The sequence below is a fragment of the Rhinopithecus bieti genome, unplaced genomic scaffold, assembly GCF_001698545.2.
Source record: "Rhinopithecus bieti isolate Rb0 unplaced genomic scaffold, ASM169854v2 scaffold_13112, whole genome shotgun sequence".
Lineage (NCBI taxonomy): Eukaryota > Metazoa > Chordata > Mammalia > Primates > Cercopithecidae > Rhinopithecus > Rhinopithecus bieti.
This window is the reverse complement of record NW_016807891.1, coordinates 1,285,204-1,351,715: the sequence shown is the minus strand read 5'-3', so window position 1 is coordinate 1,351,715 and position 66,512 is coordinate 1,285,204. Positions and strand designations below refer to the sequence as shown.

At 40.3% G+C, this 66,512-nt stretch overlaps 3 protein-coding genes across 8 annotated transcripts in view; 1 reads left to right on the top strand and 2 right to left on the bottom strand.

Moving 5' to 3' along the window:
* Window positions 1-1,011, bottom strand: part of CFAP90 (cilia and flagella associated protein 90) — a 21,752-nt gene extending 20,741 nt beyond the window's left edge. The window contains exon 1 of the mRNA XM_017884066.1: window positions 189-1,011. Within this exon, the coding sequence (XP_017739555.1) occupies window positions 189-695 (507 nt within the window). The 5' untranslated portion in view covers window positions 696-1,011. The remainder of the gene's footprint in view (window positions 1-188) is intronic.
* Window positions 1,012-13,556: 12,545 nt separating this feature from the next.
* Window positions 13,557-23,163, bottom strand: FASTKD3 (FAST kinase domains 3). Its single transcript, XM_017884053.1, is given in 8 exon segments — window positions 13,557-13,688; window positions 15,319-15,433; window positions 15,753-15,822; window positions 16,976-17,150; window positions 20,067-20,152; window positions 20,814-21,433; window positions 21,435-22,273; window positions 23,105-23,163. Coding segments are annotated over 7 exon segments (2,013 nt in total). The 5' UTR covers window positions 22,250-22,273; window positions 23,105-23,163.
* A 76-nt stretch (window positions 23,164-23,239) lies between these two features.
* MTRR (5-methyltetrahydrofolate-homocysteine methyltransferase reductase) lies at window positions 23,240-55,565 on the top strand. 6 transcript variants are annotated; one of them, XR_001887675.1, is made up of 15 exons: window positions 23,240-23,351; window positions 24,903-25,056; window positions 27,520-27,659; window positions 29,407-29,524; window positions 32,441-32,819; window positions 37,558-37,680; window positions 39,308-39,461; window positions 40,551-40,639; window positions 43,285-43,465; window positions 45,765-45,807; window positions 47,123-47,309; window positions 50,132-50,250; window positions 51,284-51,376; window positions 51,485-51,667; window positions 54,347-55,565. XR_001887675.1 is itself a non-coding variant. In XM_017884059.1 (15 exons), the coding sequence occupies exons 2-15, from the start codon at window positions 24,928-24,930 to the stop codon at window positions 54,489-54,491; spliced, it is 2,097 nt and encodes a 698-aa protein (XP_017739548.1). In that variant the 5' UTR covers window positions 23,246-23,351; window positions 24,903-24,927; the 3' UTR covers window positions 54,492-55,565. The 6 variants fall into 6 exon arrangements, 5 of the variants coding, with proteins under 5 accessions (XP_017739548.1, XP_017739552.1, XP_017739551.1 ...); XM_017884059.1 differs by having other exon boundaries at window positions 23,246-23,351; window positions 27,520-27,673; XM_017884063.1 differs by having other exon boundaries at window positions 23,270-23,325; window positions 27,520-27,673.
* The last annotated feature ends 10,947 nt before the right edge of the window (window positions 55,566-66,512 follow it).

Here is a 66,512-nt window from a genome sequence, read left to right as displayed (position 1 = left end):
GAGCCCCCGCCCCAGGCCTCCTCCCTTGAGGTGAGCCCCACCTCCCACTCCCTCTCCCCGAGGGAGACCCCTGCCCCAAGACCCTTCTGCTGGGGTGATCCCCTCTCCCCCACCCCTCCGCGGCCGGCCGCCCGCCTCTGCCCAGTCGCCCACCCTTCCCGCCTCCGTGCCCCGCCCGCGGTCCTCACCCGCGCCTGGCGGTAGTAGTAGCTGTGCTCTTTGGGGTCTAGGCGCCGCGGCGGGATGTAGCTGAAGGCGGACTGCGCCGAGACGGGCGGCGGCCTGGGCTTGCCCCGCAGCGTGGACGCGGTGGTCTCGTCCTCGTCGTCCTCCATGCCGCCCCCGTCCAGCGCCCCGCCTTGGCCGCGGTCCGTCCCGCCCGCCCAGGGGCCCAGTCGGAGTCTGCCGGCCTCAGGTTGCTCAGCGCCGGCCTCCAGCCCGCGTCTGTGTTCAGCCGTTGCCTGGAAACCGCCGCCTGGCGACCCGGAGCTGCCCTGGAGCATTCCCGCTCCAGGGTGAGGCGACCCTCCTCTCCTCCTTCCGGGCCCTTCGACTACATCCGGGATCTCTCCTTCCTTCCGCCTCGGGAGGAGCCCGGCTGGGAAACGCCGCGGGGACCTCCCATTTCCAGCCTGCTCACCTTTCCCAGGCAGCAGTCCCTGCTTCACCCACTGATCACTCGTTCGCCTGACCATTAATGACTGAGCACCTAGCGTGTGGTGTGTCAGGAGCTGGAGATCGAGCCTTGAACGGAGCAGGCCTTGTCTACAGGGAGCTTACAGTCGGCTGGAGAAGACAGATGAAAGACATGAAGAAGCCAAATGACTTGCTGAGGCCTCAGGCAGCGCTGTCCAATAGAAACATGATGAGAGCCATGTGTGTCATTTCTTATTTGACTCAATATGTCCAAAACGTTATCATTTCAACAAATGACACCAGCTGCCTTTCAAGCGCTCAGTGGCCACGTGTGGCTAGCAATTACGGTATTGGCCAGTGCAGGTGTAAAGCTGCATGAATTTACAGATTCTGGCAAACTCAGTTGCTGTGGACAGGGTTCTTGCAAATCCTTTGTCAATGTGGTTATGTTGGCCCTTGATCTGAATGCTGGGTCAATACCTGCGTTCCGTTTGTTGAAAATGTATTGAGCTGTATACTCGTGATTAGTGGGTGTATAGCCAAGAAAAGTTAAAAAAAAAAAAAAAAAGTTACATGATGGCCAAGTCTTGGGAAATGCTTTAGCCGGGGTGCCTGGGAAGGCCAGCCTCGCTGAGGAGGTGGTGTTTGAGATGAAGCATAGCAATAATGAGAAGCCAGTTCTGGGAGTCTGGAAATCCCTTCCAGGCCGACTTGGTCCTCTGAGGCAGAAGCAATCTTGTGTTTGAATGGCAGCAGGAAGTGGGGTGGTGTGGCCTCATGAAGCCAGAAACTGGTAGGAAGTGAAGGTGAACAGATAAGCAGGGGCCTGATGGAGAGGTCTTGCCGACCATGGAAGGAGCAGTGCCCTGCCTTCTTCCCCACCACTGCAACTAGGTAGGAATCTCTTGTCTGCCATTCTGTGATGCAGGCTGGTGGCTTAAGATGCCTCTCTCATTCCAAGGCACCTGGTGATTCACTCTGTAGAGGTCTCCAGAGTCCTAGAGATCCTTCTGGGCAGGATTTAAGACACCCTGGTGCCACCATGCTTTTTTTTTCTCTCTCTCTCTTTTATTTTTTTTGTCTCTCTCTATCGTGGGTCCCCATGAGCTTCCTGAGAAACTCATGTGCCTTTTTTTCCCATTAACACATCTTCTTGCTCCATGGGCAGGCAGAACATGAGGCAGCCCTGAGTCAAGGGTCAGACCCCTGCCCACCGTGTCTCTAAGCCCCGGGGGACCTATCACCCTCATTGGAGCCACTTGGTGCGGATGACATATCCCTGGTGCTTGGAGATGGAGCACCATCTCTCCTACATGTGAAGTGAAGAAAAGAGGGCTCTTATTTTTCTCCCATGGGCTGAAGTCACAAAAGGCATGACTCATACTTAAAGCATCAGCCAAATATGGTTTTTTTTTAAGCCCTTATAATCTATTACCTCTCTCAACCTCTCGCGATGTCTCCAAAGACACAAAAAAGGTCAACTAACGGTCACAAGACTTTGTAAGCTTTGCATCGGTGACCCGGTATCATACTTTGGAAAGTGAATGTAGTTGAAACCAATTATCTTGGGAATTCAGCTGAAACTGAGACTGAGATAATTGCTTAATAAAAGAAACTAGTAAAGTTTACGCAGTTATACAGATGTGAATCAGCTAACTTCAATTTCAGTAGGTGACATTTTGTCATGTCCTAGACCAAGAGCTCTTGAGGGAAAGGTTACCTGCATCTTTTTCTTGCATGGTGATATGGTTAGGCTTTGTGTCCCCACCTTAATCTCATCTTGAATTGTAATTCCCATAATCCCCACGTCAAAGGAGTGATCAAGTGGAGATACTTGAATCATGGGGGCCGTTCCCCCATGCTGTTCTTGTGTTAATGAGCTCTCACAGGATCTGATGGTTTTATAAGGGGCTCCTCCCCCTTTACTCGGCGTGTCTCCTTCCTGCCACCTTGTGAAGAAGATGCCTTGCTTCCCCTTTGCTTTCTGCCATGATTGTAAGTTTCCTGAGGCCACATCAGCCATGCTGAACTGTGAGTCAATTAATGAATTACCCAGTCTCAGGTATTTCTTTATAGCAGCATGAGAACATTACACAGGTGGCTCAAGTCTGGTGTATAGTAGGAACTCAAATATTTGAGTCTGAGACAAGGGCCTGAGTTTATTTGGGAAGTAATTCCAGGAAACAGGAGAGAGGGACCAAGAGGAGCGAGAAGCAGGAGAGACACCAAGGATGCACTACCCAGGTCACTGCTGAGGGCAACTGGTGCATGGCCATGAACCTTTCTGAGGGGCCTGGAAAGGCCTTGAAGAATTGTCCCAGAGGATCAACATGGAGGCTTGTTCCATCGCTTGCTCCTGTCTGCTTAGTGGAGGCTTGCTCCTTTAATTGTTGACTCCTGAACTTTTACGACCCCTGCCCCAGGGCCTCACAGGCTCCCCTGCAGTATCTTGCCTCCTTGGTGTCCGAGGAGCCCTGGGGCTGACAGCAAAAGACAGGGGCATGTACTGGAGGTGAGATGCTACTTTCATGAGGTGAGTCATAGCCCCACGGAATGGTCCACCAGAGATGAGGATGGAATGAGATGTGAGACCCTGAGGATACAGGGCAGGGTACCAGAGACAGATGAAACCATGGGCAAGACAGACTTTGGTAATTTTGATTATTAAAATAATCAAAATTTTTAAAAATGTATTTTCCTATATGATCTTATTATGTATTCCCAGGTACATGAGTGGAATACAAGGTCACAGAGTCTGATACATTTGGGCTCTTCATGTCTGTACTTGTACTCAAAAGTTCTGTGCAGGAGAAGGGGAGGATGAAAGAAGCATGAAAACCCTCCTCTCAAAGGAGGCAAATTAATAGGGTAAGGACACACACTGGAGCTGGGTTAAACATACTGTATTAGTTAGGGTTCCCTCAAGGGACAGAACTAATAGGATGTATATATATCTATATAACGATATATTTTTTTATATGGGAGTTTATTGAGGAGTATTAACTCACATGATCACAAGTTACCTGTCCGTTTTCACTCTGTTGATAAAGACATACCCAAGACTGGGATGAAAAGAGGTTTAATTGGACTTACAGTTCCACATGGCTAGGGAGGTCTCAGAATCACAGCAGGAGGTGAAAGGCATTTCTTACATGGCAGCAGCAAGAGAAAATGAGAAAGATGCAAAAGCAGAAACCCCTGATAAAACTATCAGCTCTCATGAGACTTATTCACTACCACGGGAACAATATGGGGGAAACTACCCCCATGATTCAAGCTGTCTTCCTCCAGGTCCCTCCCCAACACATGGGAATTATGGAGATTTGGGTGGGAACATAGAGCCAAACCGTATCAGTCCCACAATCGGCCATCTGCAAGCTGAGGAGCAAGGAGGCCAGTCTGAGTCCCAAAGCTGAAGAACTTGGAGTTTGATATTCAAGGGCAGGAAGCATCCAGCACGGGAGAAAGATGTAGGCTGGGAGGCTAAGCCAGTCTAGTCTTTTCACGTTTTTCTGCCTGCTTTTATATTGTGGCCATGCTGGCAGCTGATTAGATGGTGTCCACCCAGATTGAGGGTGGGTCTGCCTTTTCCAACCCACTGACTCAAACATTAATCTCCTTTGGCAACACCCTCACAGACACACCCGGGAACAATACTTTGTATCCTTCAGTACAAACAAGCTGACATTCAGCATTAACCATCACACATACAGAGGATCAGCTCCACCTCAGTGTTTCTTTTCTTTTTCTTTTCTTTTCTTTTTTTTTTTTTTTTTTTTTTTTTTTTTTTTTTTTTTTTTTTTTTTTGAGGCAGAGTCTCATTCTGCTGCCCAGGCTGGAGTACAGTGGCATGGTCTTGGCTCACTGCAACCTCTGCCTCCCAGGTTCAATCAATCCTCCTGCTTCAGCCTCCCAAGTAGCTGGGATTACAGGTGCGTGCCACCAGGCCTGGCTAATATTGTATTTTTAGTAGAGACAGGGTTTCAGCATGTTGGCCAGGCTGGTTTGGAACTCGTGACCTCAAGTGATCCACCCAGCTCGGCCTCCCAAAGTGCTGGGATTATAGGCATAAGCCATTGCACCCGGTCTCACCTCAGTGTTTCTAATGACAACCTTAGGATTATGGGTTGTGCAACCTCCAAATCCCATTCCAGATCCCATTCCAGCATCACAAATTTACAGAGGGTCTCAGAGCTGACAATCTCTGCACCATTTGGCGCTGCTCTGGCCTAGGCTGATTGAGTGCACCCTGACTGTGTACACAGCACGGTGATACCCGCCTGCCGGAACTGCTGCTGCCTGCATCTCCCCAAAAGGTCTTGTGAGCAAATCCCTTGAAGGGACCCTAGCCTATCAGTGAAGGAAAATAGGCAGTTCACAAGAGTTCAGGAGCTGCAGAGGCCACCCTGCGACTGAAATCCCCTGCCATTTCTCTTGACATCGGAACAAAACGGAAGATTTTGAAGTGCTTTTTCTATGAATGTGAGGCAGGGAAGAAGAAACCAGTGAAGGCAGCTGTCATGTCCCATTAGATGTGGCTTCACTACACCTTGCATGGCATGTATGTTATGTTCATCTTGAGTTGATCTAAACCTATGGACTTTTTAAGCTGGGAAGACCTATCTAGTTCTTTATGCTGTTGAGAAAACCGACATGAAGGGAGGTTAAGTGACTTGGCACAGGTAACATGGGTGCTCTTCCTGAAAGATGTACAAATATCTCGAAAGAAAGGGCTGGTATGAGGCTCTCAACCACTCTGAGGCGGAACCATGGCCTGGACGACAGGATGCTTTAGCCAATGACTCTCAGCCAGGCACCTAGCTAGCTGGGAAACACAGCGACATCCAGGTTTCCTCCAACCCACCTTGTAAACCTCTGTTAGCTGTGGTGGAATCGGGAGGGAAAGTAACCCGTGAACACATTAAAACACCACCATCTCACTCCCTCCCCTCCTCTCTCTTTAACTCTTCTGTTGATAATGCAGAGGTTTTAAACATAGGGTCAATGTCTCATTTTACACTTAAAAGCTTTTACAATTATTCCATTTTAAAATTGCACTGTAAACTCATTTAAGGGGTCCAACGTGATTGGACTTTAAATCATAGGATCTAAAATATCTTAAAATTAATTGGAGTAAGAATTCCTCTACATCTGGTATGTTACATGATGGCGCGGAGGAAGAGAGACACATAAACACAGGTTTGTAACTAACTAGGAGGATGACTGTCCATCTATATGTCTGTGATGGTTAATACTGAGTGTCAACTTGATTGAAGGACACAAAGTATTGATCCTGGGTGTGTCTGTGAGGGTGTTGCCAAAGGAGATCAACATTTGAGTCAGTGGGCTGGGGAAGGCAGACCCATCCTTAATCTGGCGGGCACCATCTAATCAGCTGCCAGCGAATATAAAACAGGCAGAAAAATGTGAAAAGGTGAGACTGGCCTACTTCCAGCCTACATCTTTCTCCTGTGCTGGATGTTTCCTGCCCTTGAACATCAGACTCAGTTTTGAGATTCCAACTAGCTTTCCTTGCTCCTCAAGCTTGCAGACAGCCTATTGTGGGACCTTGTGATCCTGTAAGTTAATACTTAATAAACTCCCCTTTATAGATATATATCTAGATATATTTATATATTATATATTATAGATAGATACATAGATATCTATAAAGGGGAGTTTATTGTATATATATATAAACTATGTATGTATATATTTTTTATATATACATATATATAATATTCATTCTGTCCCTCTAGAGAACCCTGACTAATACAGTATCCCAGAAAATTTTACACATTATGGACTCAAAGGCACAAGCCCAAATAACCTGCTGGCATTAGTCTCCAAACTCTGTCGGTACTATTTAACAGTGAGACTAATAGCATGACCTTAGCTCCTACAGCAAGGAAGCCGTTGTCCATCCTGCAAAACTGTCTTTTGTTTTTTTTTTCTTTTTGAGATGGAGTCTCGCTCTGTCGCCCAGGCTGGAGTGCAGTGGCGTGATCTCGGCTCACTGCAAGCTCCAACTCCCGGGTTCACGCCATTCTCCTGCCTCAGCCTCCCGAGTAGCTGGGACTACAGGCGCCCACCATCACACCCAGCTAATTTTTCGTATTTTTTAGTAGAGACGGGGTTTCACTGTGTTAGTGGTCTGTGGTGGGATTAAACAAGGCCTTTATTTCATGCCTCCTCCCTGGTAAAAAGACATACATATTGTTAGGAGACTTAGAAAGCATGTTTAGCATCGAGTTTGTCCTAGAGGCCAACTCAGTCAATTGATAAAGTCCCTATGGTTAGTAACTTTAACGATCAAGTTTATGAATTGAGACTTATAAATAAAAATTTAATTTTTTTACTTTGTTGATTTTGAAATAAAAATGACCAAAATTATAAATCAAAAAATACTGACATCTCTAGCAATGAGCACCACTGGCCTGCAGGAACCAGGGTTCCTTAGAGAGAGGCCTGATCCCAAGTCTGAGACCAGAAATGGATAATGTGAGCTGGGACATCCTGTTCCGCAAAGAAAATACCAAAAACTAAGATGACAAGGTCAAAAGGACACAGGGGCCAACCTGAAGTGGATCCCACTCTCCTAAAACGGAATAATCTAAGCGTCAGTTAGAAGACTGCCAAGGATTGGGGCATGACAAATACACAGACATCCCTGAGTTCATAAACATCCTAGAACAAACACAAAGCTGACTAGACCACCAACCCTTTATTCTAAAAATTGATACAAGGAAGGAATTTTTTTTCTGAATAAACTTTTATTTGAGGGCATGCAAATAGTTAACAGGAGAAATTCCTTCTTTATAGAAGACTACAAGCTAATAAAAGTAGAGGAATGATAGAATTAGGAAATGATTTGGTTTTGCTTCCTTTTGTTTCATTTTGCAGCACCTAGTCAAATAACGGATCGTGGCAATAAATGTCCCGTGAGAGGCTGCGGGGACAACACAGTGGAGGGACCAAGCTGACAACACAGGAACTCACACATAAATCTTAATGACCATCAGTAACATGAAATGATAGCACAGTGCTGAGGAAATCCACAGCAGCCCCTCTGAAACATCATTCCCAAAGCATTCAAGCCAAACTGAAGCAAGTCTCTGGATCTGCCCTTTGGTTTAATAGGAAAGATGGCAGATAGATAGAGAAACAAATTAGACAACAGCAAATCAGCAGTGTGGGACTTTCTACAGGGCAATTGATCTAATTTTGTCAATAACCGAATGACATGAAAACTCGGTGAGAAAGAGTGGCAGTTAGACACGTAAGAGACTTCAGTGGTAGAATCTCTAAAAGTCGTTTGCGGACTTTGGATCCTGATTTTAAAACATCAACAGTTAAAAAATATTTTTGAGATAGTACAGGAAATTTAGAATATGGACTAGACATTAAATGATGACAGGGAATAACTATTAATTTTGTTATTTGTAACAATGGCTGAACGGTTAGATTAAAAAAAGAAAGAAATGCTTATCAGTTATATGTGAATACTGAAGTATTTAGGCTAAAATAATATGATAGCTTGGACTTCCCTAGAAACACTCCAGTGAAAAAAAAAGGAAAAGAAAAAGTTAAAGAATGGATGAAACATGATTGGAAAATTATGGTAATTTTTCATGCTGAATAGAGGGACTTGCGAACTTATTACACTTTTTTTTTTCAGAGATGGAGTTTTGCTCTGTCACTCATGGAGAGCAGTGGCATGATCATAGCTCCCGGCCTCAAGTAATCCTCCTACCGTGGCCTCCAAAGCAGTGGGATTACAACATGAGCCACTGAGCCAGGTTTCTTTCCATTGTTATACTTTTCTTTCAGTTCCTATGTGTGTTCAAAATTTCCTATACTACAAGCAAAAACAGCAGGGTTACTAAAAGAGATTGTTTCTTGTAAACATTAGAACCCAAAATATCAGCTCCACCCACACACCGTAAGCACTCTGTATCGGAGACCGTGGGAGTGGGAGGGAGATGTTTGCTTTTTCTGGGGTGGGATTACAAGTACTGGAAGAAGGCAAAATTTCTTCTGATGGAGCCCAACAGGGGGAGAACATCAACATAAAATCAGGTTTCCTGACTCGTGCAGCACGGGAGAGTGCACACCACAGGAGTCAAGAGACATCGAGTCAAACACAGGACTAGACAGAGTAGGTAAAATTTAATGAAGCTGAGCTGGAGAGACTCAAGCACAGCAAGTTTGTGTGCAAAAGAGTTAACAGTAACCCTGGCCTAAGAAGCCGATTCAGGTCCCTCAAAGGGAAGACAAATGTGGAATGTTGTGTGCAAAATTCCCACGTCTAGAGCTCTGCAATTGAGGGGGATATTGAAGCTACTTCTCCATTGGTCAGATTGGCCCATGTGGCTCAGCTCATATAGACAACAGTTAGATGTTCCATTTTACTGAACTGATTTCAAACAACCAAAGCTTTAAAGAACAAAGTTTCTTAGCACTACGTCCTTGATGATAATTAACAAAGGCAATTGTCAAAGGCTCACAGTGGTACAATACAGCCATGACAATTGCATCCCCAGACCCTGCTCTCTTCCTTCTAAAACTTACAAATCACTCTGAGGCTCTCTCTCACTGCCCAGGCGGGCATGAGGTCTCTGTGTTCCCAGAGCCTTGCCTGTGTGTTGGGGTGCCAGAGTCCTCACCACTCCCATCGCCTGCTCACTAACCCGTTAATCTCACCTGCTTCAAGCCCCGCCAGGGCAGGGGCTTTTTCCTACTTGGCACTGGAAGTCCTGATCATCAAGTCAGTCATGTTCCTTCTTATAGACCATGCCTTATATGAACCCTCACCGCAAGCTGTACAATAAAGTTTAACTGAGAATGAATGAACACATGTGTACCAATAACAATAATCGCACCCAATGCTCACTGAGTGTTTACTGTTTTCCAGGAACTGGGCTAAACAGCTTACAAGATGTGTCTCATTTCACTATCTACACTAAGTATTTAGACTCCAAATGGAGCTGGGTATATTCCCAGTTTCAGAGATCTCAGCCCTAAGGGGATAATTTGCCTGGTTCCTCAGAGCCAAGACCCCTCTCTGGATTTGCACACATATTCTAGTAGGTATACCTTTTTTCCTTTTTTAAGAAGGAATTGACTGCTTCTTTGTTTTCCCAGAATTCTATCAAATTGATGAATTTTTCTCCTTCCTGTATTTTCTTCCGCCTAACAAATATTTAGCAAGGGTCCACATGTACCCAAGCGAAGCACATTCCTTACATAGAGGAAGGTAAGGAAAGGTAAAGAAAACTGTCTGTGTTGTTCAGGCAGAACTGTTACCACACTCTTCCACAGCTCCTGCCTGCCTGCCATCTACACACACACTCACAGCACACATTCAGAGAATCCACTCTCTCCTACAGAGATCCTCTAGTTTCAACTGCGGCAGCCCAAAGTCCTGAACTTTGCTGCCCCCTATTGATAGGCCCAAAGAATATCACTGTTGCTGCAAGGGTTGTGCTAGCAAGTAAAACAATTTTTTTCACTCATTTTTCTTGTTTTGCTTTACTTTTGAAAACAAATATAGCATGGTTATGCAATTATTAAAAATATTATCAAATATATAGTTGCAAGAGCTATCATATTGAATACGTAATTGCAACTGACACATTCACATCACTTTTGCTTGTACAGGTAGAGACATACAAATTAATTCATCAGCATGAGAATTCAGTTTAGTTTTATGATTTGACAAACTCTGATAATTCAGACTTAGCTTTATGATTTGACAAAGCTTGTCAAATTCGCTCGTTAGTGAAACCAGCAACCTTATATTTCTCTATTAGCCTAAATTATTTTCATGTACTTTAGGATTAAAATCTGAACAGAGCCAGAGGCAGGTCTAGCTTCCCTCCCTGGGCCAATCTTGTGTGCTTTACACTGGATGTTCCAGCCATGACAACTGCGTCCCCAGACCCTGCTCTCTTCCTTCTAAAACTCAGCTTACAAATCACTCTGAGGCTCTCTCTCACTGCCCAGGTGGGCATGAAGTCTCTGTGTTCCCAGAGCCTTGCCTGTGTGTTGGGGTGCCAGAGTCCTCACCACTCCCATCGCCTGCTCACTAACCCGTTAATTTCACCTGCTTCAAGCCCTGCCAGGGCAGGCGCTTTTTCCTACTTGGCGCTGGAGCTGGAGCACTGAGTGCCCCCAGCATGATCAGATCTGTGAGTGTCTGCTGAATGCGTACGTGAAGACGGTAGGGGAGAGCCAAATGAGACAGGCTCAGCCGAGGCTGCAAGTGAAAACTGCAGGAAGAGCATCTGATTCTGATGAGTAAAGAGGGAAAAGCTTGCAATGGAAGAGATGGACTTACATCAACAGCACAGGTGAAGAATACTCAGGCCGTATTTTTCTTCAAAGCATTGATAACAGACCGTCATTACCTCTTCATGTGGCTCTTTAATTGGTTAAGTCCCTCTCTGCTCCTTAAGCTGTATGCTTTTAACCTCACACCACATTTCTGGGTTGAGTTTTGCACCAAGAATTAGCTGAGTCATGAGGAGAGGTGTATAGCACAGTCAGGGTGCACCAGAGGCCAGGGAGGGAATCTGAGTTCACAAAAGGCAGAAAAAGACACAGGACTGGATATTAGCTGCAAGGAGGTGTGAAAGGGGTTTCTGAGGTCTGATGTGGTCTGGAACAGATCTTAGGCTCAGTGTCAGGAATGCCTGTTTTAAGTCATCTAAGAGCTGTGAAAAAGTGTAAATCAGCTAATTACCCAGATTTCAGAGAGATGTGAGAATCCTTTCAAGCCGGGTCCCAAATAACCGGCAAGGTCAGCTGGGTACACAGATACATCAAAATCTATCGTGCCTATCTCCCGCTCAATCTCCATTTGCTTCCATTGTCTCTTTCTTTGTAATTGGAGACAAAAAGTGATCTTAGCTCATCTAGTTTCCATTTCCTATTCTAAAGATAAGTAAAGTGAAGTAAAAAGCATGATGGGGTGGACATTCAGACTGATACTAGCTAACTTCCACTGTGTGCTTACTCTGTGCAAGACACTTTTCTAAGTGCTTTATATAATTATCATTTTAACCTGTTACAGGTTCAATTGTGTCCCTCCTCCCTCCTTCAAAAAAGACATATTGTAGTCCTGACCCAGTCTGTGAGAATGTGACCTTAGTTGGACATAGGGACCTTAGAGATTTAATCAAGACAAGGTCATTAGAGTAAGCCTTCATCCAATATGGCTGGCATCCCTGTAAAAGGGAAATTTGGACACAGTCAAACCAGGAGAACGCCATGTGAAGACAGAGACACATGCACATTAATGGCCATGAGAAGACACAGGCCACACAGACACGAAGGGAAGATGGCATGTGAAGATGGAAGCAGGTAAGTTACGCTGCCACAAACTAATGAATGTCTGTCACCACCAGAAGCTGGAAGCAGCAAGAAAGGATCTCCCCTAGAGGTTTCATAGGGAGCACAGCCTGCTGACACCTTGATTTTGGATTTTCAGCCTCCAGCAATGTGAGAGTAAATCTCTGTTGTTTTAAGTCACCCAGTTTGTACTTTGCTGCAGCAGCCAAAGGGACAAAGACAGAAATCCCATTATAATGTAAGAGTAGCTCTGAGGAAACCAAAGCTTGAGGTCACAGTTAGTTAGAACTCAAATCCAAGCTGTAGGATTCCTGAACCTAAATTTTTAGCCACTACATTTTATTGCTTCTTAGGGACAGATTCAAACCTGACATTCATCACTAGTGATGAATGAAATATCAGGTAGAACATTCATCCTGAGCTAGCCTAATTCTCTGTAAAATAGGAACAATACCTAAATCCGAAGGCATGTGAGATCCACACAAGCATCATGCTAACATGCTCAGCATGGGCTCAGCAGTCAGTGAACGATACACAGCAGCTGTCCCTGTTCAAGGTCACAGCACTACTTGGTGGTAAAGTCTGAGTGTCCAACCCCAAAGCTCTGCTACTCCAGTTGGCCCTCTTGTCCTCTTCTCCCTTGAAACTGTAACCTGTGATGAGGCAATGAAGGATCTGCAATGAACTATGACGATTTAATTCATTCTTGATATACAATTTAGAAGATCCTCCCTCCAAACACCTCCCCCAAAAACCTACCTAAATTGCTTTTCCATTTCTCGAAATGTTTATTTAAAAAAAGTTCCCATACTGATACATCTTATTAACTAAAGGATTGTTTCTGCATAATTCTATGTTTATATCCAAAGCACTGTACTCTATTTCTCATTGCTCCTTTTCCTTACGGTACATCTCATTTCCATTCACAGAAGAGAGATAAAATTTCTTCCTTCCATCTGTTGGAAAACAAAAGGTCTCTAAAGAGCAAAATACTTTCATTTAGCAGATAACAACGACAAAATACTTAAAAATAACATTTATTCATTGAATTCCTTTACTGCACATGATCATTTGTTTGATGTATAAAAAGTATCTATGACACTAGTATTAAATTAAAATTAATTTTAAATTTTACCACAATAAATGTATACATAATGTAAGGAAAACTATAGATGCTTCCAGATCACCAGTCTAGAACATATTCTGCGAAGTGGCTAATTCACATTGTATTCTTCTTTTAATACTGCCGGGCGCAGTGGCTCAAGCCTGTAATCCCAGCACTTTGGGAGGCCGAGACGGGCGGATCACGAGGTCAGGAGATCGAGACCATCCTGGCTAACACGGTGAAACCCCGTCTCTACTAAAATACAAAAAACTAGCCGGGCGAGGTGGCGGCGCCTGTAGTCCCAGCTACTCAGGAGGCTGAGGCAGGAGAATGGCGTGAACCCAGGAGGCGGAGCTTGCAGTGAGCTGAGATCTGGCCACTGCACTCCAGCCTGGGTGACAGAGCAAGACTCCGTCTCAAAAAAAAAAAAAAAAAAAAAAAAAAAAAAAAAATGCAAGTTCTTTCATGGTTTGGGTTCTGAAGCCAGTATTCGTTCTTGTCACCAATGAACAGTGTTTTCAGAAAACAGTTTTCTTTGTAAATATTCCACCAATTCACGTCTTGATTTCAGCATCTCAATCTCATGATAGGGGATCTATAAAGATAGAAAAGTAAAACTGGTCAAGATCCTTCAAAATCTGAGGTTCCTCTGGCTGTTGGTTACCTTGTTTGTTTCTTACACACTTCCCCACAGCAGAATGTAAGCTCCTGGAAGGCAAATATCCCAACCAGTTTCTTCATCTTGGATCCCCAATGTCTAGAACAGCGCCTGGCACTGAGAAGGGGCTTGGCAAATATTTGAGGAATTAATATGTAGAATATGTAAATAAGAATTAAACATGATCTCTTGTTCTCCAGGAGCTCACAACTTGGGTGGCAAGTTAAATTACACAATAAATATAAAAAACAAGCTGTAGGTTGGTGATCTAGTGCTGAGAGGGAGTGGGCATTTCATTAGATAAGGGTGGGGATGCCGACAAACTGCTGGAAAGTAGGTATTCAGAGAGCTAGAAGACGCAGCAGGGACAAAGAGGGAATGAAGAGAGACAGCAGGAGGCTCAGCGAAGGAGAGAGCCTGCTCAGCTGGGAGCAGAGGGGCCAGGTAGTAATCACGTGCCAGGAGCCTGGCTGCAGGCCAACCATGGAGGGTCTTGAATGTTAAGATGTAGAGAAGTTTTTACTTTATTTTGTAAGCAGTAAAGAAACAATGAAGGCTTCTGAGTACACACTGGCATGATTAGTTTTAGGAATATTCAGCTGGGGATGTGCAAAATGGAGAAAAAAGTCAGCAGATATGAAACCATAGTGCTGCCTAGTACAGACAGCTTAGAGAATTAGGGCAGCTCTCCTTCTCATGCACCGCTGAGCCCTCACATAAGACATTCTTACATTATCTACGGTGAAAAGTAGATAAAGGTCTAATATTTAAGAAAAGGTCTTAAATATTAAGTGTTGGTGAAGCTCTTTATTTTAATGGATTATCTTGTCCATTTTTATTTATTAAATCAAGAAGAAATTAAAACAGAATATATATTCCAACAATTGAGTAAGTCTAACAGCAGAGTTAAGCAGAGCTTATAATGAATATAGGTATGCCCCACTTTTGAAAAATCAAAGCTCTGAAAATTCTGTATTTCAAAATATAAGTCAAGAGATTTAAGCCGAATTAACAACATTGGGATTTAAACTAGACATAAGATCGGTGGTCCACTGACCGGGCTGGCAGACCAGTGAGCACTGTAAAAGTAAATTAAAATGGAGCCTGTGCCTGAAAAATCCCTGAGCAGACCAAGCTAGTTAGGCCTTGAAAATAACCTTAACTTTGCTTAAAGTACAAATGTTAAGCAAAATTTAACTTGGGCTATTTCTTGTAAAAGCTTCTACTGGAGAAAAACAGAACTTAAGCTCAACCAGTCAGAAGCATCTCACAAACTAATAATTATATAACTAGGAATCTTCCACAGAATAGTTCAAACAAGGCAGCAAGAATATATAACTGTAACCAATCAAGTAGATTCTTTGTGTACTTGCATTCTTCCTATAAAGGCCTCCCTCTTGTGTTCCCAAGTCATTTTGGGTTCTGTGCTGTCCAATTCAATAACTGCTGTTTGATCAAATTCTTTAGAATTTTACTGTGCCTCAGATTACTTTTTAACAGTAACCTGGAAAAAAAATTCGAATTAGGATTTGCTTTTGGGAAACAAAAAAAATAGGTGAAACTCTACCTGAACAACTTGATAACCAAGTAAGTGTAGGTGTCTTTGTTTAATAGCTTCTTTTCCCAGTAAGTGTTTGCTATTGGAGCAAAACCTTTTTGGACCATCAATACACAGTGCTATCCTGAAAATAAAAAAGGAGAAAAAAAACTTAATTTTAAAATAATCTGAAATATTTATTATATATTTTAGTTGCCAAAGTTTATTTGGGATTTGGCTATTACTATGTGCCAATATTATTTTCAAATGAATCATGAATTTGATCTTATGAATATTAATGCTTATAAAATATTACAAGGAATTTCCCAACATAGTATTCTGAAATGTAGTGTTTTAATTTCCAGAATCATATCTATTTCTTTCACCTTCTTGAGAAAAAGATACCACTGCTTATTAGCCTCAACAAGTCTTGTAATGCAAAAAAACACAATATTTTTCTGTACCTTTCATGGATATCTTCATTAACTGTGAATGGCAATACAAATCCTTCTTCATCTAATTTAATTTCAACATCTGGTGAGAGAAGAAAGGAAAAATTCCTCGTGTGATATCCTCACAAACACTATCTTCCTGTATTCATTCCTTTGCTCTGCTTTGATTCCTTCCATATTGCACTGATCAATTGGACTGAAGGCTGCAAAGTAATGACCACAACCAGACAATGGTGAGAATTTTAATTCAATTGGCTTTATGATCAATCAAGTCAGCCTTAAATTAAGAAAGCTCAACAACACTAAACCACAGAATGGGTTCTGAAGTTATCTGGGGTATGACAAGAACCACGCATGCTTTCTCTTTCCCCTTATAACAGGTGGCAGAGATCCTTCAATCCAGACTGAAGAAAACCTTTGAGTTAAGCCGTTAGACATCTATGCAACTCATAACTTCCATCATTCAAACTTGCAGCGCCTCCATGATAAGTAAAGAAAGCATGCTGCACCCAGACACCTGGTCTGCGAGCACAGAAGGCTTCGCTGTCCTTCCCCTCTGGTAAACTGCAGTTCCTTTCGTAAAGAGAAGTGACCATCTGAAGCCTATGAACTGCTGTCCTTTATGAGAAGGCTTTCTTCTCCTCATCAAGTTAGAAGAACTGTAAGGACAGAGGACTTGGAGTCTCTAGTCAGTGCCACCCAGGAGAAATCTCTGTGATGTGGAAATCGTTATAAAGGCACTGTCCAATTTGGCAGCCATGAGCCACATGTGGCTACCGAGCACTTGAAATGTGACTGAGGAATTTTCTTAAACGTTTAATAATTTAAATTTAAACAGCCACATGGTCTAGTGGCTACTATATTTGGACAGTGCAAGCCTAGGTTATAGTAGTAGCTAACAATTAGTGAGCATTTCCTATGTTCCAGGTACTATTTTATTTAGTGCTTAAATAAGTCTTTGAGGTCACTATTACTATCATTTTACAGAGGAAGAAGCAAGCAGAAAAAGGTTAAATACTCTGCCCAGGACATACGTGGCTAATATGTGTGACTTAAACCCAGACAGTCTTGACGCAACAGCTCTGCTGCTAACCACCTGTTTCAACTTGCCTTCAGGGAAGGGACCATTCCATTTTGCATTTCCAGAGACCTTCTATTACTTCTAAGTCCCGTATATCTCCAAAATCGAACAGGATACTTAGGTTTAAAACAACAAAACTCCTTATACTACTTACCTATTGTATAATAATAGGGTGTCAACACTTTTGAAGCAAAATATAATCTTGCTCCTAAAAGGTCAATCAGCCCAATCTTCACAGATTTATAAAGCTGAGAATCCATAGGGGTCTCCAGGGAACAGCATGGGGTAACAAATGACTTCACTTGATATTTACGAAGGAGTTTTGGACCCTAAGAAATCGTAAGTGCAAACATGAGAAAGAAAATAAGATATAAAACTGAGAATAAATTGAAGGTTACCTAGGTAGAAAAGTTTGACATAACACTACTTTATAGGCATGATACTTTTCCAGGAATTGGGACAGGCATCTCTTTCAAAATGACAATGCAAACTTCTATTGTTGTAGTACGAGTCTAATAGTTCAAAATGTCTTTTATATGTGTTTTTACAGTAGTCACTGGTTACCATAAACAGAAAGAAAAGTAAAGAAGGAAGGTAAAAAAGAGTGAGGAGGGAGTGAGAAGAAACATAATAATGCTAACATAATAAAGCTCAAGAAACATTTTTAGAACTAAGAATTGTCCCGAGGGTCTTAAGTACACACAACTAAAGTTTTCAACACAGGTTTAATTTCTCTCATCTGGAAATCCATAATCCAAAATGCTCCAAAATCTGAAACCTTTTGAGCACAGGCTGCTTAAAGAAAATGCTCATGAAGCATTCTGGATTTCAAATTTTTGTATTAGGGATGCTGAACTGGTAAATATAATGAGGATACTTTAAAATGTGAAACAATCTGAAAGCTGAGACACTTCTGGTCCGGAGCATTTTGGATAAGGGATACTCAGTCTGTAATGGAAAATGTGACATAAGTGACATTCCAATTTAGGAAGCAAAGGATAGCAATATAATAAACGATGATGGAAAAATGGTTATTTATTTGGAAAATAACTAAACTTCTGTCATCCATTACACACTCTAATAAATTCCAAGTGGTACAACATGCTGACTATAGTTAATAAGAATGATTGTATGCTTGCAAATGGCTGAGAGTACTTTTTATTTTTTCTTTTTTTTTTGAGACAGAGTTTCACTCTTATTGCCCAGGATGGAGTACAATGACGCGACCTCGGCTCACTGCAACCTCCGCCTCCCGGGTTCCAGCAATTCTCCTGCCTCAGCCTCCAGAGTAGCTGGGACTATAGTCGTGTGCCACCATGCCTGGCTAATTTTCCATATTTTTAGTAGAGACAGGGTTTCACCATGTTAGCAAGGGCTGGTCTCGAACTCCTGACCTCAGGTCATCCAACCGCCTTAGCCTCCAAAAGTGCTGTGATTACAGGCACGAGACACTGTGCCCGGCAAGAGTACATTTTAAATATTCTCACCACAAAATAAAATGATAGGTATGGAGGTAATACGCACGTTAACTGGTTTGATTTAGCCATTTAACAATGTATACATATTTCAAAACAACACGAACACAATAAGTATATACAACTTTTACTTGTTAATTAGAATACATATACAAATAAATAAAAATTCAATTTTGCTTTTAGATCAAAGATCTAAATAAAATTTAAAAGATATTATTTTTTAAAATGTTGTAAAATATTCATGCTCTTAAGTTAGACGGGTAACTTGGAAGTCATAAAAGACAGACAGATTCGACTGCAGAACATTTAAAAATACATCATAAGTAATATTAAAAAGTAATGAAAGAGTACAAATCAGGGGAAAATATGTACAACATTCACAATAGTTAATATCTGTTTTACAATGAGTCCTTAAAGACAAACCACCCAACAGAAATAAATTAAGGTGTAGAAAGCAATTCAAAAGAAATGTAAATGGCCAACACATATTTGGAAATATGCTAAACTTCATTAATGCTGATTAATATGCAACTTAAATATATGATATGATGCCCTCTTTCATGTAGCTGAGTAACACAAATTAAAGAGACTACTAACACACTGCAACAGAAGTGGAGGAGACACGGCCATCTTCATTCATTACTGGGGAAATGTGGTATCTGTAACTATTAGGGAAAAAAATTCTGCCATTATCCATCAAAAATTAATCCAGTGATCACATTTTTAGGAATCTAGTTTATATATTTAAAAAACCAAAAAGGCTCTAGTATGACAGGATTTGCAAGAATGTTTATTATAGCATTCTTGATAGACAAAAGTTGCAAAAAACCTCCAAGTGCATCGATAGTAGAATAGTAGAATAAACACCATGAAATATCATGTCTTTCTAAAAAGAATGCATGTGATCTGTATGCACTGGCCTCAAGGGATGGCCATGATATACTGGGCATAAAAGCAAAGTATACTTTGATTAGTCAGTCTCATTCCTTGAAAAGAGAAAAAAAAACAGACAGTGTTTATGTATCTGTATACATTTGGGCACAGAAACTGCTTTTAATACTATTCCTTTAGAAATGGTAAGAGATTGGGGTTAACTATTACTTATCTTTATATAACTTAGTACCATCTAAGCTGTTTTAAAAAAGGGGTATTTTTCCATTCTCATTACCTTATTTCAAAAATCAGATACTCTAAACTAAGATTCAGAGTCAAGTAGAGAGAAGCAGAGAGAGAATATTATGGTCTGGTGCACTATTTCTGATTCTACATAAGGAATGTGATAGATAATAGGATAAATCTTTATAGGTCTTTATGGGAAGAGCAAACTCTAGGTAAACTAAACTCTAGGTAAACAAACTAAAAGTGAAATTTCTGGCTTGGCTTAACAATGTACTGTACTTGCAAATAATTTATTTGTGCAGTCCAGACATTCACACTTTGATAACAAACAGCTATGGGAAACCTAGTAGTAAACCTAGTAGTAAAACCCTGTAAAACCTTCAGAGAGAATGGAGAAATACTGTAACTCACATGCCTGCAGCACTTAATAAAACCTCCTAAGAAATCTTACACAGCAGGAAATTGTTCCTTCAAGAGCAAGAACACGAAAATGGGGTCAATTTATCAAAGAAAAGCCTATCTGGTGGCAACTAACTCCAAGTAAATGAAATTCTGCTTTTTCAGGAGGTTATTGAGACAGATCAAAAGCAAAGGAACTTAATAGGAAGCTACCCATAGGGAAATACAGCCACATACAGTTCATGCTTTTACCTTATAGAAAGGGCATTCTAGGACTGAGGTTAAGAAAAGTTGGGTCAGTCGTGCCCGACTCAATCTGTCCAAATGCGATTCTTCACCTAAAACAGAAAGCATCCCGGTCACGGTTATGTCTGAATTGAGGTATGTATGAGAGAACATCATGAACATTCAACATCAATTTACACACTCCAGACAGAAGTATTGTACTTTTAAATGACACTATGAAATGAACTTGTTAGAATTAATTCTGCCCTTCTCTTGCCACCAATGAAATTGGCTTCCAAGAACCCAAGCTCCTAGCTACTGAGTACAATTAAAAGAAAGAAAATATGTTCACAGAATTAGTGGAAATTTCCTTTAACTATGGAGTTCCGGAAATATGTGGGTGGCCTTGAATCGAGATGAACAATGCCATCCTCTCAAAAAAAAAAAAAAAAACAGATACAGTTGCTCACTCATCAAAAGTTCCAACATGTTAATGTGGCTATTTCCACTACCATCACCGTATCTCCTTAGAATGCTGCAGTTTCTCAGATAAGGCAAAAGTCAGTTTATCTGAGACAGCTTTCCTCCCTTTATACAATTTCCTAGCATGCTTTAACTCTGTGTTTATGCCAGTATCTGTCAACTTCAGGTCTCATCTTCAGATCACTATGGAAGAAAAACTAAAGGCAACACACTGCCTTTATATGTGACTTGAAACCACTGCCAATTCAAAGGTTAACTTTTTCCAACTGTCAGAATTTATAACCAACTCACCTTGCAGCTGTTGAAGGAAAAAAGGGTTGAATATTTTTGCCATAAAGTTGACTGGATGGCATTCATTAAGTGAACATGAATGAAGAAGTTTCAATAATGTTTCAGGTGGAAAATGATTGAAATGAGTGAATAGCACATTTTCCAGCGTTCTAAATAAAGCAGAGGCATTTGGTGGCAAATAATGGAGTTTCCCAAATGGTTCCATTAATGCAGAAATCTGACTCGGTGAAAATTTTTCTGATTGGCAAACAAAAGTTTCTGCCACTGCATTGAGGATGGGTTTTGAAAGAATCTGTTTTCTACTGCAGTACTCCATGACTCTGCAGACAACTTCAGGATTCAACGTGAGGCACGCCGCAGCTACACGATACTCTAGGGCTTTTGTAAAAAATCTGTCATGGTACCCAAAATATATGAATGCCTCCAAGACTCTCCTAAGCTCCTCGTTAGTGAAATGTGGGACATGCCTCACGACATATCTGCCCAATTTTATAATCAGAGGAAATGCTTGACTTTGATCAAGAACCACCAGGGCAGTGAGCATTTGGCTAATCAATTTAGGACTCAGGTTGGAAACTATTGAAAGGGAAAAGTTGTTTATCTTATTTAAAATGTTTGGTGTTCATGCACTTTTCAGCACATGCCTGCAAGATTCTATAAAGGGCCACAATATCCTCTGGGGTAAATGTTTCCAATTTTTCACCTTGCAGTTGATTTATAATCAGTTCTAGTGTCACACAACCTGAACTGTGCAGTCTAATCAGACTCTCCCCAAGAATACAAAGATTGCGAACTTCCAGGCCACCTTTTTTGAGACGATTTTGGCATTCTGCCACCAGGTTCAGTAACAGGCTACTTTGAGGATCCACATGCAACAGAATCAGAGCTTGCAAAGCAGTCACCAAACTAGTGTTTGACAGCTGTGAGGGCTCCTTTTCCAACTGAAAGCATAAAGCTTGAAAGATGCTATTCTCCAGTATTTCTTTTGGCAACCCTTGATCACCATCCTTTTTTTCCACTTCACAAATTCGTTGTAAAGCTCCTGCTGCCATAGTGTCAGGCAGGGTTTCCATCGTGCTTATAAAACTTAGCACTTCTTCTGATGAAGTCAAGTTGCTCAGTCTCTTGTAAAACGTCTGACTCTCCCCATTTTTAACATTTTGTTCAAGCCTGACCCAGTCAGATACTTGAGAGAACACTGGCCCACTGAGTGGATGAAGGTCATTTCCATTTTTCGAATTAAACTTTTTACAATGGGCATGATGGAACCTGATCCTGAAAGGCTCAGATTGTCGTGAACAGAACCAGGGGCACAGACGCTCCTTGACTACCTTGTGAACATGATTTAGAGGTTGATTTTTCAAAGCGGCCAGAGCTCCATGCATCCGAAAATCAGGTAAACGATAAAGGTTCTTCCTCAAGGTGATTAATGCCATGCCATCAGATTCTCAATTTGATAACTAAATTAAAACATTTAAAAAGACAAGGTTAAACACATTGAGAACATGATTGACCCAACATCAATGTTGAAACTACAAACGAGTACCAGGAAAAAAAAAAAAAGGATGGATAACATATAAACACCAGAGGAGCAAGGTCTCCGCATCCTAGAGTTAGAAAAGTGGCTGACATCCAACAATAACAATCGCTACTACTTGCTAAACACTTTTATTAACTTACACAGATTAAGTACCTTTACCATCATTTTACATGAGGTAGAAGTTGAAGAACAAAGTTACTTTGCCCAGTTTATGCAGGTGGTTAAGTGGCAGAGCTAGGGTTCAAACTCAGGCAATGTAGCTCTTTAAGGGTAGCCCTTAAATGTTGGTTGAAGGAAGAAATTGCATTTGAATAGAAATCAAACAAGAGGTAAAGTGGATGAAATTACGCGAGGTTAGAGCAAGGCAAGGGTAAAAACGCGCTGGAAAGGCCCTAAGCTGTTGGTTTCCCCTCGGTGTCAGGAGATAGGGTTGAAGGAAAGGGTCTACTTCGGCAATGGAAACAAGGTAGGAAAAGAAAAAGCACAACATAGATCAATGAAGGGAGAAGGTGTGGCGGCCAGTCCAGATCTAAATACGCCGCGGGGGCATTTAGGAACAGGAGTGTGCAGGACAGACAGGCGTGATGCCCCTGGGCGCGTCTTCCCAGGAATGAAAGGGACCCGCGGGCCGAGCACCCCCAAACTCGGCGCCCCGGGGACCTGCGCTGAGACACGGGCAGGGCGGCGCAGCTTGAGGAGAAAGCCGATAAGGTCTGTGACACCCACCCGGAGAGCCCGCGTGGACACCTACCGACCTCTGCCCGCCAATCACTCCGGGTGGCCGCGGAAGCGCCTGGGCGTCGTGGGCCTCCGTAGTAAACGCGGGGCGGGGCGGGGCGGGAGCACGACTCACAGCCGCGCAATGTGATTGGCCCAGGTCCCCTTCGGAACTTCCTATTGGTCCTAGGTACCGAGCATGGGCACTACGGCAGTGCGCACGGGTGCAGCGTTGGTGGAAGGCGCGCTGTGCAGGTGTGTCCTCGGCTGGCGCGGCGCAGGTAAGCGCGCTGGTGGCTACGGTGTCTGGATTCCGGCCGCTAGCCCCGCACTAATCCCGAGGGAGAGGCGGCCCGGGGCCGGGGGCGGGGGGAGGCAGCCGGCTTGCGCCCATGGTTCCCACGCCCCTCGAGCTCCGGGGGTCGCCGCGGGGGCGGGCTCGGCCTCAGTCTTGGCTTCGGGCTCGGGCTTGGTCTTGGCCTTGGTTTCCCCGGAAGCGCGTCCCGGAGCTCGGCGTCGATCTCTGCGCGGGGGGCTCCTGGGGGGTGTGGGGCCTCTGCGCCTGTTCTGCCTTTGGTTCTAGGCACTTTCTAGGACTAGGGAAACCGCACGCGGGGAACGGGGGAACGTGTCGGGTTGGGGCGGCGCGCTCCGGGGAACCGGGGATTTTCCGAGCGCCCACCTGGCGGGACGCGGCAGTGAGCTCTGCCCACCGCCTCCGCGCCGCCCCTGGGGCTCCTGGGGCCCGGGCCTCCTTTGAGAGTCGTGGGAACGTGGTGCTGGGTTGTGGGGCAGTAGCAGGGCTGAGGGGTTGATTGATCCTGGGGAGTCCTCAGAATGTGTGTGTTTAATGGGAAGTGATAGAAATTTTAGCTGTAGTAAGATTTTCATCATCGTTTCCACCGTTTTCTGTGAGCTGTAAATGTGTAGTGTTTTCGTATTGTTCATTTACTTTTTCAGATAACTTGTCGAGTACCTGTTTTGTGCCAGGTGCCGTTCTGGGCGGTTCATTCGCCAAAAGCCAGTATTTTGGTTTGGGTTTCAGTTTAAATCTGTCTCCACAAATTGACAGCCCACCAGTTTTAGCCATTAGATGAGTATGGAAAAAAAATCTGTGAGTGCCGTTTGTTTTACTACTGCTTATCTCTTCAGGAAAAACATGTGTTAGTAAAATGTGTTAAGTGGATTGGAAATATTTTTTCTTTATATGCACCTGTATGTAATATGCCCATATACTCACATATTTTTGATTTCCATTAAATACAAAAAAGGTAACTGATGTGCTTCAGTTACCTTTAGTACTATGATTAGTTTGTTTAGCATTAGGATCAAGTAGGAACCAAGAATCCTATCATTTTAATATAATTTTTGCTTCTTTATTTTTTAAAAAAGAGGACACCAAAAGATATTTAAGACTGTTGGGAATGATACTGTGCCTCAGGTTTGTTCAGGTTCTTTTCTTGTGCCACATCCTTTTCCAGGTAGGTGGTTAATAGTCTCATTTTTAGGATAAAGGAGCTGTGGTACAGGTCATTTGGGGAGATTGCCTACGGGATTGCACTTAGGAACCACAGATTCAAGCCCAAGTAGTTCCGAGCCGATAATCTGATTTCTGAGCCATGGAATTAGAGTTTCATTCCTACACTCTTCTTAATTTGATGAATTCTTAAGTTTGTTTAAGATTAGTGCTAAAAACAAATTTAGAAAAGGCTATTTCATATTACGTTTGGGTGTTGTTGCATTGTTTCTTAAAGATTGAGGGAGAATCAATACCTTTAGGTTGTTACTATTTCATTAAAAACAAGATCTCTCTTTTTTCCCCCATTTTTCAGTTTTACTGTTACATGTCTTGAAGTGATGAGGAGGTTTCTGTTACTATATGCTACACAGCAGGGACAGGCAAAGGCCATCGCAGAAGAAATATGTGAGCAAGCTGTGGTCCATGGATTTTCTGCAGATCTGCACTGTATTAGTGAATCCAGTAAGGTTAGAGCTGTTACAATGGATTTTTACTGTTTTGTGCTTTGAAGAATTTTGGTTGGGAAGTGATGTTTATGAAAAAATAAAGGACACTAAATACCACCAGATAGTCCTTGTTTTTTAACAGAAATTTATTTGTTCAGTGGTATGGTAAGATATCACCAGCATTTTTTTTTTTAATACAGAAGTGTGCAGTTGAATTGGACTAAATGGTCTCAAAAATGGAAACAAGTAACAACTCCTTAACTGTAAATGACAGAAGTAGCATATGCTGTGTCTATTTCACAGGGTGGCTGTGAGACAAGCTAGATGTGTGTTTGCCTGCTCAGGTGTGCTTTCCGTCTGTTGAATCTCAGTGCCCCTTTTTTTTCCCCAAAAGAAAGGCCTTGCCATTCGTGTCAGAGTTCCTCCTGATCAAGGACTGCTTAGATTCTTTTGTGAAATAGAATTTAAAGTAGTAGTGTAAGGATCTGGAAAACACTCGCTGCTTCGTCAGGGACTAGTTGTTTACGTTCAGTCTCTGCAGAAGTTACTACCTTAGGGTATTTGCAACTTTACAATCTTGTGTTCTTTTATTTAGTTTGCTGCCTCCAGATTATACTATTTCAGACAATTCAGGTGATAGCAGTTGGCAGGGGCTTTATACCACAAGGTGATTTGCCAGCCACTAAGCGGTTAAAGGTCACTTCAACACTTCAGAGACTGCCCTGCCAGTGCTCTCTCACTCAAGTGCACACCCCCCTCTGACCTTTCCTGAGACTCTAGTTCAGAACACTAGACTGTGTGCAGCTCAAGTCAATTATAAACCCAGCTCATGGAAGGAGACTCACGTAGTTCCTTTATGCAACCCTGCCATGGTGACTCTGGACACCAGAGAAAAGGGAGCTTCTTGGAGAAGACCGCCAGTCCGCAGACTTTGTCATTCTGCAATAACTTCAGTTCACATTGCAGTGCCACATGATGAAATACCTGAATCTGTTACTTTGGACAAAGCCAAAGCCATCAGTATCATAAAACTAGTCCTGATTTGGCCCCTTGTGGTTGACCTCAGTAAGGTGATCAGCAGGTGTTTTGACAGTCAGATGAATGGTGAATTTTTTTTTTTTTTTTTAACACCAAGTTAGTCATGCTGTTTGTCCTCCCTGGCTGATGGTTTCCTCTAGCTGTTCATAATCTAATCTCCTTCCTAGTTCACATAGTCCTTTTCAAGATGACTTTACTTATACAACTTTGTATGCAGAGTTTAACACACAACTTATATAGAGTTTTGGAAGCATTAAATGCCTTGGTAAAAAGTTAGCTCAAGTCATTACCTCTTTTATCAGCATGAAAAATAAGGTGAATTATTTGGAGCCAAATTAGATGGTGTTCATGGGCAGTAGAGCTTGTGGAGTCCTTATAAGTAAGACAAAGAAGCGCTCTATTTGAAATATTTAAATTTACACGAGAATGAGAAGAAACTTGATTTGTAAGAGTTTATAGCTCAGCTTATAGCTAATGATATTCTCAGAGCTAAGACAGTGAAATGCTCTATTTGAAATATTTAAACTTACGTGAGTATAAGAATAAACTTGATTTGTAACAGTTTATAGCTCAGCTTATAGCTAATGATATTCTCAGCTCTCGGGAAACCTGAGGGAATGAGGAGCGGTTCTTGATAGCCAGCTCCCTGATTTAGAAGGGGTAACACTTTTAATTTCCCAGTTTTAAAATGCCCTGTTGTCCCTCTGCCTTAGTGTCACATGCAGTACACATGGCTGGTTTTATATTTTGCTGAAGATTTCAGAGCTGTGCTGTTTTTATTGCTGTCTTTCTTTACCACAGTATTCTACTTGTTGCTTCCTTGTCTTGCCATTCTAATCCTGAGTGTTTATGTATCAGTTCTCTCTATTTCTGAGTCTCCCCATCCCCATTTTAACACCTCTTTCCTTGCTTTTTTTTTTACTTTCTTATGAAAAGACGTTTCCACCCAGTTAGCTGCTGTTCCTCCTTGGCAGCTCATCACGGTGCCTCGTTTTGGCTCTTAGCAGTGCTGATTTGCCTTGCAGATTAGAGCTCATGTTAATGTTTGGCCCATGACTCGGTGGCAAAGAGTTGACTATATCCTATTTCCTCTGATTTTTCTAAAAATGAAGGACCAGACTAGATGGAAACCTGGGATGGGTCCTGTCTGTGCCTTTCTGGTCCCTGCCTCTCGTACGTACACCACGTGAAGAGAAAGACATGTTAATCCCCCAACCTCTTGATGAGCATCAACAAAACAGACACGTGGTTTCCTTGAATGACATCCTGCATTAGGCAACTTGATTAAGCTGAGAGCACGTAGTCACTGGACTGGTCATCTCAAAAAACCTGGCAAGGAGGAAAATTGAAATACAAGACAGGAAACTAAGCTGATTGCTTTGCTGCTGTGTTAAATAAAAAATGCATGCAGTGTTAAGTCCCTGACTTGATGTCCTTGTTTTGTAGTATGATCTAAAAACCGAAACAGCTCCTCTTGTTGTTGTGGTTTCTACCACGGGCACCGGAGACCCACCCGACACAGCCCGCAAGTTTGTTAAGGAAATACAGAACCAGACACTGCCGGTTGATTTCTTTGCTCACCTGCGGTATGGGTTACTGGGTAATGGACTCTCTCTTCTGATCTTACTATAGTATACTGTTGTTATCTCTGGTATCTGAGTTATCTTTCAGAACTATGAAGTGTGATCATAGAGGTTTTGTCTTTTTTATGTAAATATTATATGTATGTATATATAAATGTATGTAATGTGCTACTTTTCTAAATCTTCCCCAGACTTAACCCAGAGCCACACCTCTGCAGAACCTCTTGAGTAGCATTTTAATTAAGGGTGCACCTCAGATGCAGCCATGACACATTTGCAGAATAGCAGCGGCTGGGCCTCATCCTAAACCTACTGAAACAGTCCCTGAACAAGCAACTTCTCAGGCCATTCCTCTGTTTAGAAAAGCAAAGCAAAACAAAACACTCCCAGTGATTTTGATAACTTCTCTAGGAACAGTTCTCCTAGAATAAATGATTTTCATGCCCCAGCTACACATCAGGACTCGCTAGGGGAGTTTTTATTAAATTCTATGACTTAGGCCCACCTCCAGTGATTCTGATGTAATTATTCCAAGGTAGGGCCCTAGCATCGTTATTTTTAAAAGCTTCCAGGTGATTCTAATGTGTATCCCAGGTTAAGAAAAACTGACCTAGGACTCTGTGAACCATAGTTTTAAAATGTTAAAAAGGATCAGAAGGACCAGATCACCTCATACATGATACCAGAGGGGAATTGAGGGTCCATATTCCTGACTTGTGACCTATATTGGTTTTTTTTTGAGGATTATTTTTTGGAGAGGGTATCTGGAAAGGATGGGTTGAGTATAATAAATAACCGATTAGAAATTTGAGATTGTAACCCTGGCAATGATCTGTCATATATAACATGTTCAAGAGAGTATTTCACAGTATTTATGATTTTTTTTTACCTCAAGTTTTATACTTTCTGTATTTTCAGAGAGAGAACACGCACTTGTTTAAAAATCCAGAAAAGACAGGAGCAGAAGCCGATCCCATTGTTCTAGTCAATGTTAGGCCCGAGCGTGGAACCACTGATTTCTCACCCTTTTGTAGAGAAAGAACATGGAGATGACTACTCAGCTGAGGAATTGAAGCTTTTTTTTTTTTTTTTTTTTTTTACCGTGAGACATAGAAGCGATTCTTAATTTCCCCAACACAGAAACATTTATACCACATCGTTATTGTGGTTATTTATACGGCAGGTGTACCTTTCTATTATCAGGAGTCAGCAAACTCTGTCTATAAAGGGCCAGATAGTAAGTATTTTAGGCTTTGCAGGCCTACTCAACTCTTGCTGTTATAAATAATATGTACACAGATGGACTTGACTGTCTTCTAATAAAACTTTATTTACAAAGAAAGGCGGTGGGTGGTATTCAGCCCAGAAGCTATGGTTGGCTGACCCCTGCTCAGTATCAGAAAAAATGTACAGATAACAGATATTGTGGTTTTGCAACCCATCTGATCCTTGTTTTAAGATTTCTGTATTTTTACACATAGTCAAGGAGATGAAAATGTGAAGTCTTTTCTTTTACCAGTGGCCAATAAATATTTTGTTTCATTATATCTGGTACTTTTTATATTGTAAAATAGAAGAAAACTGCCTGCATGCATAGTATTACTCAGGGAGAATAAGATGTGAGGCTGTGCATTATTAATCCGTTCAGAAGAGCATGGAATAGTATTATTTTAGATATTTTATTTACCTATTCTTTATGTCCTTAAATTTAAACCTTATTGTGCATTAATTATGTATTCGGGCTCTTTAGGTCTCGGTGATTCAGAATACACCTACTTTTGCAATGGGGGGAAAATAATTGATAAACGACTTCAAGAGCTTGGAGCCCGGCATTTCTATGACACTGGACATGCAGATGACTGTGTAGGGTAAGGGCAGTGTTCTCTGTTTATTCCAATAAGCCCTCTGTACGTGATGAAAGTTCACTTATAAAACGTGTTGGCTTTTCATTTAACACTGAACTTTTCCTCATGTTTTACTTTCGTTAGCTTTTATAGCTTTGGGACCCAAGAGGGTCAGCCAGAGCTTGATTTACCTGTTTTGCTGATTTTCTTTGGTGTCTGTCTCATCCTTCTCAGTGTATGCTAATGGCAAGAGTTAGAAAAGGTACCCCAGTACAGATATCTTTAAACAGTATAGGTATTTGCAGAAATCAGCCTGTTCTTTAGCAACTTGAATCGTGCATGCCCTTCTCCTTGCCGTGCACATGGAGCCTTTGGATCGGGCTCGTTACATCGAGGGAGCCTGGGGAGCCACACTTTGCCGTTAGAGAACATGGGTCTGTGGGCCTTCACTGTAGGCTGCGTTGCTTGGCGTGCTCTTACCCTCTGAATGGCCATTTGCCACCATGCCAATCAAACGTTTACAGACACATACTTTATCTTTTCATTACTTTTGTTCTTGTTTTTACAAGTCAGTATTTCACCCAGTGTGGCACCTTCCAAATCATCCTGATGTGTTTATTCAGTGGTCTTACAGATACTGTCCTATAACTTACTTAGCCTTTAAATATTTTAGCCAGATAATAGCACACACCCTTGATTTTTTTCTACTACGTCCATGTATTAATTTAATTTTCTTTTCTTTTTTTTTTTTTTGAGATAGAGTCTCACTCTGTCACCCAGGCTGGAGTGCAGTGGCCGGATCTCAGCTCACTGCAAGCTCCGCCTCCCGGGTTCATGCCATTCTCCTGCCTCAGCCTCCCGGGTAGCTGGGACTACAGGCGCTGCCACCTCGCCCGGCTAGTTTTTTGTAGTTTTAGTAGAGATGGGGTTTCACTGTGTGAGCCAGGATGGTCTCGATCTCCTGACCTCGTGATCTGCCCGTCTCGGCCTCCCAAAGTGCTGGGATTACAGGCTTGAGCCACCGCGCTCGGTCGGCTAATTTAATTTTCTCTCACTATGTTACTGAATAATCTGTTTATGAGAAAATGACAAATTCAGCAAATGTCTTGCTTTTCGGCATACTGTATTTCTGCTGAACTCACCCTCGTGCCCACTTCTTCCATCTTTCCCTTCAGCTGTGATGCTGTGGGTTTTTTCCACATCCCCAGTACACATATTGTTCCTGATTGTGACAAAGCTTTGTGACATTTCTTTGCGAATTCACTTTTAGCTCTGTACCTTTATGTTGAGTGTTTGTCTTTTGCCAGAAGTTCATTGACATTAAATGCTCAGTCTTGTATGGGCTGTGTTTAACTGTTAATGTAACACTTGTGTCATCCATTACCATTAGGCCCATCACTCATATATATTTCACTTCTCTTCAAAGGCTTTCATTTTCTCTGTTGATTTATTGGTGTAAGTATTAAAATGCTTGACTGTATATTTCAGTAGACTACACTGCTTAGATTTTTCAACCTAACTACCTTACTTCAATTTTTCCTTTTTCTGAAACAAAGATATTTTCAAGACATTCTTGCTTGATGTACATACCACCACAATAAATGGGGTTACGAATGCACGCTTGAGTCCAATACCTGGGTTCAAATCCTTGATCCCCCACTTCCCGACTGAGAACTTGGTCAAATTACTTAAACTTTTTGTTCCTTGGTTTTTCCCTCTATGCAGTAGATAACAGTAAGCTATTTACTGTGTAAGCTTTGTGGTAGAATCAAACGGATTAATACATGTTGTCCTCTTAGAAGAGTGCCTGTCATCATGTAGTAAACACTTAGTGAACGTTAGCTCTCTTCATGGTTATGCATATTATCACCTTAATATTTCTGAGTTATGAAAGTGATATTTTAAATGTAGCTGTTATTATTGAACCTGTAATTTTATAAACTTGTTTTCACAAAGGCTCCTCAGGGCAGATCTAATGTATAACCACATTTTGAGCAGTGTACTACATGAGCACTTACCGAGCACAGTGAAATGACAGCCTGAGTCATGATGAGACACAGGCCTGAAATGTGCATCCTCTTAATATTCATTTCGCTTTAGGAATTAGAATTTCATCGAACCTCGTTTGAGTTGTGATTGAAAGTGGTGTTATTTCCACAGCCCTGACACGGTCTTATCCACTGACTCTACTTCTCTATTCAGGGAATGGCTGTTGTTACCATCATTTGTTAATAGTAGGTGGACTGCCACATTTAAAACAATCTATGATGAATTCAGCTTTCCCAAAGGATGGTTGCTTTTTTTTTTCTCCTGTTGTCAGCTTCCCTGGGAATTTTACTAAAATAAAATAAATAAATAAATAAAATAGTTCAGGACTGAGAGAAAGGCTTTATTTATTTAGTCTAAGGAAAGGCTTTATTTATTTAGTCTAAGGACTTGGCATTAATCTGTAGTGATATCTTGGTGATATTTTAATCTGTAGGAAAAAGATCAGTAAATTGGCTAGGCAGAAGAAGAAAAGGTGCATTTGATTGATGGAATGAGCATTTGCAGCATTATGGTGGGCTTGAATTTTGGTTAAGTTCTGTTAGCATTAGCATGCCTATTTAAAATTATATCTTCTTAAAATAAAGTTTACCAATTCTGGGACATTAAGAGGAATTCTATTCCTATCATTCCTATTACTAGAATATCTTCCTATCCCTCTTCATTTCTTTTACCTTTATACATATTCATGTTTTTAGCTGCAGTGCTAATGAACACATAATATATCCTGCTTTAAAACTTAATCGTGAAGCATTTTTTGTACTCCGAATGGTCTTCATAGTGTTTCTAACAAGTGCGTACTTTGCCACATGGACAGACTGTCATTATCCTGTTCTGCATTCAGATGGAGAACTTAGGCATTTGTTTTGTTTTTCCTTTGTTTTTACTGTCCAGTTTAGAACTTGTGGTTGAGCCATGGATTGCTGGACTCTGGCCGGCCCTCAGAGAGCATTTTAGGTCAAGCAGAGGACAAGAGGAGATAAGTGGCACACCCCCGGTGGCATCACCTGCGTCCTCAAGGACAGACCTTGTGAAGTCAGAGTTGCTACACATTGAATCACAAGTCGAGCTTCTGAGATTCGATGATTCAGGAGGAAAGGATTCTGAGGTTTTGAAGCAAAATGCAGTGAACAGCAACCAATCCAATGTTTTAATTGAAGACTTTGAGTCCTCACTTACCCGTTCAGTACCCCCACTCTCGCAAGCCTCTCTGAATGTTCCTGCTTTACCCCCAGAATATTTGCAGGTACATCTGCAGGAGTCTCTTGGCCAGGTAAGCAAGTTTTTCTTTATGCTATGGATGCTTTTTAATCATGGATGTTTGCTTTGGGCTTTTAAATTATTACATTAGAAGAGAGGTCAACAAACTATGGCTTACTGGCCAAATGTGGCCCAGCATGTTTCTTTTGTAAGTAGATTTTACTGGAACACAGCCATGCCTATTCATTTAGGTAGTGTCTGTGACAGCTTCTGAGCTACAATGGCAGAGTTAGTGGTTACCACAGGGGCCTGCAAAGCCTAAAGCATTTGGCCCCTTCCAGTAAAAGTTTTCCCACCCAGGTATTACAAAAGGTCTTGTATTATTACTTCTATATTTAAAGAAGTAAATAGTTAAGAACTCAGTTTCGTCATTATTTTGGAGAACTAACAACTTGGTTTCTCATTTTAGATGAGTCAAACAGAGGTAAGTTGTATGGGCAGTTAGTTGAGTATCACGTTGCATAATAGCTAATTTCTCGCCATAGTCAGTGTATGGTACCCTGAAGTTTTTTCTATCCTGCTTAAAATAAGTTTCCAGAGCTAAGTCCTCTTTCTGTTGAGTGGCTGTTTGGAGTTCCACATGGACTTTTCTTACAAAAACCACAGCCTTACTGCAGTTATTACCAGTTTTAGTTTCTTGTTCTCGTTTTTTAATGAAGACAGATGTAGACATTTAAGAAATAATCTGGATGCAGCATCTGTCTTGTATATTAGCACTATTTGTAGACACCTCGTATGATAGCAATTTTTTTTAGCATCTTTTATAGTGTCTTTCTAAAACTTTCATACAAGTATGATTTTGTGTATAAACAACTATGGGCTATTGTTTTTGCACTTGTACTTCATTATTTTGTGAATTGTTTAGTGAGGTAATTGCAGTAAGTGTATCTCAGTCTGGTTTGGGAACAGACACAATGTATGCCTTTTTTTTAAGTTAGGAGGAAGATCTGTTAAGAGTTTGTGGGTTTTTTCCAGGAGGCGGAGGTTGCAGTGAGCTGAGATCACACTACCACACTCTAGCCTGGGCGACGGGGTGAGACTCCGTCTCAAAAACAAAAATGGTTTCTAGGTTTTTTCTTAATAGAAAGTGTCATTAAATAGACTTGAGTTGTTAATAATGTAGTTAAAAGATTTAACATAACAAATCTCAAGTATTGAAGGGAGACAATATAAATATGAAATAATATACTGAGAGAGTAAAGACTTGGGAAAAAAAAGAATGTTTTGTAGGCATCCTCTTGGGACCATTGCCTTGAGGCACAGAGGGGTTGGAAGCAGGATTTGGCACAGTGAGGAGCTGAGCTGCGATGCAGTCTCAACAGAGGCCTCAGTCAGCCCTATATGGTACCTTTCTCCCATGCGGAAGTATTACCTCTTATAATCAGAGGGTCTTCTGGGTTGTGTGGTAGAGCGGCAGGACCTGTTAACAAGCACCGTCACTTGGACCTGCTGTAGAGCCCTCTCCTGCTCTGGGCCCCATGCAAAGCTGGTGACCTTTTCTGTCACCTGGTATTTGGGTCTCAGTCCTCTCAGGTATGGGATGTGCTATCCGCAGATCCTAAAGACTTAGCAGTGGTTCTGTTTCTCTCTAGGAGAAGTGAGGTACAAGGTGCACTAGTGTGGCCTTTACTTGGGAGGGGATGTCCTGACATGCACCAAACTGTTAGAACCCTAAAAATTGTGCTGACACTGCAGGCCCTTAAATTGCATAGGGCATGGGTCTTACCAAGGATTCTAGTATTCTGACCACTTCTCGTTGCTCATTCAGTCTGATAGCACAATGCCCCTGATAGAGTAAGCTGGTTAGTGTGGTGCTTTGCAGGTGTTCCACATTTATTCAGACTCATAACAGCAGGCAGACTTATGAGAGCCCTGGGGCGTAATTGTAAATGTATACATTGTTCCAACTCAAAGTGAACTGTTTCTGATCCTCTTTAGTGATAGGGTTTGGAAGGAGCACTTTGACTAAATCATTGCCCCTGTACCTGAGGCCATGCTAGTGTACTCTGTCAAGGAAAACCAGCTTGCAGAGAGGCTACAGTGGACCTGTTACTTGTTTGAGTTTCCAGTAGTTCAGTGTCATCCCCCAGGATTTGTGTGGTTTTTGCAGTGGTCACACTGGTGAATTAAATGGAGCTAGGAGAGACCATCCCCTGTGTCCATCAGCTTTTTAAGGATGTCATTTCTCTCAGGATGCTCTTTTGTTTCCCTTGTTCTATCTCGGTGTTTAGGGAGGAGGATGGCGTCAAATTCAGAGACTTCTTCTTGGCCTTCCCCATGATGATAGATCTTATGTCAGAGGCCAAGAATTCAGTGTTGCCCTGTGCCAGCTGCTGAGTGGCCACTGGGGGTCCTGGGCCAGGACTCCATTTACCGCCTGCCCCCCATGTGCCTTGCTGTCATAGAAGAGCTGTGCTGACGCTTTGAGTCCCTGGGTAACAACATTCATTTGAACCCCCTCTTCACAGACCCTGGAATGCCTGCATATTCCCCTTAGCCCAGTGTACATTTCCCCTTTGGGAGAAGGACTGCAGAAGCCATTGCCAAGTACAGTTTCTATAGTATCGCACAGTCCCTCCTCCTAGGGACCTCTTCTCTCCTACAGTCAGTGGGTTGCTGGTCTGGAAACAGGGCAAAGGGTCGTTTTTATTGGAGCAGCTGCCTACAGCTCCCTTTACATGTCTCCTTGATTTCTTTTCATTGTAAGGATTGATCCAGTGCCTTTTAGAGCTGCTCATTTTTTGCATCTGTGTTCTGCCCTCCTCAATTTAGAACCTCAGCTGTCTGTCGTGTGCATACTCTCCTGGCTCCTGTGGGGGCATAGTGCTCTGTCCTATACTTTCTTAGGGGTTAGTCCCTTACCTTCCTTAACTGGCCCAGTGCTTTAGTGGCTGAGTGTGTCACAACAACCCCAGTTATTGGTCTAGCAACCAGGAGAGGGGATGGAGTGTGGTAGTGGGGGCACAGGCATATGTTGTGGGCAGAGGTCCCTACACCATCCAGATGTGAGAAGGGAGTTCTTACTCTTCGTGGGAAGGAGTGGCCACATCTGCAGGCTCAAAGAGTTCAGGGGAATCTGGATAGTAAGATTTTTCAGGGAATCTAGGTAGTCAAGATTTTAAGGGATTCTTTGTAGTTAAGATTTTAAGGGATTCCGGGTAGTCAAGATTTTAAAGGGAATCTGGGTATTCAAGATTTTTTTTCCCAGTTAGTCCTTGGCTTTCTCTGCCTTTGCTGTCATGAGCTGTATGAAATGACTGTGTCTTTCTAAGCTCCTGTGGATGTCCCCTGGCTTTTATACTTAGTTCTTAATTGTTGGTTCATCATTTAAGCTTTTTGCATTTTTTTCAAGTGTGAGTGAAGTTTAGCAGTAGCCCCCCAAGTCCCACCAGTCTTCTCTTCTACTATTTCTCCATAGTTCTCAAGCACCTGATGGATCTTGCAACGTAATGCATTTGCTTCCACTGGCGCTCCCTGCTACTTACGGTTGCATTGTTGCTGTGTGCCGGTGCCGTCTGTCTGCTCTCTCACTAGTGTGGTGTTCTCATTGTCAACCAGGTAGATGATCCAGCTCCAGACTCCATTTTAGCATCTTTCGTAGGCTACCCTGGCACTGACTGTCACAGGCTGGTTCCAGGAGTCAAAAAATGAGATGTTTTTAGGGCATCCTCTTGACAGCATCATCTTTGGGCATGGAGGGATGGAAGCAGGATTGGGCACAGAAAGAAGCTGAGCTGCTGTGCAGTCTCTGCAAAGGCCTCAGCCAATCCCATAGGGTTCTCTGGAGCTGGTGGGTCTTCAGAGTTGTCCTGAGTTGGAACAAAGAGGCTGGACCTTTGTAGTCATTGATTAGACATTGGATGTGGGCTGCCTCTGAAAGGAGGTGTGGGCAGGGGCAAGGTGTGACCTGAGAATGCTGAAGTGGTTCTTGCAAGTGGCAGAGATAGTCATTGTCAGCACTGCCATAGCCTTTGCAGAAGGCAGTTTTCTTAGGGGTACATCTCAGTACCCCCACACTCCAGACACCCAGAACGGACCTTCATCGCAGCTTTCCCATATAGCCACTTATCCATGATTAATTGACTAGTACGGTTAAAATATTTTGTTTTTAAACTTAGGAATATAGAAAAGGAGTAGGGAGTATTATAAAGAATTGGGATTTTTTGCAGTTTTCCAAGACCTACTATGTCTGGTACAAGAGCTGCTAGCCACATATAGCTACTTAAATTTAAATTAATGAACATTTGTTAAAATTAATTCTGTTTCTTAGTGACACTAGCCATATTTCACAAGCCATATTTCAGCAGCCATATGAACAGCATTACCCCACACTAGGAGGTTCCTGTGACCATCTACACACACACACACACACACACACACACACACACGTTACATTCTTAAACATCTTTCACATCCTTTAAGATCTCCTCTCCTGAAACATTTGCATACATACTGTTTCCCTTTACATAGTTTATTAGGAAAACTACTAGGTCTTTATGTGAAAATGCCAGTATTTTGTATTTTCTATGTGTATTTCAGAAATTCTAATGTCTAATAGATAGAGAGTTTGAAATAGAATCGAGCTTCTCTTCTGAAAAGCTAGCTCCATATGTCTGCACTCATTTACCTTGGAAATGAATACTAAGTAGCCAGGAAGTTTTGCAAGTCCCTATGGATCCTGCATAGTCACTAAGTGAAAGAAGGGTATAATTGAAAATTGCACTTACATTTTGTCCCATTTGTTTCTAAAGGAGGAAAGCCAAGCATCTGTGACTTCAGCAGATCCAATTTTTCAAGTTCCAATTTCAAAGGCAGTTCAACTTACTACGAATGATGCCATAAAAACCACTCTGCTGGTAGAATTGGACATTTCAGTAAGTTGCAAAATTTATTTCTCAGCACAGTAATATTGTCAAGATGTGCAGAAAGACTTGTGTGGTGCTTGGTTAGGTACGCCGAGCTGCGTCGTGCTTGGTTACGTACGCCGAGCTGCGTGGTGCTTGGTTACGTACGCCGAGCTGCGTGGTGCTTGGTTACGTACGCCGAGCTGCGTGGTGCTTGGTTATATTAACGAGAGGTCTCCCGAAAAATGATTACACTTGTCCCTTAGTATCTTTGAAGGATTTGTTCCAGGACCCCTTTCAGATATCCAGATCCTCAAAGCTCAAATCCCTTATGTAAAATGTTATAGTATTTGTATGTAATCTGTGCACATCCTCCCCTATACTTTAAGTCATCTGTAGATTACTTACAGTAACCACAATATTAGTAGTTGCTATACTGTGTTTTTAAGTTTACATTATTTTTACTGTTATTTTTTCTTGTTTTTTTCCTCCCAAATATTTTCCATCCAGGGTTGGTTGATTCTGAGGATGGAGAACTTGAGGATATGGAGGGCCCACTGTATATAGAAACATTTACATACAGTTTTAGTCTGAGATGTGCCTCTATGCACCCTGTCCATGGGCCCCCTGCCCACCCTCCACACCCTGCTGGAATCCATTGTCCTTAGGTTAAGAAACTGACAGTCCTAAAATAAGTGCTTGAGTACCTCTTCAAAGTCATTTAGCTCAACCCTTTATTTTATGAAAGTCTTTGAGAGGTTAAGTGGGTTCTTTCAGAAAAGCAAGAGCACATTAAGGCTGTCTGTGTAGATTTAATTGAACTTCCTAACAGAAAAAAAGAAATATAATGTGTCAAAACTAAATGGTTTTGCATCTATAAATAATAATACTATGTACACCGAAATATTTTTTGTTCTGGTATTTTACATTTTTGTCATAAAGAGGCAAGGGTTGGTCTGTGCTTAATCCAGTCTGTCTCCCTTGTTGGCAAGAAATGTGAGCTTGTGTCGTTGTGAGAGGCTCCTTCCCAGAGCCGTAGCCTGCATCTATATCACTCTAGAGCTTAGAGGCAATGGGCCTAGTAATAGACTTGACTTGGGAAGTGGTGGCTTTTTCAGCCCATGTTTGCTCACAGCCAGTATCAAGCCAGATGGTGTAATGTTTTATACTTAAGGAAATAAAGTACCCTTTCCTGTCCCCTAAAGGAAAAGAGTGAAGTAAGGAGAAGAAAATTGAAAACCAATGCTTTTGATCATAATTAATTTCTTTTGGTCATAATGTATGTTTTCGTGTGTGTGTACATGTATGTTTTGTAAGGGGATTTTATATTTACATGGGTTATTGAAAACGCCATAGGACCTTACTTTGTAGAGAACAAAGAAGGTCTGACTTCGATTCTTTAAGTATGCAATGATAAAAGGCAAAACACTGGATAACTACCAGATTTCTTTTAATAGTAACTGATAATAATGAAAGTATGTTTATTTGGTTAGTTGGGCTTTTAAAATTGTGTGTTTTTTTTTTTTTAAAATTCTATTTTCTTTTGAGTTCATATATTAAAATCATAATACTGAAAATACATTTTGTTACCCTATAGCTTAAACTATGTAACACATATAAGGGATTTTTTTTGTTTTTCATTTTGGCTCTTCTCTAGAAAACAGACTTTTCCTATCAGCCTGGAGATGCCTTCAGCGTAATCTGTCCTAACAGTGATTCTGAGGTACAAAGCCTACTCCAAAGACTGCAGCTTGAAGATAAAAGAGAGCACTACGTCCTTTTGAAAATAAAGACAGACACAAAGAAGAAAGGTACAGCCCTGCTGCTGTGACGTTAGGGTGTTGTGGGCCAGTGGACTGGAGCTGATGGTGAGAGTGTGGCTCTGAGGTTCAGTGTCGTATGTGGTGACCGCACAGATGCCTGTGGCTCAGCTGTGCATCAGGGTCCGGGAACACAGGCATACACTGGTATTGCTAGTTTCTTAACTTTCATGTTAATTACATTGAATAAGAAGATAATGGATGTTCTGATTATTGGACATTTGTGGACATGAAAATGAGTGGTAAATGTAGTTTTGAGAAGCATTGGCCTAGGTTTTTTTAAAAAATTCTTTTCTTATTTACTTCCCATAGTATGTTTGTTTTGCTCATTTATTATATAAAATAGTTGCTTTATCCATAATTATTTATTTTTCAAAATATAAATATATTATTTACTTAGAATCTCGAATTAGTCCTAAATTGATTTTTTTGAGAATAATAATGCAATGGTTACTGCTATCTTTTTAAGGCTTTTTGTTTTCTTTTTTTTTTTTTGTTTTTTTGGACGGAGTCTTGCTTCTGCCGCCCAGGGCGCGAGTGCAGTGGGCCAGGATCCTCAGCTCACTGGCAAGGGCTCCCGGCCCCCGGGGTTTCACGGCGCCATTTCTCCTGTCTCAGCCTTCCCGAGTAGCTGGGGACTACCAGGCGGGGCCCGCCTCGTCGCCCGGCTTAGGTTTCTTGTATTTTTTCAGTAGAGACGGTTTCACCGTATAGCCAGGATGTCTCAGATCTCCTGGACCTTCGTTGACTCCGCCCGGCTCTTGGCTCCCAAAGTGCTGGGATTACAGGGCTTGAGCCCACCACGCCGGCCTTTGTTTCTTAATTTTAAATAATTTTCCTTTCTTTTATATGGCCTATCTTGAATTTATAGTCTTTTATTTTTATTTTTTTGTAAGATGGAGTTTTGTTTACTGTATTCATTTTGGGGAATTTTTTTGACTGAATAAACATTGCCACAAGTCATATTGCACTTTGATGTGCTGTAAAGTACTACAGTAATTGTGTTTTGGGGAATGTGTAAAAACATTTTATTCTTTATCTTCTATGTCATGAACCCCTTTCTCGTCTTTACCTGAAAAGGAGCTGCCTTACCCCAGCATATACCTGCGAGATGTTCTCTCCAGTTCATTTTTACCTGGTGTCTTGAAATCCGAGCAATTCCTAAAAAGGTATTTTTTTCTCTCTTCTTCAGGTAACTATTTTAAAATAATGCTTAGCTTTGTTTAGGATTGATTAAACAAATCTAGAATCTGCCTTTTGCAGTCTTAAAAAATATGATCTTGATAGCGTGTTTTTAATATTAGTTCCCAAAGGTGTGTGCTATCATCATAACTATCATATACAAATCTTTTATGTTGTATTTGCATTTAAGTTTTTGTTTGAAATGAAGTTGTTTAAATAGGGCTTTTTCTTAGTCTTACTTTTACTTGTCATTAACTGTGTAGCGCATTCCACAGTGATGGAAGTGACTGCAGTTGACCTTGTGTTACCCAGCTACACATTCATTGCTGCTGCTGCTTTAATTGGTGACAGAAAGCTAATGAGAGCTTAGGATTCCCCACCACCACCACTTGCAACTTCCTACAGTTGTTCAGACCTCCTTTGTGTAATACTATGTAACTATTTATTGCTGTAACAGAATGCTTCAGGAAAAATAGAAGAGTTTTGGTAGGTAATAATCAATTTTTAGATGAACTTGGAGGTAGAACAATCCACTAGATGTCAGTATTGTACCAGGAACTGTTTTTTTATAACTGCTTGTAACTGATTTCTTCTAACCAGTTCCCTGAAGTGGCCATTAATGGCTAAAATTTTTCACATCTCCCTTGCCACACTTGTATCGTCAGTGAGCATAGAGAGTGTTGTAATTAGGCCACCACCTCCCCAGTGTGGTTTTCGTGTCATTTTATTAATGTGTTTATCGCATTTCTAGTCTTGGATGAGTAAACTACTTTAGAGAGAGGCTCAGCTGTCTCTAAATATATATGTGTGTGTGTGTATGTGTGTGTGTGTGTGTGTGTGTGTGTATATATATATTTCCATCTTCCTTTCCTGGTAATCAGCTCGAGATGCAATTTAAATAAGTTTAGAATTAATTTACTGTGATGAAAGCTTACCGATTAAGTCACAATTTTGGTTCAGCTCTACTGCTTTTAAAATATGTGTAAAGTGTGTGTGTGTATGTGTGTGTATATATATGTGTGTGTATATATATGTGTGTATATATATTTGTGTGTATATATATGTATATCTGAGTTTTTTTTTTTTTCAAAATAGTATGCTCATTGGAAAATTCTGGATACAGAAATAACCTAGGAAACCAAAGTATTTTATAATCAAACCCTCAGAGTTAATACTTGAATTTTGCTTTCCTGAGGAAAATATGGGGATCCATATTATATGTGCTGTTCTATAACTTGCCTTTTTAACTTAAATCAAGAATCTGTGTATTTCAGGATGGAAAGAGTTTTTTTTTTTTTGAGACGGAGTCTCGCTCTGTCACCCAGGCTGGAGTGCAGTGGCGCGATCTTGGCTCACTGCAAGCTCCGCCTCCCGGGTTCACGCCATTCTCCCGCCTCAGCCTCCCTAGTAGCTGGGACCACAGGCGCCGCCACCCCGCCCGGCTAATTTTTTGTATTTTTTAGTAGAGACGGGATTTCACTGGTGTTAGCCAGGATAGTCTCGATCTCCTGACCTCGTGATCCACTCGCCTCAGCCTCCCAAAGTGCTGGGATTACAGGCGTGAGCCACCGTGCCCGGCCCTGGAAAGAGTTTTAATGGATACTATGGATACACCATTATTTGTTGATATAATTATGGGCAATTGAGTCATTTTCGCTTTTTCACTATTAAAAAAGAAAGGCAAACTTTCTTGTATTAATTTTTGGACACTTAACTTGAAGTATATTTGTGAAACAAATTCCTTGGAGTAGAATTGCTGTTTTAAAATATTTACATTTTAAATTGTAACAATGTTTGTCAGGTTTGTCAGCTTGTTCTCCAAAACAGTGCAGCATTTCCTGTTTTAGTACCATAAAGTTTTTATAGTTCTAAAGTGAAAAAAGTATGTTAAAGGATTTAAAATTGTCACTGTTTTAGCTTTTAATTTAGAAGATTGTATTGGCTTTAGAATTTACAAACTGTTATTGGTAGATTTTTTTATTATCTTCCAAAAAGTCTGAGCAGAGATTTGGGGTGTCCATTCAGCAGCGTTTCCTGAGTCCTTGTTTTTGTTGGACACTGAGTTTGGCATTTGGTGTAATTTGTTAGTGTCTTGGTATTTTAGACAGAGATTCTTCAGCTAAACCTTTGGAAACCTGTGACTCCTTTGGGAACAGTGATTTTGTCCTCCCTGTTGAGGAAGTCCAGGACACAATCATCTTGAGCCATGGAATTTAAAGTAGCAGTACCCATTAGCATTTCACATAACATTTGAGCGAATAATGACTGAAGTGCTTTGTTCCTAAAGAACCCTTGAAAAATAAGCTATGTCTGCATGTAATTAATAGCTTGTAATTGCATTGAAATAAAAAATTCTTATTAGCAAGTTTGATGTTTTGTTCGGGAGTTTAGACTTTGAAAATTGGGATTCAGAATTTTATTTTTTTTATTTATTTACATTGTGAAATTTTTCTAACAGATCAACATTAAAGCAAATGGTAAATTAAATTCCCTCCTCCTGACAATAGCTCCTAGTGGCTTTCTCATTTTTTCTTGGGTAATTGGGTGCATCCCCAGGCAGACACTGAACTGAGTATTCTAATAGCTCTACCCACAAATTGTGTCATAATTTAAGACGGGCTCCTTTTTGTAGGCATTTTTGCGAGCCCTTGTGGACTATACCAGTGACAGTGCTGAAAAGCGCAGGCTACAGGAGCTGTGCAGTAAACAAGGGGCATCCGATTATAGCCGCTTTGTACGAGATGCCTGTGCCTGCTTGTTGGATCTCCTCCTCGCTTTCCCTTCTTGCCAGCCACCGCTCAGTCTCCTGCTTGGTGAGTAGTCGCTTTCACAAGCACCGTGGTGGCTGTTCGTGCACTGATAGGCGGGCCACCTTTCTGTAGTAAAGAAAATTTGCTGCTCTTCTCTTACCCTTTTTATTCTATGCATAAAGAATACATCTAAATGAATGGTGGTGATTGGTAAGTAAACATCTTATATCTTGTTCTCAGGGTGCTGTGACATCTGTGTGCCCTTCCAGAAGTCACAGAATTCCCCTTCCAAACTTTTGGTTTTTCTTTTTTTTCCTTCCAGCAGTGTCACTATCATTTTCTCTCTTAGTAGAGTCACTTGTTACTCTCTTTTTTTGCCTCAGAATTGAGTAGCTTTTCTAATTTAACTTTTTTCAGAAAGGTTATTTAGCTAAATGTCTAAAATGAACTTTTATTAAAAGTTATCTTTTCAAAGCTAATGAACATCATATTTAATTGATAGAGCAAGTTGATGCAGTCTGTGCTGTGTGCAGAATGCAGAAATGCCCCCATCTGAGCCAGTCCAGATCGAGGGTCCTTCAAGAGCAAAAGGGGACTGTGTCATACCAGTGCAAGTCGACATATTCGTGATACTGCCAGGCAGAGAACCATCCCATTTCAGATGAAAGGTAACCCATTTTTTTGCCCAGAGTGACTCTTCTAGTCCTCATACTCCAACAGAAGAGACCTAAGCGTTTCCCCTGAGCAGTCGATGTCCAGGGGACCTCTCTGTGGCTCTCAGGAAGGGATTGAAAATGCTTACTGGGGTGAAGACTAGGTGCTTTATAGGACTTCAAACCCTTTATTACTTTCCTGTGCTTATAATTTTCTCATCTCCTTTCCCGTAGTGGTAAGTAGTCATGCCTTTAGCATTTGCATTTTTCTTTGGTGACACCAAAATGTGTATTGTCCTTTTTACTCTTAGGCCAGCAAGATCCTTTTCGATGCCCAGTACAATTAAAGGCACCCTCCTCTGCAAGTCAGGGCCTGATTTCTCCTCCTTTTTCTTAGTGTTCTTTCCACTTAGGACCTCCCCAAAATGGTAAGACCATGTTACTGAATGAGGCTGCTCTTCTCGCCATCCTGTCCTAGGCTGGCCCTCTCACCGTCTCCAGTGAAGTCTTTGGAACCATCACAGGATTAGGATGACAGAACACAGGGTGGGGAGTTCTAAGTAGTACTGGAAAGTTCTCTTATCATATACTAATTTATTTCAATTCTTTTCGTAGATTTTTTGTTACCTTTTAGAATGTTTGTAACAATACCACATATTACATAGTTATATAAATAAATTAAAGTCATTGGGACTTATAAAAAATTATACTATTTTCTAATTTCCTTAAGAAAAATTAAAATATCTAAAGCTTAATATTAAGTTGAACACCCTACTAAACTTTATTTTGATATTTAAAACTCTAAGCCATTATACATAGACCTTTTCAAATTTTCAATTAAGTAACTGCTAAAAATAAAACATACCAAAACATAAAACATTTCAAAGTTTATTAGTGGATAGTTCAATATTTAAATACAGCTTATTTAACCTGCTTTTGGAAGTATTCTATGTATTTTGAAATCACTAAATTTTTCTGATAATTTTTTTAAAACCAAACACTTTAATTATTTTAAATGTAAGATGGAAAATCTTCAAGCCTAAGTATTTTCAGTAATTCTTAAAAGAGTAGCCTTTAATCTTTCTGTGATCATGACTTTATTTTACCTCTGAAAACTGGACACCTCCCTGCAGAAAACTGCACATACCTAGTAAGAGTTTGCTTAGCTTCTTGCCTCTGAAGCCAACTCATGGACCCATTCCTAGGAGCCTTTGCTTTCAAAATTGAGCATTTGAATAGANTATTTTAAATGTAAGATGGAAAACCTTCAAGCCTAAGTATTTTCAGTAATTCTTAAAAGAGTAGCCTTTAATCTTTCTGTGATCATGACTTTATTTTACCTCTGAAAACTGGACACCTCCCTGCAGAAAACTGCACATACCTAGTAAGAGTTTGCTTAGCTTCTTGCCTCTGAAGCCAACTCATGGACCCATTCCTAGGAGCCTTTGCTTTCAAAATTGAGCATTTGAATAGAAATACTGACTTAAGAGGAAGGAAATGCATCTTATCTGGTTTTAACTTTACGAATTGAGGAAAAAGTTAGTAATATTTTACTTGAACACGAAGAATTTATACATGCTCTTAACTGTGATTTAAAACTAGAACATGATTTATTTTGAGTATTCTAAATAAGATGTGGATTTTTTATAAAAGTAAGGTTATTTTCAGTAGTGGTGAATTAATAATTGCTTGTTTTTATTTTTTTCTAGAACATCTTCCTAAACTCCAACCCAGACCATATTCGTGTGCAAGGTACTAATATTCATTCACATAATATATAGCATCATTCTCCAAAATCTTATGGCACTCAGACTTCCAAATCCTTAAAGTTTACTAATTTATTCAGTGAAAACTTAGCTGATGTATGGAAGACAGTACCAGGCATAATAAAGCAGAAGAAGAATCACAGAGCTCCTGTCCTCTGGGACTTCATAGAATTTAGCATCTTGGGTGGCTCCTAACGACCCAGCACTGTTTCCCCACTTAGGAGTCTCAGGCTCCTCCACATGCTTCCTCTGTTGGTGTGCCCTTCACTGAATGGCAGCAGAAGGTAGGGGAGACAGAAAAGTTCCACTATAAAACATTTGATGAGGTTGGGCGTGGTGGCTCACGCCTGTAATCCCAGCACTTTGGGAGGCCGAGGCTGGCAGATCATGAGGTCAGGAGATGAAGACCATCCTGGCTAATACTGTGAAACTCCGTCTGTACTAAAAATACAAAAGCAAAATTAGCCGGGCATGGTGGTGGGCGCCAGCTACTCGGGAGGCTGAGGTGGGAGAGTGGCGTGAACCCAGGAGGTGGAGATTGCAGTGAGCCGAGATCACGCCACTGCACTTGAGCCTGGGCAACAGCGTGAGACCCCGTCTCAAAAAACAAAACCAAAAAAAACATCTGATGAGCACTGGCTTGTAGCATTCTGCCTCTGGCCTTCGTTCCATTGCACAGCCTCTGCCGTTTTCCCGTCTGGCTCTCTGTTTTGCCTTTCATTAATAATAATACAAGAAAGTGCACCATTCTTTTGGGTGAAAAAGGAATTAAGAATGAACTCAAGTTCTTTTGCATTATATACCCTGTAATGTGAAAAGGAATCTGTTTTTGTAGGGATGTCTTTTAAAGATGTTTTACTTTGAATTTTAGTTTTCTCTTTTCTGGGTGTATACTTCAGTCACTTTTAAGTTTTATCATCTTACCGGTAGATAATGTATAGATATTTGTTAGAATTTATCCCCATTTCTTCACATGGTAAAATGTCTTTATAATATTGACTGAATGAGTCTTTTACATGAAGATCCTTAGGGCACATTACTTTTTATAAATCTCATCTAGTCCTAGTGCAAGCAAATAAAATTGGAAACTTTCTTGAATAACACAAAATGTAGGGTGTGAGAGTGTGAGGGTTGGGGGCAGTTTTTAATTATGTAATAATAGCTTTCCTCTATGAGGATTTGGAAGGTAGATTAGAGCCTATAAGGAAATATTTCTAAACTGAGTGAAAAAAGGATTGGTTTGACCCATGTGTGTAGTCGTACTGATACCGAGTTCAAAACTTGTCTGTGTATCTTTGCAGCTCAAGTTTATTTCACCCAGGGAAGCTCCATTTTGTCTTCAACGTTGTGGAATTTCTGTCTACTGCCCCAACAGAGGTTCTGCGGAAGGGAGTGTGCACAGGCTGGCTGGCCTTGTTGGTTGCTTCTGTTCTTCAGCCAAACACATACGCATCCCATGAAGACAGCAGGATAGCCCTGGCTCCTAAGGTAAGAAATTAGTACCTTCACCTCAACATTGTTAACTCATACTCTTTGTTTGATTAGAAACAAACAATGTCTCGCCCACATCATTCATTACTATCATAAGAACATTTATGCTGTTCTTGAATTTTAAAATCTGTATTGCAAGAGCAGAAACTGTTTACTTCCATTTACTCTCTAACTAGTGTGTGTATTTTCTGAATGTGTCAAGCATGAATTTTATATAGTATGGTCTTTGCTTGTCCTATTCATGGAAAAGAAGACCTTTTATGTTGATATTCTTGGTACATTGGCCTAGGGAGGGGTGGAGAAGAGTCTAGAAGTATTTAAGGGGGGATGATGAGAGACAGTCTCATTTTATGTTTAAGCTGTATACTGCCTCTCAAATAAGTAGTTTTACATTGGGAGTCTGAGGGCAACTAAGGATTAATTTTATATTGTCCAATTTTGGCTAGTGGGATCCCCGCATCCCTGTTTCTCTCCTTTTGTTATCTGTGGTGTCTGACATCTGAATTTGTGCCATTATTGACAAGACATGGCGGTAAATACTTTTACCACACCTAGGAGTAAAAGGTTATGTGATTTTCTCAACAGATTGTGGACACTTTACACCTGGACTTAGTGACACCTGTTTTTATGTTTTGATATGGCACTCTGCAGAATTTCGAGACCGTGTGTGTAGGGAACAATTTAAAATTGTCCACAAGAACAGTTGAAATAAAGCAACATTTCAGGCTTTATCATGAAGTCCTCTTTCTTCATGGTAATCAAGAAATCAGTGATTCACTTGGAGTGTTGTCTTAGGACAAGTTTGGTTTCTTTAAGTTATTAGAGCTGAAATGTTCATAGACCTTAGGGGGAATTAGGACTTCCTGGGATATACTTGAGAGGATGAGGGATGATTGCTGCTTGAAGTTGCCCTTTAACTTGATATTTTTCAGTCTGCTCTCTGGAACAGAGAGGCGCTTTACTGTGTTCACTATACATCATATATTCATTATACATCAAAATATTAGGAACCTTATAGAAACTTTATTTTTTGAGGAGAAATATTATAGTACTGATATACAAGTATATGTCACATGGTGATTGTATAAACATAGCAGATGATCTCCAGAACGTTAAAAACAATGTGTATCCATCACGTATCATAAACACTAAGCATGAGTGCCTTTCACCTACTCCTCCTTTTCTCCCTCCCTGTCTTCCTCCTTCCTTCCCCATTTTAACAGATTTTTATTGACTATCCAATCTATATGCAGTAGAAGTGCAGATGTGAAGGATGTAATTTAAAACTATCTGAAATTCCCTGTGCTTGTGCCATGTTTTATTACAAATTAGAGAGAATGTTGACCTTTGCAAGACCTATCACATGCCCTGCCTTCCTATGGCAGATAGTACAGTTGTTCACAGATTAACCCTGCCAGTGGTGTTCAGCCTGGCTGTGTGAAAGACATCTGCCACATCTAAGCAGGAGCACTAAGCCTGTGGGTGTGGCATAGATTGTCTCTCTTCTTCCCATCTGCCGTGATACTCTCTCCACATAGACCCCCAAGTGAAGCAGCACCACAGCCTTCGAGGAAGAGAGCCCCAAAACATAGAAAGTATGCTGTTGTCACAGGATCTTTGCACATGTGTTGTCTTTTCTGCCAGGAATATGCTGTGGCATGGCTAACTAGCTTGATTCAGATCGTGGTCAAAGGTCTCACTGTAGACATGGGCCTTCTTTGGCATTGGTGTTTGAATTACAAGCTCACTGCCACACCCATCATTTCCTTACCCTGTGTAATTTTGCTTCCTAAGACATTAGGAAGTCATTACCCATCATTCTGTGGATATATGTGGTAATGTGTGTGTTTATTTTCTTTTCCTCTCACTAGAATGTCAGTTCCATAAAGACAGGGGTGTTGTTTTGTTCATTTCTGTATCCCTAATGCCTGTCATAGTGAATACTTTCAGTAAATCTGTTAAATGAATGAAGCGAATAAGGCAAATGTAATGTAAACTAGTTTCATTCCCAAGTAAGAGCAGTAATGAGATACAGCTCTGCCATTCCTTCATTTAAAAGGTACGGTGTTCAGGCTCTTCATTACTTCTACAGTTAGTTGTCCTTGAGTTAAAAGTTACAATGTGTACAATTACACCACCAAGCAAGGTGGAGGGGAATCCTGTCATTCTTAAACCTCGGTACCACTCACTATGACTTTTGCATATGTCAGTGAAACTGGAAGTGAAACATACTCAGATTGATTCAGAAATATATTTTTGAAATTTTAACAAAAAGATTTTGTTAATTATATAATTTGTTTAGTTATGACAAAAATAATTCTGGGTAGTATTGGACCCAGAATAGCAAATACAGCACCATTATCTAGAATATTTGGAGCAGCCCCTTAATTTATTTTTAAGGTGCCTGACTTTTATTTAAAATTTCTCAACCTCATCGTGATGCTAATCTTTATTGTCTTCATATTTAGGGTACCTTTCTCCATAATATATACTGTTGTCTACCCACCAGAAAGCAGATCTTATCCATGGACCAAGAAACATGATTTGATCATTGTCTATTTAGTGTTCTACCTCAAAGACACAATGCCTATCATTTTTAAAAACATTTTTTATTTCAATAGAAAAGAAAAATTTGCAAGACAAACTCTTTCTGTAGTGACAAATGTGCTCATGGTTTCAGTAAAATCTAATGCTGCTATTTAGTGATGTTTCTTTGATGGGAATTTTCCCTTTCTGATTTGTTTAGCAAAGGTCGTGTTGGTTATATACGCTTTCCTAGGTTTTCTTTCATGCTCACCACATTTGGTTTGATATTTCAGATATCCATCTCTCCTCGAATAACAAATTATTTCCACTTACCAAATGACCCCTCAATCCCCATCATAATGGTGGGTCCAGGAACTGGCATAGCACCGTTTATTGGGTTCCTACAACATAGGTATGTTTTTTTCTTTTTGGCTAATGGGAAAATGTATTCCTGAGGAACCGTTTTGGATTCTTCAGTCATTTTAAGGATAATTGGACTTTGATTGTAAAATTTTTATTTAAAAAATTATTATTCAATGTGTGATAACATAATTTGTCAGCACGGGAAAAGGAAACACACAGTGTAGTAGAGATTTTGCTTTGTGCTAGAGCTTCCTTTTTTGACTGTGGCACTTTTAGTATTTCCTTCCTCAGCTACAGGGTGGTTTATAGCATATGTGGTTGGGGACAAATAGTGGGCCACCTTCGTACTGTGATGATATACAGCTGTTGTATCTATCCCTTAATTGGATAAAATTGGTAGTAACAGATCCAATTATAGTAAAAGTTTCAACATTAAACTCAAACTTTCAACAGTAATTTTCAACAGAATATTAATAAGTGTAACTTTATATCAGAACAGAATTATTTGATATGAAATAAGTAAAATAAAATTGTACTTCTGCTTATATTTGTGAACTAATGCGCAAGTCTTGGGTACAATTCCTCAGTAGAGTTCTGTCTTCTGGACAGTTATTTTACTTCACTTTAAGTTTTTCCTTAAGGAAGCAAAAGCGTAATCACGGATGCCTCTGTCTCATCAGTGTGTTCATCATTTCATGGACACTTTACACATTCTACCTTTCATAGCCCTATGCCACTTTTCCATAGTAAGAGTTCATTTATTCATAAAATTGCTTTTAATATTATTGAATGTAGAACTCTTTCTGGATCTCACAGTGTGATACTTTGAATTGTCTTCATTTTGTGTACGTCGCTTCTCCACACACTTGCATAGCCGCTTCTCCACACACTTGCGTAGCGTGGTGTCTGCTGGAGTGGCCATGACAGCCTGTGGAGAGTAAAATGCTAATTAAATGACTGAATGTTCAACTGCAGAGGTGGATTTTACAAATCTGAGTTTGTTGGTGGTAGTTCCTAATGAAAGAGATTGGTTTTACATATTCCTTATATCACACACCTAAACTTTTTTTTTTCCTACTTAGAGAGAAACTCCAAGAACAACACCCAGATGGAAATTTTGGAGCAGTGTGGTTGTTTTTTGGCTGCAGGCATAAGGATAGGGATTATCTATTCAGGTATTGTACAATTCTAGTATTGTACTCAACCACTGAGTGTACAATTCTAATTCTCAGACTTTTTCAACTTGACAACCTTTTAGTGATCCATTATATATTATATTTCAGAAAAGAGCTCAGACATTTCCTTAAGCATGGGATCTTAACTCATCTAAAGGTTTCCTTCTCAAGAGATGTTCCTGTTGGGGAGGAGGAAGCCACAGCAAAGTATGTGCAAGACAACATCCAGCTTCATGGCCAGGAGGTGGTGAGAATCCTCCTCCACGAGAACGGCCGTATTTATGTGTGTGGGTGAGTCGTTATCATGCCTAAGTCGGGTAGGAAAGGGCCATCGGTGATGTCTGTAGAAGAAACAAAGGACTGAGAAGCCAATAATCTAGATATGTAGGGATAAGACATTTGATTCTTAAGTACAGGAATAGAAATAACAGTTCTGAAATGATTTTGACATATTTGCTAGCCCAGAAGTTGTTACTATCAGGGAAATAGTGGTGAAAGTTAATGCTTGCATTGTACATTCTTGGTACCATTTACATACCTGTTTTTCGCCTCTGAAAATTACACTTATGTTATAAAATTAATCGTGAATTGAAATCTCAAGATTGATTTTGTTGTATGTAAGACTAGGTGATTTGTGCTGTTGTGAACTATTAATAACTAAGAAAGAAAAAGTATGATTTTGACCCTGAGAATGTGGATACTAGGATTCTTTTTCTTCTAGGCATAATTTGTGGTGATAAAGTTGACAAAAACCCAGAAACATTCTGTGTTACTAAATTTGATCTACTTTCTGAGGCAAGATCTGTTACAGAAACCCATAATTGCCATAGAAAAATTGTTTAACACTTATTTCCTTATTTTAATGAGACTCAAAAAATTTCTGCTAGTGAAAAGAATTTTGAAGTAAGAAATTCACTTTTCATCCAAACACGTTCCTGGGATTCAACACATTCTCTGAGTCAGGTTCTTTTGTTTTTTTCAACTGTAATGCAGGAGACAAAATACTGGCATCATGACCCAGAACATATGTATAAATACAATTGAAACAAGTTTCATGAAACAAAACTTAACATTTTCTGTTTAGTTTTTATAACACATTCTGATCATTTCTCTTCCATTTTATTTAGTTTGCTTTAAAAGCTAGCTTTGGCTACTAAGTTGATTTCATGTCCTTTCAATAGATTTTGACTCCTAATTGAAAAACATTGCTTTAGGTCGACAAAGGGCAAAACTTCTAGACATTGTTTTGGTTTACATTTTCCTTAGCTTTTAATGAGGTATTTAGTCTGCGTTTTGTTTGGCGAGGACAGTGCCATCAGTGGTCAAATACAGTTTTAGAGATGCACCTCTAAATAGTAGAGGCAGAGTCAGTTGTACAGATCACAGATAACTGGTAATTGAGAACTTGGAGAATATCTTAAATGTCCAGACTCTTTTAAAACATTATTCCAGAAATAACTCCTCCCAATCACTGGTGCTTTACTTTTCACATTGGTGAAATGCACTGGGAAGCATTAATAGCAGTGGTCAGAGGGCTCAGAAGGAAACCCTGGGTCACTTGAACATTGACGGCCCATCAGGGAAGCGGGAATGAAGTAGACAGAAGGAACAGCCACCAAAGAAGCAAAATTGTCCCAAAGCCAAGAGGGCGCTGTCTCAGGGAGGGAGCCTGTGCTGCTGATGTGTCAAGTGAGAAGACAGCGGAGCAGGCTCGTGGGGTATAAGTTCCTGGGATTAGTGGAGGGGAGAACCTCTTGAGAAAGGTGAGACACGCACCACAGACACCTCTCAAGAAATTTCACTGTGAGGGGCCAGGACATTTTCAGTTCCTAACATAGTGGAATCTTGTCTGACACTTGGCTTCATTCAGCAAACACCCGAGTGCTGGCTGAGTGCTTGGGCACATTCAGATGTCGATAGATATGAGGATGTATCGGGTTTTGTGTTGCTATAGAGGAATACCTGAGACTAAAGAAAAAAGATTTAATGGGCTCATGGTTTAGGCTGTACAGGAAACGGTGCCAGCACCTGCTTCTGGTGAAGACCCCAGGAAGCTTCCACTCTGACAGAAGGCAAAGGGGGAGCAGGCACCTCACATGGCAAGAGAGGAAGCAAGAGGTAGGGAGAGGTGCCACACTCTCAGCTGATCTCTCAGGAACGCAGAGGGAGAACTCACTCGTTACAGCGAGCATAGCAACAAGCCATTCATGAGGGATCCGCCCCCATGACCCAGACGCCTCCCACCAAGCCCCACTTCTAACACTGGGAACCACATTTTAGCATAAAGATTTGGAGAGAGCACACATCCAAACTGTATCAGAGGATAAGTGAGTTACACTTCCTACCCTCAAACAGCTTACTCCCTGGTGAGAAAGCTGCACATAAACAGACGTTGCTAACGTCGGAAGTGTTTCAGAGAGCACTGCAAGAGCGCCCAGGAGGGGTACCTCCCCTGTCTTGTGAACTGAAGAGTTAAGATGTAGAAGCACTTCAAAAGGACCTGGCACATACTAAGTATTCAATAAAGGTGTCTGTTACTAATTGTATGTGCATAAAGACCTAGAAGTGTGCAAGAGATCTGGTTCCCTTCAGGAGTACGAGTCTACTGTGTGCTTTGAGAGTGCTTGAAGGCAGGGAATGAGGGACGAGCCAGCAGGTGGGCTGGAGCCAGGTGGGGCCTCAGATGCTTCTCTGACACCTAGGAAATTCTTGGCCTACTGTCGGGACCTGGAGCCTGTGGAGGATTGGGATCTGTAGAACCGTGTGGTCAGCTGTGCCTCTTACAACAGTCACCGTAGATGAAGGCCTGGCCTGGGCACGAGTGAGGCTGGGAGATCTGTGTGAGATGTTCCGAGAAGAGGGAGGGAAGAACTATGCTGGTACAGTCAAAGGGAATTAGACTTGTGAATTAAGGAGGATTTAGTAAAAATGCCTGCTTGTAAACAATCATCTTATTATTTCCTTTTTTAGAGATGCTAAGAATATGGCCAAGGATGTACATGATGCCCTTGTGGAAATAATAAGCAAAGAGATTGGAGTTGAAAAACTAGAAGCAATGAAAACCCTGGCCACTTTAAAAGAAGAAAAACGCTATCTTCAGGATATTTGGTCATAAAACCAGAAATTAAAGAGAATTAAGCTTGTTTGACTGGAAGTACTAGAAGTCAGTTTTACTAGTGCCGGGACTTTAAATTTTCAAAAGAAAATTTTCTTTTAGCATTTCTTAGAGGAGATGGAGCGGGGATTGGATCATTTAACAATATAACAAAACTTCCTGATTTGATTTTACATGTCTTCCATCTACACCCTTCCTGTGCCTGTGACTCTCCCCGAACTGCCCTGTTGCCTGTGGGCTCTCCTGGGCTGAGGCAGCCTTCAGTCTCCATCAGTGCCTCCTTGACTTCCCGGAGAACTTCACAGAGACTCTGTCCTTCCATGCAAAGGCTTCCTGAAATAGGGAGACTGACTGAGTAGCTCATTCGTGTGAACTTACAGTGCCAACATTTAAAAAAATATGAAAATGATTTATTTTTGTATGATGTATACCCATAAAGAATGCTCATATTAATGTACTTAAATTACACATGTAGAGCATATCTGTTACATGTTTATGTAACTATCAAATGGTTATTTGTTACTAGAGCTATATTTCTGATAAAAAATATTTTAGGATAATTGCCTACAAAGGGATTTATTTTCATGATGCTGGAAATATGAAATGTATTTTGAAATTTCACTCTGACATATGATTTATCTATCACCATTACTTTTTTTTAAGTCACAATTTCAGAATTTGCGAACATTTGCATTCAATTTACAGGTACCAGTACGTACATAGTTTAGTAAAATATACAGCCTTTTTCTTCTCTTTTCAAACTCCTTTTATTTCTGCTGCTTGGCACATTTTTGGGTTTTCCCACACTCTTCATCTTTATACCACTCGAGCTGTGTCCTGTACCTAAAATACTGACTTGAGTAGTATCCTTGTACTTTTAGATTCCCAGTATCTAATTCTCTGTTATAATTTGCCCAAACAAAACAAAATAACAAAGGATTATGATAACCTTTTTCCACTGTTCTAGTATATATTGTATTTTTATTTGATAGCTTGGCATTTAAAAAATTTCTGTTGAAGGCTTTTGATCCTTTTGAGAAATAAAGATCTGAAAGAAACAGCATAATCTTAAAATGTAAATTTTTATGGCTGTTTAATCTCTTCTTTTCATTATTATATATTTTATAATAGAAGCCAATCTAAAAATATGGGATAGGAACATATACTAAGCAAGTACTGTGTAACATGCATAATTATTTGTGTAAGTTGTTTGTATCAGCCAAGATACACTTAAGGTGAAAACATTAAAAGAGACAACAATATTCCTTATTAATAAGATACAACAATCAAGAACTTGTGTCCACCTACCAATACTGTCTATAATTACATGACCCAAAACTTTTATGTGTAAAAAGAAACTGACAAATAGTCAATCATAACTTGGTGTTGGAAACTGACCTAAGCCAATTTGCTTATACACAGCATCCAAGTTATGTCTAGAAACTGCTAGATTATCTACGTTTTAGGTGGGTATCGTTCAGCTGCTCCCTGCAGCCTTACCAGCTAGTGATAGTGAAAATACATTTCATTATAAATGCTGCTGTACATACAGATATGTATTATCATTTTTTAAATGTATTATTATCTGTGATTTATTAGTAATCGGGCACACAGTTGTACTCACCTAGTTTCTAAGCTTAATGAAGTTCCGACTGTCTCTTCAGGCACTCCACCACATCTTGCAGGAAGAGTTCACTCAAGGTGCATCACAATGTGGATGTGACTACTCCAGGGGCAAAATTTAGTCCTTACCACGAACCATCCTCTAACCTAGTGACTGGACATACTATTTCAGAGGTAAGCCTCAGGCACCAGCCTAGGGCCTTGCTGGATAAAGTCTTTAACCTTGTTTATGTCGGGGTAGGGAGAAGTTAGCAGTGAGGGACCTTTTCTAACCTGTTACTCTAACAAGCCACTATTGCACTCATTATTTTTAATAGCCAGTCTTCGTACGGATCAGTGATAAAATTAACAAAAGAGCTTGTGGTAGGCAGTTCTGCAATGTGACTTTTCTGATTAGAACGCTCACTGCACCTAGACAGTTCCGTTCTGTGGTTCAGACTTACAGTGTTTGTGGGTTATTCTAAAGTGAGTTACACTTTAAACTGAAACAATCGTTCTATTGAGTCATACATTACCCGATAAAAAATAAAAAGCATTTGGATTTCACAGCAAACTATATGATAATATATGCCACACCCAACAAACTGGGCACCCTTGTTGATTTCAAATACTCTTGAACCATTTTAAAGCACTGACCATGAACTAAGCCATAAAGGAAAACTCAACAAATCTCATAAAGCCTTGTTTACTGACTAACGTAATACAAAGAACTACGAAAAAACCCACCAAGGCCACAATGAAACATTGTAAACACGTGCAGATGATTCATAGCTTAAATTATTAAATGTACACATGGAATTCAGGTGAAGCAATACCCAGTGGGAGGATTCATTCATCTATTTCACAAAGTACTGTGTACCCAGTGACCAAAATAGTTAAAACACCTGTTTTCAGGGAGCTTGACATCACGTTGAGGAGAGACATAAATAATCTGTGAATTGCATGGGGTCTGAGAAGGTGATAAAGGCTATGGAGGATGACAAGTCAGAGTAAACGGGATGTGTGGCCTGCAGTCTTGCAGGGTTGGGGTGACTTTGTAGGGTGTCTGTGAAGGTAAAAACTTGAAAAAGACAAAGGAGCTGGCCATCGTGAGCATCTTGTGGAGGGAAAAGTCAGAAGGAAGGCCCTGAGATAGAATGGTTGCAGGAAATGTGTCTTAATCCAGACCCCAAGAGAGAGTTCTTGAATCTCTCGCAAGAAAGAATTTGGGGCGAGTCCGTAAAGTGAAAATAAGTTTATTAGAGAAGTAAAGAAACAAAAGAAGGACAACTCCATAGAGCAGCCCCGAGGCTGCTGGTTGGCTATTTTTGCGGTTATTTCTTGATAATATGCTAGGGTGGATTATTCATGAGTTTTCCCAAGAAGAAGTGGGGATTTCCCCAGAACTAAGGGTTCCTCCCACTTTTAGACCTTATACGGTAACTTCTGGATGTTGCCAGGGCATTTGTAAACTGTCGTGGTGCTGCTAATCCATTATAATTAGTGTATGGTGAGCAGTAAGGACTACCAGAGGTCACTTGTTGCCATCTTGATTTTGGCAGGTTTTGGCTGGCTTATTTACAGCATCCTGTTTTATCGGCAGGGTCTTTACAGCCCGTATCTTGTGATACCAATCCCACTGACCTCCCATCCTGCGATTAGGAATGCCTAACCTCCTGGGAATGCAGCCCAGCAGGCCTCAGCCTCATTTTGCCCTGGCCCTATTCAAGATGGAGTCTCTCTAGTTAAAACACCTGTGACAGAACTGCCAGGCAAGTTGGAACAGCAAGGAGGGCATTGGGTATTGAGCAGAGTGACAAAGGGGGAAACTAATAAGTGATGACTACAGAAGACAAATGGGGAGGTCTGATAATGGTTTCAGATCATCATAGCATTTTGGTTTTTACTCTAAATGAATACAAATCCATTTGGTCAGAGTGTTAAGGGTGGAAGGTATTTGAGTTACCAGCAGCGAATCTGTACGGGTCTGCGGCAACCTCAGTTCTTACCACCTCTGAAGAAAGAATTCAACTGAGGGACATAAGGCAGAAAAAGACCAAGGCAAGTTTCAGAGCAGGAGTGGAAGTTTATTTAAAAGGCTTTAGAGCAGGGAAGAAAGGAAAGGAGGGTATGCTTGGAAGAGACCCAACCCGGTACCAAGGTCAAGTGCCCTGTTTAACAGTGATGCTAGGACTTTATAGGCTGGCACTTTTCCCATGATTCTTCCTTTAGGGTGGGCTGCCCGCACATGCAGTGCCCCCCTTACTCTTGGGAGGTGAGCACCCGCAGTGTGTTTAGGAAGCTGTCCACATGCCCATCTGAGGCTTTCTTCCCTTTTCCTGTGGAGTGCCCCTGAAGGTCATTCGCTGTAATTTTGTCTCTTAATGTGCATGCCCAGGAAGTTGCTTCTCCCTGGTGTCTGCAATTAACACTTTAGTGCAACAGGTGCAGATCATCAGGAAACACAATCTATCACTTTTAGAGAGGCATTGTGATACTTGCTGAACCATTACCCAGCATTCCTAGTGTGTGGGAGAGCCCTCTTCTGCGCTGCTCATGCCTGTCTTAACTACCTGTAACAAGAGGAGTAACATGGCTAGCTTACCTTCTAAAGGGATTATTGTGGTTGTTGTGGTTGAAGCAGGCAACCACTTAAAGAATTGAGATAATACAAAAGATCAGATTATTAAACCAGACTTATGAGTCAGAAATGTTAGCCATTCTCAAGCTTGACTAATATCAAAGGTACAGGAAATTTTAGAGGACTGCCTATCCCATTCCCTAAGTTCTTCCTTGCTGCATTAGGTCCTTCCTAACTAAGATTTACCATGTGACTCCTGCATTGCTTATGCGGTATCACTTATTTTAAAAAGGAGCTATTTAGGTCATGAGATGTCTATATTGTATGCCAAATATTGTCTGCATTATATGCCAAAAATTAGGCAGCTAATACAACATTTTCTGGACAGCCATATCCCATCAATCTGTACCTCTCAGGTTTATTTACAGGGAGCACCCTATACAAGTCAAGTACATATTGCTAAAAGCATTCAGTAATTATGTTAAATGTAATTGTACTAAACAACTCAAGTGAAAGTTTATTAAGCAAACCTACCAATATGTTGAGAAGAGACACATTTTAAGACACAGAAAGTTTGCAAATTTGGAAAAGCATATGCCACGCAAACAAGAAAGTAGGTGTAGTTATCACAGAAAGGAGACTCACAGAAAGAAATAGTACTAGAGATATTTTCACAGTGACTGTAAGCCAATTGAAGACATGCAAATTCTATGTATGCCATTAATAACAAAGTTTCAAAATATATAAAGCAGAAGTTGTCAGTACTAAAAGGACAAAAAAGCAAACCCAAATTAAAACTGGGAAATTTAACATACCACTCTTAGTAGCAGGAAGAAGAAGCAGATAAAATACTCTGGAAACCTTCAAAAGAAGGTTTTTAACAATGTAATTAGCCAGTTGGACCTAAATGACAACTCTAAACTCAACAAGTTCAGAATGGAAATTATCATCTAGTTTATACTGAGTAATCACCAGAATAGACCAACTTTCTTTCTTTTTTTTTTTTTTTTTGAGATGGAGTCTCGCTCTGTCGCCCAGGCTGGAGTGCAGTGGTGTGATCTCGGTTCATTGCAAGCTCCGCCTCCCGGGTTCACGCCATTCTCCTGCCTCAGCCTCCCGAGTAGCTGGGACTACAGGTGCCCGCCACCACGCCCGGCTAGTTTTTTGTATTTTCAGTAGAGATGGGATTTCACCATCTTAGCCAGGATGGTCTCAATCTCCTGACCTCGTGATCCGCCCGCCTCCGCCTCCCAAAGTGCTGGGATTACACGCGTGAGCCACCGCAACCGGTCAGACCAACTTTCAAAAAGATAGATAACAACTCTACCGTGCGTGGTTTCTGAGAATTAAACCAGAAGTCCGTAACTAAATGGAACTAGAATAATCCTCAAATATTTTGAAAAGAAGCAACACACAAAACAATTTTCCATGAGTCAAAGAAAAGTCACGAGGGAAGTTAGAAATTATTTTGATGAAGAATAAAAGGACATACCAAAATTGAATTATGCAGCTAAAGCAGTGCTTTAAGGGAGACTTATGGGGCTACATGCTTATATTATAAAATTTAAAAATGCTTAAAAGTCAATGATTGAAGGTCCCATCTTGAGAAGTTAGAAAAGGACCAGCAAATTAAGCACCACGGATAGAGAAGTAGAAAAAGATGAGAGAAGAATCCAATAAAATACAAAAAAACGCAAAGTACAATAGAGAAAACCAGCAAAATAAAAGTTGGTTAAGATTAATACAATTGATATACTCCTAGCAAAAAATAAGCCAGAACAAAAGGGCCTATTTCCAATATCTGGAATGAAATAAGGAACATTATGACACATCCTGCAGACTTACTAAAAATCAGGAGAAAATATAATCAACTTCCTTATGTCAATTATTTGAAAATCTAGATGAATTGGACAAATTCTCTGAAAAATTCACCTTAGCAAAACTGACAGGCAAAACAGAAAACCAATACTTTTAATTTTCATGCCTATTTAAAAATTAGATCTTGAATTTAAAACCTTCCAAAGAAAGCCCTAGGACAGATGGCTTCACTGGTGGTCTCCAAATATTTAGGAAAGAAAGAGAACTTGCCTTGTTAAACACTTCCATTAAACATATATATATATTTTTTAAATTCCAAACTAATTTTAATGAGGCTAGCATAACCATGATATCAAAACTTACAGATGAGGTACCACAATCTATACATATATCAAAGCATTATGTTGTATACCATAAATATAAACGATTTTTACTTGTCATTAAAAAAAACTTAGACATTACAAGAAAATAAAATATGGGTCATTTACTATTTCTTATAAACAGAAATGCAAAATTCTAATCTAGATATTAGCAAATTCAATCAAATAATATATAAAAGATATTGCACGTTAAGTGAGGTTTTCTTGGTATGCAAGGTTGATTTAACATTTAAAAATCAATCAATGTAATAATACACATTTACAGAATAAAGAGAAAAAATATCCTTTAAATCATGGGTAATGAACTTTCTGTATAGCGATGGAGAGTAAATAAATTTAGTAAATAAATTTAATTTAGCATTACTTATACTGACATGAAATCAATTCTAGGCTTTCATGTATGTTTTATTTAATGCTAACATTTTGCTTTTTAAATGTGGTAGGCTTACATTTGATGGAAATCCAAATACTGATTTTGGCATCCCTTAAATTTTTGTGACTAGAGGTTGTGATGTGTTTTGTTTTTTTTTAGGTTAGGACAGTTTTTATTTATAAAATATTATTTTAGTGTGAGAGAGAATGTGAAACTGCATTTCAATGAAGTAGATTGATGTATTTTATTGTCTGATCAGTTTCTCTTCCAGCTTTTATTTATTATGTCGAGTGTTCTAGTGCATGTAACTCACTATTCTAAGGAGTCGTATGGTCAAATAACAAGGTCAGTTCAGAACCAAGGAGTTCATTGGGTCTGCCCACTTCCACCACGCTCATTCCTTATCAAAGGAGTTAACTACCCTGTGTTAAACACAATGTCAGAAAACTTTTGCAGGTCTGATAGAGTCATAACTGAAATTCCATGAGATATGTCATTACTCTTAGTTTGCAGATGAGGCAGTTGGGGCTTAGAAGGTTTAACTGTCTTTTCCAAGGTCGGGGTAGTAAATGTCATAGCCAGACTTTCAAATCCAGATCTGTTGGAATCCCAAGTCCATTACCTTTTATTTTTAAAAAGTGTCATACTTATTTTTTTTTTAAATTTTTTTGAGAGGGAGTCTTGCTGTATTGTCCAGGCTGGAGAGCAGGGGCATGATCTCAGTTCACTCGAACCTCCACCTCCCCATTTCAAGCGATTCTCCTGCCCCAGCCTCCCAAGTAGTTGGATTACAGGCGTCTGCCACCACGCCCGGCCTGTTTTTGTATTTTTAGTAGACACAGGGTTTCACCATGTTGGCCAGGTTGATCTCGACTTCCTGACCTCAGGTGATTCACCTGCCATGGCCTCCCAAAGTGCTGGGATTACAGACATGAGCCATGGCACCTGGCCATATCATAGTATTTTATTCACAAAATAGGTATGTGTAAATACACATTGTTAAATACACGTAACAAATGTTAGTTATGACTCAATAGTAAAATGACACCATAAACTTACAGAGCCTTATTTTTCTTCTGAAGGAGTGTCTTGGCTATTCTTATAAACACCATTCTACTCTCTACTTCCTGGAGATCAACTTTTTTAGCTACCACATGTAAGAGAGTACATGCTATGCGGTATTTGTCTTTCGGTGCCTGGCTTTTTTCACTTAACGTAATGTCTTCCAGTCCCATCCATGTTGCTGCAAGTGACAGAATATCATCCTTTTTTATGTCTGATATATATGTACCACATTTTCCTTATCCAATCATCCCCTGATAGACACTTAGGTTGATTCTGTATTTTGGCTATTGTGAATAGCACTGCAATAAACGTGGGAGGGCAGATGTTTCTTGTAGGAAACTTTACACAGTTGTCAACTTTTACGCAATTTTCATAGTGGCTGTACTAATTTATTTCCCCTAACAGTGTAGGAGATCTCCATGTCCTCAGCAGCAGCTCTTATTTTCTTTTTGATAAAACCCATTTTAATTGGGGTGAAATGATATCTTACTATGGTTTTGATTTGCATTTCCCTGATGGTTAATGATAGTTGAACATTTTTCATATACCCGTTGGTCATTTGTATGTCTTCTTTTAAGAAATCTATTCAAATCATTTGCTCATTTTAAATTGGATTATTTATTTTTTGTGTTGCTGAGTTCTTTGAGTTCCTTGTATCTTCTGGTTATTAATACCTTGTTGGAGGGCTAGTTTGTAAGTATTTTCTCCCATTCTGCGGGTTGTCTCTTCACTCTGCTGATTGTTTCCCTTGCTGCGCAGAAGCTTTTTACCTTGATGTAATCCCTCCCATTTGTCTATTTTCACTTTAGATGCCTGTGCTTTTGAGGTCTTTCACAAAAAAATCTTTGCCCAGATCAGTGTCCTGGAGCATTTCCCCAATGTTTTTTTCTAGTAGTTTCGTAGTTTCTGGTCTTAGATTCAAGTCTTTAATTCATGTTGATTTGATTTTTGTATATGGTGAGAGTGGGTCTAATTTCATTCTTCTGCAAATGGATGTCCCTGTTTTCCCAGCACTATTTATTAAAGAGACTGTCCTTTCCCCAGTGTATGTTCTGGGTGCCTTTGTCAGAAACGAGTTGTCTGTAAACGTGTGAATTTATTTCTGGGTTTCCTATTCTTTTTGATTGGTCTCTGTGTCTGTTTTTATGCCAGTGTCATGCTATTTTGGTTACTATAGCTTTGTAATGTATTTTGAAGTCAGGCAGTGTGATGCTTTGAGCTTTTGTTCTTTTTACTGAGGATTGCTTTGGCTATCTGGCATTTTTTATGGTTTTATATAAGTTTTAGGATTTTTTTTTTTCTATTTCTGTGAATAATTTCGTCAGTATTCAGATTGCATTGATTCCGTAGATTACTTTGAGTAGTATGGAGTATGTCGATTATCTTGGGTTGTCATTATTTTTTATACATTTTAGAGTCAACTTTTCAAGTTTGTTAAAGCATTCTGATGAGATTTTTAAGTTGGAATTGCCTGGAATCAATAGACCTGGAAGAATGGAAATCTTTGAAATATTGTGGCTTGCTATCCATGAAAACAGTATTGCTCTCCATTTCATTAAATCTTTTGTAGTGTCCTCTAATAAGATTTTACAGTCTTATCCACACAGGGTTTGCACATCTTTTGTTAATTTTACTATTGCAAACACAATTTGTTTTCTGATTCCTAAGTTACTTTTTCAAAATTTAAAAAATGAGTTTATTGAATTTGAAAATCTAGTTTGAAAATGTGATTTAAATAAGATTAATCACAATAATTTAGCCGATTTATCAAATAATAAATAATTTACTAAACCACACAATAATGATATTATTGTAGAACTAATTTTGATGGGATTTTTAAAAGTTAAACCCTAGACTTTATTCCTACTTCACTTTTCCCACCAACATTTTTCTGTTCCAGAATTTCATCCAGGATATCACATTGCCTTTCATTCTTTCACCTCCTTAGTTTTCTCCAGTCTGTGATAGTTTCTCATCTTTTGTTGTTTTTCATGACCTTGAAGAGCCCTGATCAGGTATTTTGTAGGAGGTTCCTCTATTTGGGTTTGTCTGAAGTTTACGCATGATTACATTGGGTTTCTGGGTTTTGAGAAGAGCACACTAGCAGTTTTTTTTTTTTTCTTTTCTCAGCGTTTCATATCATGGAGTATATGGTATAATATGATTAATCACTAGGGATCTCAACCCTGATATCTTGGTTAAGGTGGTATCTGCCAATTTCTCTACTATGAGGTTACTCTGTTTCCCTTTTCATATGACATTGTTTGGAAATGAGTCACTAAGTTTGGCCCACATTCAAAGGAAGAGGAATTAAGCTCCAGCTCCTGGAGGGGTTACGATCTACATGTATAATTTGTAATTCTTCTGCAAGGAAAAGCTGTTCCTTCTCCCAATTTATTTATTTATTTTAACATGTATTTCTGGAAGTATGAACTCATAGATATTTATTTAATACTTTGGGTTATAATATAATACTGTATTATTTTATTGCTCAGATGATCATATGTGATGTTTCTCAGGGTGACTGTTGTGTTCCTTTGCCATGCTTTCCCTTTTTGTTGGGGAGGAGGGCCAAGCCATTTTGTTAAGGGGAATGGAAAGGGAGACAAGGAAGCGCTGATGACAGTGAGATCTGACATCCTTGGCTGGGCCACAATCTTGAAGGCTTTGCAGTTGCAGAACTAGTTTTGTTTTTTTTTAAGTTTCACATATATATGAATGTTGTTTATACATGATGTTTTGAGATATGTATAATTTGTTTCATTTTTTCAGCACTTTTTTTTTTTTGATAGTCGAAAATGCTCCAGGTTGCCCTTGTTTTTTACCTGTCCCAGTGTTAAGAATCAACCGTTTCTCCAGTAAGTCATAATTCTTTATATCAGAGAACCCCTGACAACCACTTAGCTATTTTCCATGCCTATAGTTTTGCCTTTTCCAGACTCTGTGATATAACTGGAATTATACAACATTGGGCCTTTTGTGTCAGGCTTATTTCGCTTAGTGAAATATATTTAAGGTTAACCCATGTTGTGTGAGTTGATATCTGGTTCCTTTTTATTGCTCATTACTATTCTGTTGTATGGATGTACAGTGGTTTATCCATTCATTTATTGAGGGAAACCTTGGTTGCCTCCAGTTTATGACGATTATGATTAAGCTGCTGTAAACATTTGCGTACAGATTTCTGCATGGACGTAAATTTTTAATTTACTTGGATAAATACATCAGAGTGGGATTTTTGGGTCATATGCTAAGTTTTCTTTTAATTTTTAAGAAACTGTCAAATTCTAAAGTAGCTGTCTCATTTTACATTCCCATGAACAAAGAATGAGAGTTCATGGATTTGTTTTTGAGAGACATTTTTAAGAGTTCAGAATTGTTAGAATTTGCTTTGGTGCAGTCCATGTCTCCAGTCCCTGTGCGTTTAAACCAGTAGATTCAAAATTAAAATGATAGCATAGAAATTATAAACAACACAAAGAAATACAAATGGAGTTACTTTAGTTCTGTTACTGTGTATGTGACCACTTGAGTATTTCCTCATGATGACTTTTGTTTAAACATTTGGAAAACGTTTATTTCTTTCAGTCTCACCTCATAGATGAAAAATGCTTCAGAATATGGTTATAACTGTGAAAAGACCATCCCTGATGTTATGATATGCTGACGATGAAGCTTTGCATGCACTACAGACAAATGTTGGAAAGTCTGTCTCAACTTCAAGGGCAGTGAATTCTGAAAGTTAATGTGGACACAAGAGTTTCTTCTCAGTTTTCCTCCTCTGCTGCAGTATTTTTTGAGTTATCTTCTTTTCTGGTATGAAATTGTCAATCAAGTAAGTCAGATATAAAAATATTTGCAAACAGCCAAAATCAGCTCTAAAAATGATGTAGTGAAACTCAAGATTTTAAATTGTTCCTTGAAGAGCAGCACACAAAATTGTGTAGAAAATTATTAACTATGCAAAACAACAAAAAAGTCAATGACATTTAAACAGAAAAAAGAAGAATCAAATTCAATTCCTGAGAAGAATATTAGGGGAAAGAACAGCAATGCCTGGCCTTGCAGTAGCAGAAGGAATTGCAGGATGTGTTGAATATTTTGATTATTTCCACTAGGAACTAGATAGTTCTAAAGCAGTGGATGAAACATTCTCAAGTTCGTTAATATTAGCCCATTTTCCCATATTCTTTTAGCAGAGA

Excerpts from the sequence above, each read along its gene's own strand:
- MTRR (XM_017884063.1), top strand. The coding sequence starts at position 23,270 with ATGGGCACTACGGCAGTGCGCACGGGTGCAGCGTTGGTGGAAGGCGCG. Across the intron at positions 37,681-39,307 it reads TGGTAGAATTGGACATTTCA|AAAACAGACTTTTCCTATCA; the intron begins GTAAGTTGCAAA and ends GCTCTTCTCTAG. Across the intron at positions 40,640-43,284 it reads TCCGAGCAATTCCTAAAAAG|GCATTTTTGCGAGCCCTTGT; the intron begins GTATTTTTTTCT and ends TCCTTTTTGTAG.